The following is a 72,089-nucleotide window of genomic DNA, read 5'->3' as shown; positions in this document are numbered from 1 at the left end:
CTTTGACAGAGTTGTAGGTACAATTAATCTGTCATGCAAGCAGAAAGAGAGAGAAAGAGAGTGAGGCATCAAACACTGAGGAACCGGGGCCTATAGCCAATACCCTTACATATCATTCATTATTTTATTCTCTCTCTCTCTCTCTCTCTCTCTCTCTCTCTCTCTCTCTCTCTCTCTCTCTTATTTTCTTTCTTTCACCTATGTAAGTATGTAACTGCAGGTTAGAACTTTGCATCAGCCGAAAGCATCCCCAGTTGCCTTAATAAAACATTGCTTGCTTCCATACAATTGCAATCTTTGCTTTCACCTTTCTCTAATGGGAACAAAGCAAAATTTTCTTGCACTATATGTACAATTTGATTTAATGATGTGATTTATTATATAAATCGATGATAGACTAAATTTTTGAGTTGAATAAAATTGTATTGTATAGTGATTAATTAAATTTTTCTCAACTCCACAACTTGGATTGAAGTATTGTTTATCATACTTTTATATAAATCAATGGAGTGCAGATTGACTTGTCAAAAAGGGCGCTACCTCAGATGTCTCTTTCTGGATATTTGCCATAGTCGTAGTAAAAAAGAGCGCTCACAAGCCTAATTTGTTTTTTAAATGCTTTGAAGTCAATAAACTAAAAATTCAAAATCAAAGACAAATTATTAAGCTGAAAGAAATACCAACATCTGATTATCATTTTTATTATTTGTTGACCACAAATTGATAAGTAAACAAAAGAATACTCTGCTCTCATGTTAAAACTACTTAAAGCATATATATGAAAACAAATGTTGTTTTTCTTTGAATTTAGAATTATATTTTATTGTCCCGTAAATACAACTTATGTGGTAAAATGCACCAATGACAATTGATATGTTGAGGCCGTTTAAAGCCACAACATTCCACTTATCCACATTTAGTGTATGAATATGAACGACACATCATGTATGGTCATTAAAAACACATGATGTGTCACATTCATTAAATGACGTGGCAACGCGTCATTGGATGTATGTGTAAAAATAATTTACACCGACGGTGCACAACAATTAAACTCTATGAATATTGCCGTTAAACTCTTTGATATACACAAAAATTACATTATTTTGTTTACAATAACTATAACATAGTCCTGGAGTACTTGTATATATAGTACAATACAAAAATTAACATTCCATGTATAATAATTTAAATACGGAGAGGAAGAAGAGAAAAACGGATCTAAATCCTCAGCAGCTCATTATCTCCTGCTGTCTGTGTTGTCATCATCTTAGCCGTTCATTCATGATTTTTCTTTCTCTAAAACTGTTTGGTTTAATAAATTTATTTATCGATCCAAGGATCGAGAAGAGAAATGATAGCTGAATAAAAAGGGCAAAAGAGGGTCCAAATTTTAGATATGCCTCATACAAGAAAATCATAGAAATGATATGAGAAGAAACACAAGAAAGAAAGAAAGAGGTGTTAGTATGTTAGGGGATGGTGGTCCCATTGAGAAAAGGAAAAGGCTGAAGGGCATAATGTCCTTTAGTAAGCTTTAGAGCTGCTTTGACCGTATAACATATTCCCTCAAAACCAATTGAAAATAGAGAGAGAGAGAGAGAGAACAAAGTGGTCCAATTCCTTTTTGCATATGAGATTCCCCAGCCTGCCTGCCTGTGGTCATAGCATGAGATGATCATTCATCATAATCCTCCTCTCTTCTCTTCTCTGCTACTGCACCTACAAATTATAATCATGCTTTTGCTTTTCCCATGATCTTTTTTTATATTTCTTCAATTCAAAACCCTGAGCCTTTCACAGACATGCGTGTGTGTGTGTGTGATATCACAGACACATAGCACTCCCTAAAATAGTGTTTTGAGTGACTTTCAAGATTACTAGTACTACTCCTACCTTCATAATCACTTTTGCTTCAAGTAACACAATTACTATATTTTCATTTCCATAATTAATACTACTAGTTAGTACTACTAGTTGTGCAACTAGTAGGACATAGTAAAAATATCACATATGGTAAAAATAGCTTGCACATCTTCACAAAAAAAATTTACAACATACTTTGCTTAATTATAATTTTTTTTTTTTTACAAAATACATTTTGAACTAGTATGGGAGTAGTATTTTCACATTTTCCATCAAAGAGGATGGGCTTTTTTCATCAAATCAAGAAAATATGGGCTTACTATTTGAGAGGAGGGGTTAAAGAACTAAGAAAATAATGTTAATTCAAAACAATAATGTTGATTAATAGTAGTATTTTCGTACTTAAGTATAAGGCATTCTTTATATTTGCTATTTGTTTTTTTCCATGATTAATTAATACATACATTATCAATAAAGAAATAGAGAACGCAACGTTGATAGTAAAAATAACTACTAATAATCAATCGTTAGTTAGTCTAGTAGTAATTGACGCTGAATTTGGTATGAAGGATCACAGTTTGATTCCCTGCAACTGCGATTATGAGGAGACCGAAACAATTGATGTCAGAACTGACCCATAAACCAGACCAAATTAAACAGTTCAATAAGCCAGATACTAATGATAAAAAAAACTAGTAATTTATTAATGCAATAACTAATTCCATATCCTATTTTATATTTCTATTTCATTTTAGCCGAATGTTAGATGTTTTTTTGACACATAACCGAATGTTAGTTATACGTCTTAAATTGTGAATAGAAACTACTACTAAAAAATTATTCCTTCCACGGTACAATGGTCAAATTAAATTGTTAGTATCATATCATGGATTATTAAATAATTGATCATATCATATCATAGTATATAAGGAAATGTCATGAGAATAACCCCTAAATCAAGAAGCATTTATAAGCAATAAATAAATTCCAAATCAACGTGTAATAAATATAAATTAGATGAAAATCAACAAATAGTAAAGTATCATAAATACTGTAAGTAACTGTAGAGAGTAGTAGTATATTGGTTCTTTTTAGGGTATTGTTGACATTGATTGATATAGTCATATGAAATGTCCATGAGATAGATGCAGACTGAGACCATGGTGTGTGTGAAGAAGCATGTAGTAATAAATAATTTTTCATAACTTTCATGTTATTTTACCGATTGATTTTGACTGTCACCAACAGTTATTTTTTTTACCGTATCTTTCCTCTCTTCCGCTTTTCTCGTGCGTGCCCTCCTTTCAACTCTCTAATCAAATCATTACAGTGTACTACCATCTTTTTTTTTTTGTTCATAAAAAATCAAATCATTATATTAGTAGGCCCCAAACATAAATCAAATCAAAACCAAAACTATACATTTTTTTGTTATATTTTTTTTTTACCAATCTTAAAAAAAAAAATAACAATTGCTAGTACAATATCATGTGAAAAAAGGAATATGTTCCATCCCCAGATTAATGATCTGCAAATCGAATATCATGCTTCACAATAAACCAAAGAATCTATGAAATAAAAAATCTTCATTGTAAGTTTTTTGGCAATGATGAAAAAAGGAAGAAAAAAATTGTACCTTTGTTCAGTGGTGAGGAAGCACAAACCCTGTAACTTTGAAAATGACAATGCCATGATTTCCTTCTTTGTTCAATAATTATTAACATATATACATAATACTGTATATGTATATGTCCTCCCTACTACAAACAAACAATATTGATCATAATTTCTAGAACAATTTAAAGAGAATAATAATAATAATAAATAAAAAAATCAAAAATTGATGTATGTTATTGATGATGATGATTTGCTCCATGTATGGACATGTTCATATGCTTGGCTCCTCATACGCCATCCACAAAGGTCATTGATTTTTCGATGAGCTTCGTATATGGCATACAGGGAGCCAGGCACATACTCATATATGTATGCATGAACATGATGATGATAATGATGATGATGGTGCCACCTTAATATCAACAAATTAACTAAATAAAACACTACAAGATTGTGTTTTTCTTCATTAATCCTAATTAGACTCAACAAATCTCTATTCAATTTCACCCTAAGGTGATAGAATTTGTGTGTGTGTATGTGTCTAAATCAAAAGATCTCTTTTTTTTTTTTTACAAATCAAACAAAGATAGCTAAACATATGAATATGACTAATACTGTGTTTTTTTTTTGTTGAGTTGTGATGATTGAGATATGAAGAAGATGGTGGAATTGGTGGAGAGGATAGGGAGAAATAAAGGGACAAAAAGAGTGGTAGCTAGCTATAGAGAAGAATGAATTATAAGGTGAGAAATGTATAGTAGTAGTGGTACTAGTACACTAGTTATTTTAGAGAGTAAGAGTGAATGAGAGATATGGAGAGAAGAGAATGAGGTATATATTGTGGTTGAGAGAGAGAGAGAGAGAGAGAGATCTATAGAGATACATGGAGGGAGGAATGGAAATAGCTAGGTCATAATCAAATGGGGGTTTTGAAAGCCCCACAAAAAAAACCCTACTGAATTGGCATAAAACTAGTGTAGAAAAGATTAAGGTGTGGCTAATAATAGTTACAAGAGGAAAAGAAGGAAGAATATTGTGGGGTTGAGGTTGCACCCTGAACCCAATTTCAAGCACTAAATATAGACACAACACAAACATAATAATAACATTGTACCAAAAATTTTTTTAAAAAAAAATATAGACACCAACTAAGGTTGGGTTAGTAACCACGCAATTTCCTAAGCTAGCCTTATAGTTGTGTTTTGAAATCTCCTTTTCTGGGTCGTAAAGCAAACACTGCTTTTCTATTCTCTTTCTCTCTCAACCTTATTTTTTGTCTCAAGTGTTTGGACGACATGGATTCCTCATCACTTAAAACACTTTCTTTATATCAAAATAAAGCTAACACACCCTAAAAGGAACCCCAACTATAACTATTACCATAAACAATATGTGCCTTCTTTTTTTCTTTTTCTTCCATCACCCTCTCTACTTTTATATTATTGGTCAAAATATGTTTTTTTTTTTAAATTTCTTTTCCCTAATTTGCTTTTTATGAAAAATAAATCATCCACTTTTTTTAGTGCAAAGAAGTGGAGAATTGCAAATTTGAACATGCATAAAAAATGTTGTTACTTCTTGTTTTGGATTGGGTCTAAGGTCCAATCACTGTGGAGATCTTTCTACTGGATTGTCGAGCAGTGTCCAATAGAACAACCTACGAAGACTTGAGTCAAGTCAACGGACAATCTACCATGCGCAATCGTAACATCCGACATCGAAATGATGGGTATTTAATGTTCATCATGGCTCTCCAGCCATTTTTCGACAACCATTGATGACATTAAACATGTCAATTAACGGTTTTGGTCTAGCGCCGACGCCTATATATACTCCTCTCATGCAGAGGAGTCAGATACATTATTCTACACTCTGAAAACCTCTGTTTCACACTCTTACCGACTTGAGCGTCAGAGCAACTACACAACACTCATCCCATCCACCAGAATGGGAGAGGAGCACCACGAGATCATCTCTGATCCAGGTACGATCACTTCTTTTGAAAAAATTAATGAGTATTCTCGGATATTCTTTAAGGATTTCATATATAGCAAATTTTTATAAAAACATATAGAATCGATATTTAACTTTTTAAATAAATTATTTCTTTAAATAAAATCAATATTAGAGCGTCCTGATACGCTCCTTAACAAAATCTATATTGATATTATTAGTACTTCCATCCTGGGACAGCTTAGCACTAACCCTTTTTGTGTTTATATTTTAGAATTTTAGATTAGATTAATCGCCTCCCAACCTTTCACACCTAATTCACCACTTTTGTTTCTGTCCACTCAGATAGCAACTCATAATCATATTAGCGCCTTTAATTGTGTTTTTCTTTTTCCTTTTTTGCTCTAATAACATGCTACATTTGTTTCCAAAAAAAAAATTGCTACATTTGTATATACATCTATTTTAGGGGAGTTGTTGAGTACATAAGGTATGCCCCTTGGAAAACTTCAAATGTTAGTAACTTTTTTTCCCTTCTTTTCCTTGTTTAAATATGTTGATATGCACTTAGGTAATAAAATAATGAGTCATGCTAAATAGTGTCTCGGATACTTGTTAAGCATACTAAAAATAAATATAGAATTAATGTTGGAAAAATAATTTTTTTACACTTTTAAGATGTTTAATGCTCTAGTTTTTCAAGACAAAATTTTCTTATTAATAAGCTTAACTAATGCTCCAAACATTGTTAAGCATGCCAAAAAAAAAGGATAAAATTAATGTTTGTAATTTTTTTTACACTTATCAGATATTGAATGCACAAGTTTCAAGACAAAATTTTCTTATTAATAAGTTTGTCTAATGCCCCGAGAATATTGTTAACATTTTCCTAAAATAATATAGCTGCTTAAAACTTAAGCTTAGGATGTTAAAAAAAATGTAATTAAGAGGAAAATGTGTCACAGATAACATTAGAGAGAAAAAACGATTAACGAAATAAGATTCAAAGAGATTTAAATAATTTATGTTATTTTTATCAAATATTATTTTAAAATAGGTTGCACCCTCCACTCATAGAAGGAGCGTAGAGATCTAGGATTTTTAGCCAAAAATTACTTTTAAGATGAAAGTTTCACCTTATCAACCAAAGTGTTGCGAGATAAACAATTCCTCTCGCAAAGATTAAATTATTTCGGGAATTTCAGATACACAATCACCATAACTTAATTACTCTTCCTAATTAACCAATCCTAGACCTAAAATAGCATGGAAATTATCAACCGACTCCACTACCTCTCCACATAACACACATAAAGTATATATCATCATGATCCCTAATTACCCAAAGACAAATGGTTTTGCTTTGTTGGCACCCTATCCGAAATAAGTTGCCAAGAGAAGACAATAACTTTTTAGAAGACGCCCAAGATTCCCACAGCCTAGCCAAAGAGGATTTGTCTCAATCACAACGCCACTACTCGTGAGAATCAAATAAGTGGACTTGACTGAATAGCTTCCACTAGTCTCAAGTTTACAAGACCCAACATCTGCAACCCCTAAAGAAATGAGCTCCAACCATCGCCTCTCGTACCTCCTCCAACAATTGAAGATCAACTGAAGATAACTCTGATGCCTATCTGAAGTCCCAAACCCAAACTTTAACCACCTAGTTACCCCATCTCCCCTACCATATGCGACATATATTATCATATTTTTTAACAATTTACACCACATTTTTATTTTATTATTTTTATAATTAATTGTATTTTTGGATTATTCTAAAACTATTTTTTTGTTTAACATATTATTATTTTTATAAATAAATTGTATTGTGGATTATTTTAAAACTTTTTTTTGTTTGAAATAAAATACTGGTTTTTATTATAATTTTTTAGGAAAAAAATAAAAAGATAAATTATTTAAATAAGTATTTTCTTATTAAAATCAGATAATAGTTTAAATATATCATATTATATTTATTATTAAATTAAAATGGGGGTGGCTTCTTCACCCAAAAAAAATATGGGGGTGGCTTTAGGTAGGGCGGTCGGCCTACTACGAGCACCTATAGGAATTAGTGTGTGAGATCGCAATCAACAAACTTATACATAAGACTCACCTTTTACTTGGGAATAAAGAGGGGAAGGATAATGGGGTGGCAGTCAACCATCCACTCTCGAGATTCATATTGATCAATCGGTCTTTATGTTCTGTCAGTTTGCTAAGAGTGAAATCGAGAGTTAAAAAGGACGAGAGAAGCAGTAACAATGACAAATTGAGTGCTAAAGCTTCTATCCCGTAACGGTTGATCCGATTTTTGCCTTGTTGTCGGAGTTCACCATGGTTACATGGTCTGGCATTGACCAGGCCGTTGACCAGCCACCACTATAACCAATTTTTGTTATTTATTAAATTACTTTAAAAAAATTATTTATCAAACATTCTAGTAAAAAAAAAGTTATTTATGAAACAATGGATATGGATCTGTGTTTGAGAAGAAGTGGAATGAAAAGCTAAGATATGAGCTGGGAGAAGGAAGAAAACGGTCCACCCGAAGGACTTTATGATGTGAATAAGAAATTGAATTTTACAATATCTTTACAAATAAAAGATGTGTGTATGCAGAAAACGTTGATGGACACGTTCTACATTTTTTGACAAATAATCACTTTGACTAACTTTTGTTACGGAAAAGTAAAACATTCAACGCATGAGTGCAATCATATCACTCCCTGGCCAGTGGACTCCCTTCATAGAATATATATGACGAATTTTGTGTTAAAAAAAAGTAATAAAAGGAAATTTATTTTTACATATTAAAATGAGGCTTAAAATGATACTCATCTTAATTATAAATTATAAATAAAAGTTACTTAACTTAAGCCACTAAGTTTGATCCAATAATAAATGATACTATGATAGTATGTTATAAATCCTGAGTTCGATCTCCAGTTTATTATAAATAAATAAAAAAATTATTTTTCAACTCTATTAGACTCTACTAACATGAGTTATATCTAGCTTGACTTTGCACAGTTGCTAACAACTAAAATTACGGTAAAAAGCAATCAGGATAAAGTGTTATGAGCCCTTTTTTTTTTTTTGAGTATTCATAGTTCTCAAATATATTTTTGCAATATAGGAGTAGTAGTTTCTCAAAGGTTATAACTTATAAACAATAAACAATAATTAAGTAAATATTTAGTTGGGCATAACTATTTGATCATTTTATTTTTAACACATTCACACATTTAGAAAAGAAGAAAAAAGAAAGAAACTAAATAATACTATTTTCGTTTCAAATTACTTGACGTTTTAGAAAAATTATTTTTTCAAATTACTTGTCGTTTTGATAATTTAAGGTTATATTTTATCTATTATACTCTCCTTCTTATTTTAAATCTTTTTATTGTATCTTCTTTTTTACTAAACTTTTTCGTATAAAAGTTTGTTTTTTTTTTAAAAAAATTTGGTTTAAATTTATTTGAAAGAGAAAGTGTGTGAAAAAAATATTGGTGAATTAAAATAAGAGTATAATAAGAAAATAAGGTGCAAAAATACACTTTATTAATTTCTTGTTTTTTTTTTCTTCTAAAATGTTAAGTAATTTGAAACGGAGGGAGTATATATTTTTAATATAATTAATTAATATGTATTTTTATTATGTGCACCCAAATAACGAATTCAAATATTTATGATGATGTTTTTGTCAAAAAAATAATAATTTGTGATCATGCTTCCTCCTATGATTAACCGTTACTATAGTGTATAGACTATAGTTACTGTTTGCGACTCTGCAAAATGTGTGTAAGAAAAAAAAGATTACATTTTAAATTATTAAAAGTAATATTAATATTTTCTTTATTGACCGATATATTTTTCATTTTTCAGTTAGTAACTATAAACATTTTTAGTATATATAAATTACCATTGATATTCAATGTACATAATAAGCAGTGTTTGCAAAAAAAAAAAAAAAACAAAAAGGGAAGTTGCAGAAATCAAACAATCTCCGATCAAATAGAGAACAATCATTTGTTAGGACAACATATGGAGTATCTTCAATATATCATCATCATCATCATCATCTACCGAGTCTTCCAAATGCTTAGATAAAATTTTCAAATCTTATGTTATAAGAGTTTATGGAATAAAGTTGGATTCTCAACATGATTTTTAGAAAATTTGTCTACACTCCTTTGGATTCTCAATCCGCCACGAAAGTTAATAGGAATATATTACCAATCATGATTTTGTTTATTTTGTTTTACTACTTCCTCCGTCCCAAAATTTTAATCATTTTAGAATTTTACAAGGAGATTAAAAAATGATAAAGATTAATAAGTTAAGTCATTTTTATCCTTACTTTATTAAAAAAAATAAAATATATTTAATTAATGTTTTAGCTTTAGTAGGGTATAAATGGTAAATAATCACTGATTGTGCATTAGTTTCTTAAAAAGACTAAAAATTTGGGACAAAACTAAAAAGATAAAAGGACCAAATATTTGAGAAGAAGAGAATATTATTGTCTCACATCCCTTCCATTAGTTACCTAGTTGAGCATGTTGTCTTACACAAACTTAAATTGGAAAACCTTCTCTCTAATATATATCTAGAAAAAAAAATCATAAAGCATTTTTGTGAGGCCAACATCAACTAAAATTCTTGCAAAGTGACAAAATAACATATTTGTTGTTGGAACATCTAATATAAAATAGGAGTGCTAATTACATAACAAACCTTAATAGAAAATTATAAATCTCCATTGTACCAAAATAAATGTATTCTAAGTCTTCAAAATGAGGTGGCCATGGAGGTTATTACGAGTGAAGTTTTAACTAAAATCGAAGTCTCTTTTTTATACGCAGGGTTGCGGCAATCAAGAAAGAAGAACTTCAAAAATTTGTTGCTGTTGAAAAGCTTATACGAAAGATTTTTGCGGAGGTGGTTTTGATGGAAATAAATACATGTATTTATTTTTTTATAATAACAACAAATATTGATGATGTTCCTTCAAAAAAAAATATTAAATAAATAAATATTGATATTTTAATTTTAGTTGAAAAAATTAATACATAAACAATCAAAATATTTTTTTGCCTATCATATGAAAATGAAAAACAAAATTAAAGCAGAAGATGTTTCAACAGTCTGAATTATTCCATACAAATTCTACAGATATGATAAGATTTATGTCTAGTGCATGTACTCTATGAGTTACAATGTTACATCATCTTTTTTTTGTTAAAATGTTTCATCATCTTACTATTATACCTTAAAAATGTACTCCTTCAGTCTTATAAAAAAAATTAACCCACTTTGGGCTGATCGTGGTGTTGGCTTAGGTCCTTGGAGTATGATTCTCTCAAGGTTTCAGGTTCGATTTCCTGGTGCCAATTTCAGTAGGCTAAGTCCATACAAAGCAAAAAACTCTGGCTTTAAATGGGGCTCACGCAAGTGGATTAGTTGGTCCTAAACCCGGATACCAAGTTTTTTTTTTTTTTTTTTATAAAAAAGGATATTCATTTTTTTTAGATTAATTGAATAATTAATTTATGTGGTTCATAATGTGAATTAGACACATTAATTATTTAATGAATCTAATTTTTTTTTTTTTTTGCTTATATATATGAGATCAGGAAGTATTAATTTTTATTATTATGATATCACAAAATTTATATACCTAGTAAAATCTAATTATACCATATACTCCAAGGTGTTAATTTTTTTTTAATCACATCTCCGAGGTGTTTCTGTTGGGTCGATCACTTTTGATTCGAGATCGGAAGTTAGAGTCTAGAGGCTTCTTTTCGTGTCGGGTTGATGTCTTCATCGGTGGTTTGGACGCTGAGGAGTCTTCTTCTAAGAATGGGATTAGAAGTAGGGTTCTATTAGGTGGTGTCTGTTTTGGTTTTCTTCATTTGTGTTTCGCTTATATACGGCGCCTTTATTTTGTAGTTCCGTTTTTCCCAGTGTTTGTTTGTGCAGAGACCGGTTATTTATAATAATATATTTGCTGTTAAAAAAAAACATCTCTAAGGTGTTAATTAAGTGGTAAGAATATGACTTTATAACCTCAACGAACGATGTTTAAATCTTTTTCTTTTTGATGAAACAAAGTTTAAATCTCAACTCACACAATTATAAAATGATCATTTATGTCATTGTTATTAACAATAATATTTTCTTAATTTTTTTTTCACATATAACAAAAACTGAATAGATGACATGGGAATAAATTTGACAAACTTATGAGGTAAAAGGGAAAATTTAGTAACACTGAATTGATTCAAGTGATAAAGGTTGGATTCATTAAACAGATGACCGGACCAAATAGTCGATCTTTGGTTCTTACATATAGGAAAATTCGTTTAGAATGAGAGAATTCCTATTATGCGCCTCATAAGTTTTTTTACTGAGAGATTAGTCAATGTTAAACAAAAACTTCGTACCTATAACAATGATTCCTTTTTTTTTCTTTCACTATTAGTTTAATCTGATTCGGGGTCAGTTCTGGCATGACATGGTTTCAGCCTCCTCGATCGCAGTTGCGGGGATCGAATCGTGATTCTCCCTACCAAGTTCAACGTTAATCACCAATGAACCAACTAATGATTGTTACCTATGAATATTATTTCAGTCAATGGGCCATCAACGATATTATTTTCCTACTCCACATCAGATCATGGGCCATAAATTTTCTCCTTTTATTTCCATCAAATTGTCTCTGCACATGTACACTGCACCTATGGTTTGAAATGTGGGTTCAAATGTCTTCTTTGAGTAATTGGAAATTCTTAGCTTGCAAGCATTAATCTAATTATGATCTATTTGTTATAAGTTTCTAATAGCACCTTTTATATGAAAATAAAATACAATATCTAATCTAATTTAATAATAAAAGTAAAGATCCAATAGTCCATGAGAAATTTACAAGCATATTTTCATTTTGGTATTGATCTTTCTTTTCATAGATTAAGTCTATCTTTAATATTACGGTGGATATATCTGAACCACTATGATTCACCGCGATTTTACATAAGCTACAAAGTATAGATTTTAAAAAATTACTGTGGATCATCGTAATTCTGACGTATCCACCCTAATACCAAATATACACACTAAAATGGTTGATAATACTAATAATACAGTAATTGATGCACAATAGTGGTGGTTTTGTGGACAAAATTACCATGTGTGATTGATCAACGAATGGTCGACATCTTAAGAGAATCTTTGCCTGTCAAAATATGGCCACCAATAGAATGTTTTGGTTGACAATGAAAACAATAGGTGTCAGGTTCATCTTCCATTTTTAACCTTTTTTGTATAATAATTTCTCAAACATTACACAACTTAGAATTAATTAGCATAGTTTAGGTGTACATATAAATTACTAGAATAATTCATAGCAAATCTTGAATTTTGTTTCTACTTAAGATTTACTAGATTTGAATTTAGTGTCCAAACAATTAAGGAACGAATATTAGGATGTGACATTATGACATTAGATATTGTGAATCCCAAACTAGTTAAATTTCCTTTCCTTTTCTTCCCTATCTGTCTTTGTATACATTTGTTGTCTTCAAATGCCAAAGCTTTTCACTAAGACATGAAATCGCTTTCAATTTCAAAGGTAGCAAGCATGCATGCATACCTTTCAAAACGGGTACAAGGGGTTTTAACAATATGCAAAATTGTAAATTATGAAGAATACAAACAAATGTGATGTGATTTTTCTTGGTGATGGGGTAGGGAGAATATAGTACAAAACATTTTGTTTATTAGTTATGACATATAATTTTTAGAGAAATAATATTTTGAAAGATACATTCGAATTTTGACGCTAATTTAGATGGTTAGCACAATTTAGAATTAATTGTATTTCGTGGATGATTAATAAATATAACAAAATATCACAACTAATAAATTCACTTATCAATTAAATATAAGTAACGATAATTTTGAATTTTTTTCCGCAATATATATTAGAACACAACTAAGGGTTAATAAATATCATGTATTTTTTAACACAATTTGGATGATGTCGGGTGATTAGGGAGCCCGTGGGTTGGTGACTGAGTCGGTGGATCACCTTTTCACTATTTGTAGCAGTGTTCTTCTTATTTGGTATATTATTTCTAGTTGGTTGGAATTTGATTTGGTGCGTCCTCAGAGGATTTTAGGTCTCTTTGAGAGCTTTATTGAGGTGGGAGTGAGTAGGAGAGATAGGTTAGGGTTGTTGTTAGTTTGACATGATGTTGTGTGTCTATTTGAAACTCCCGTAATAAGATAATCTTTGCAAAGCGAATCTTATATGTGAGTCTTGATTGGGTGAAATTTTTCTTTTGGAAGTAGTATTTGGGTAAAAATCATGGTCTCCCTGCTCGCTCTATGAGTGAGAGAAGCAATCTCTTTTGTGTTTGAACCGATAACATTTTTTTGGATTAAATACCTGGGTCTCTGAGAGTTTGGTTGGCTAGTGACTTGAAGTAGCTTCTTTTTCTTTCTTTGTATGTGATCTTTTCTCCTCTTGCTTTATGTTAATCATGACTAATTGAAGTGAATAATTAATACTAAAGTGTAACATTTTGTTATATTAATTAACCATATGTTTCAACTGTGTTAATTATCTAAATTGTCAAATTTTCATGTCAAATATGCATGTGTATCAAAATAACAATACTCTATTTTTAAGATAAAGAATAATTTATTGTAAAAAAAAAGATAAAGAATAATTTACTAATGTTATAGTATTTATTCACAAAAAAAAATTGACTTTATTGCCTTTCTTTTAAGTTAGTAGTCTAGTGATAAAACTCACACATTAATAAATATAAAGAAGTGGTAAATCCAGAATTTGAACTCAAACTCCACCATATATTCTTTCACATAGTATTTTTTCCTTTCTATAAACTCCCTATGTCGTCTTTTTCACCTTTTTCTCATTTGATTTTCTTTGATACATCTTATAGTATCTAAGTTTGTTGTAGAAAAGCCAATAATATGTATGTAAAGGTGGTTCAGCTGACTTAAAAATTGTAAAAGAAAATATTTGAAGGATAAAAAATTTGCTGAAATTTTTTATATGAACTTAAAAAAATTGAAAATATTTATAGAAACCAAAAACTTATTTATCATTATTTTATAAATTCAATTTCCTTGTGAAAAATGTAATATAAATTACTATAAATATAAAAGATTAATTAAATATAAATACTTAAGTGACATATTCAAAAAATTCATATAGAATTCATCTCTCATGCATTTAAAAAATAAGTTCACCTCTTGATAAAAAAAAAATTGTAAGAAATATTTTTATAATGTCTTAAACATAACTGTAAAAATCATTCAAAAGTTAAAAAAAATACACGAGTTAATTTAAAAATAGAGTTAAAAATGTTGATCAGAAACACCGAAAACACCAAATCATCTAAATTTTCTATCATATATAAAAAGTATATAAAAAAAATCATATATAAAAAGTAAATAAAAATAAAAGTTAAAAAAGTGGTGATGTTTGACCGGCTCCAATGAATGCAAAAACAATACTATCGACCAATGGGCGAGTGAAATGTAATATTGATGCCTCGTTTTCATCGCATAATAATAGAGTTGGGATAGGTGTTTGTATTCGAGATGAGAAAGGCGCTTATGTGTTAGCGAAGCTTGATCAATTCTCACCAATTTGTGATGTTCGTGTCGGCGAAGCTCTTGGCTTCTTGTCAGCGCTATCTTGGGTTCATGAATTAAATTTAGGACCGGTGGATTTTGAACTTGACTCGAAGTTGGTGATAGATGGCTTCCATTCAAATAATCATGATGTTACCGAGTTTGGAGAAATCATCTCACATTGTAGAAGACTTTTCAACGTTTTTTATGTTAACTCTAGTGTTGAGTTTATTAGGAGGTAAGCAAATGAGGTTGCTCATAGTTTAGCTAAAGCGGTCACATGTGTAGCTAGTCCCCAAATATTGGTTGACAAACCAAATTGTATTGAACACTTATTGATTAATGAAATGCTATGAACTTGTTGTCTTAAAAAAAAAATACTATCGACCAATAATAGGTTAAAGATTAGTTGTCGGTCAAAAGTCATCAACACAAAGCCAAAAACAGTTTTTAGAAGCCATCACTTGCAAATTTTGAAAGTAAAATCCTTTTCTTTTTAGGATGTGAAATAAAGTGTATGTATCATGACATGCACTCGATAATTATTGATTACTTTGATTAAATTAATTTTATAAAATAAAATAAATATTTCACTGCTTCTTGACTCTTGAGTGTAAGATATACTCCTATCTCTCACAATGTCACTTCAGCTAGCACAATGATAAAAGAACTCAAAGAAGGGCAATGACATTGTTCACTTTCATCGTTTTTCTTCTTTTATGGGACATAGCAATTTAGTGCTGATTCAGTTTTTTGTCCTCATCATGTTGGACTACAATATTATACGAGTACCACATAAATAATCTTTTACTACTATGAAACCCTAATTAGAGGTTTCATTGGATTTCATGTGTATGTGCTCATTTTTTGGCATTTAATTTCAATTTTAATAAAAGTCACACCAATAAATGATATATGCCAACTTATCCTAAATTTTAGAGGAAATTAAAAGGGTAATACAAAATAACAAAGGAGAAAAACATAAGAGGTAAAACCATCACTAAAAAACGTGATTAAAATCGAACGATCGCAATAGTTGAAAGATGAAAAGTACAATTATAACAAAATATAATAATGTTGAGTAACGGAACTTCCACCGTGTATATGTAGGTGTTACATCGTACATTTTCAAACTAACGGAGGTTTAATTAATAATTAATCAAAAATAAAGTAATCTATATACTAATATATTGAAAAAGATTTAAGCATGTTCGAAGAATGTTATATGTGCATGCTAGTAGTATATTTTTATAATGACGAGTAACAAATCTGACTTAAAAAGTGCTAGCTAGCTAGCTAGCATGTTGAGTCTTGCATATTATTGGGTGAAGATTGTGCTTTGAATTAAATAATTGCAACATGGGGTGAAATGTGCTGGTAAAAGGAGATGGAAAGCACATAAAACCAAAACCGATTACAAAGAGTCAAAGACCAGTCATGGCATTATTTAACCCTAGAAAACACTGAATGAGGCCAGGACAGACAAACAAAGGGTGGCTTTCAACTAAGGACACTTAATTAGTCTAGACAAATATAATATTCTACTTATAGAAAGAATAATGCATAATCCATGTCTTAGTTCAATTGACATGCAATTGCTAAAATTGTTAGGTTAGATGTCTACAGTGTCCTGAGTTTAAATTCAACATTTTTTTATTACGAAAATTTAGGGTGATGGGATCATGCCCCGGTTTAAGGCAGAAAAAACTTTAGGGTTGAAAGAGCGCCTATAAAACATCTATCTCCCTCCAAAGACACTAGTAGGCAGGACCGGCCGTGTGGGTGTGCAAGGTGAGGTGAGCCACCGCGCGGGGCCTCAAACATTTAAGGATCTCTAATTGTTTATATCAGTCTATTAAAAAATTTATATACGTAAAAAAAATTAATGACTTTGTTATTACTAAAAATATTTTATTACTCAAAAAATAGAAAATTTAATAGACAAACTCTTAATTTTATAAGTAACTTTGCGGTTGATTTTTAAAAAAAGCAACATTACAAGAAATATTATTTTTTTTCGAAGAAAATGTAAAGTTGATAATAATATTAGATTGAAGATGTATTATAATGTTATTGATTAAAATATGTCGCTTTTAGATATTATTTACTATGATGACTATTTTTGATGTTATTTACAATTTAAATAGATAATGATTTTTTAAAAAAATTGTAATTTTATTAAAAATCCATTTTTAATTTTCAAACAGGGCCTCCAAATATTCGGGACCGGCCCTGCTAGTAGGGTTCAAACCCAAAACCTCTTGGATTCAAGACCTATATTTTTACCACTAGATCAAACTTTTTGAGTTCAAAATCTCTTATTTATGTGTGTGAATTTTATGTGGTATTTATTTTTTCATCTATATATAGAAGAAAAGCAATAAAAATAAATGATAGTATTACATTTACTAATGATAATTTCTCATTTTGATTTTATTTTTTTTATAAATAAATGATATATACTACTATTTCTATAATTTCTATAATATAATAACGGGATAGCTAGAAAGAAAAAAAAATTGTATTTTTACACAATTCTTGAACACGTAACACCATCAGAAAAGTTAAATTCCAGATAGACAGTAGTATATTATTTTGTTGCAGAGGGGAACATGGTACTGGAGACAATAGGGAGGAGAAGGAATAAGACAACTTTTTTTTTTTGAATGGAGGAATAAGACAACTTAGATTTATAAAAGTCATATACATACATATATAATATTAAATCACCACTAATAATGAGTAATGTGCATGTATTTTAGTGAAAATTAAGGGTACAAATATTAAATTTTTAAGGTAATTTGGTTTGGTTTTAAAAAAACAATAAAATTTTGTGTAATTTTTTATTTTTTTAATCAATTAATTATTTTAAATTTAAATGATTTTGGATATGTGAGCACAAGCATTCCGCTCTATAGTTATCTTGAATATTTTCACCTATCGGCTTGTGACTCTCCTCTCGTATATTATGAATAAGAAATAGAGCTCAATCTCATCTTCTAAGTCGAGTGACTCCGCTCCGTTCCAGTGATGTTTAGCCACGAGTGATGTTTAGCCGTGATAGATCCCTTCCTTCAACTTACCTATGGAACCCGGACTCCTAACTAAACCCTCTTCCGATTGATTATCTCGATTTCTCTGCCTTGGTTGGCGATCATGCCTACTTCTCTCCAATGCCTCCTTATCTCCCTACTCCTGTTCTGGTTATGCCATTTCCAATCGCGGGTAACCCTGGGCGGCCTCCAATAGAAATAACTAAGTCTTAGATAGACTCTTAGTGTATGGTTGATTGTATTTTTAGAGAATAGGAATTTAGAGATGTTTTTTTATGTATTGTTAACTTTTTTTTACTCCAATATGAATTTTTTTTTATGATTTTGGTCAATTTTTTGTATGTATTATTGTTAACTCTTTTTACCAATTAAATAAAAAATTATGCTAACTTATAAGGTAAAAAGAGATAAATTTTTTGTTTACCAATTAAATAAAAAATTGATGCTAATTTATCTCTTTTTACCTTTTGATGCATAGCAATGGCATTTATCTTTAAACAAAGAATAGTTTATGCATTTGGTGGGAAGAAATATGAGAGTCAAAAAAAGGAAGAGTAGAGTAGTAGAGTTAAGAGTGGTTATAGAAAAGGGTGCAGAATTATATTGTTGGATGAATGTGGTTGGGTGAGAGTCGAAATTGGTAAGGATTAAGAAGATAAAGAGAAAAACAGGTGATTAAAAATGGTAAGAGAATAAGCTTTATCGTTTAGAGTGTTTGGAAGGAACAAGTGTGGGAATCATGTTGTCAGATTATTCATTTTAATTGGTTTTCTTTCTGCACTCTCCCTGTCTGTCCTGCAGTCTTTATAATTTCTTCCTTTCTTTGTGTTTTTTTCTAACTAAACTCTCTCTCTCGGTAAGATTCTACTCCAATATTACTGATCATCACATCACTCATCACTTCTCTAAATTTTGTGCAACTCTCCTTTTTACTAGTAGTATCATACTATTGTTCAATAGTAGGCCTCAAAAGTATCGGATATTTCATCACGGATTTGAATTGCATACAGTCATTCAGTTAAGAAAGATTTAGCTGTCGGATTAAAATTAGATGGTCCAGATATATAGCTGTCATACAGTTTATATTTTGTGCAATAGTAAGTTACTAGTATCATATGTTACTCCTCTTTTTTTTTTCTTTTTTTTTTTTTTAAAAAAAAAAGTAGGCCTCAATAGTATCATTTGTTTCATCACGGATTTGAATTGCATATAGTCATTCGGATAAAAAAGATTTAGCTGTCGGAGATGATCAAAATATATAGTTGTCACACTGTTTGATTTAATTTTCTTTATATTTGTACCGTCCGATCTTGGCCAAATCTTTTCCGACTACATAACTCAATTCAAATCTGTTTGATCACATATATATACTCCTTAATTCAACATAAGTTTTTAAAAGCTCGAACACACATGTGCCAACATTTAATTAATGTTATTCATGTCATTAAAAAAATAAATTAACAAGAATTTCTTTTTTTTTTACACTTGAGGTACTAAGTACTAACTCAATAGTAAGAGCTTAGCCTTATAATGTAACCATGTTTTATTATAAGTGAAAACAAATTATATTTTAAATCTATTAAATAATTACTAATATAGAGGGAGTAAGTTAGTACTAGTGTGATAGGAGTAGCAAATGTATTTTCGTTAAAGATTGATTTGTGTAAGCTACTATTAGCAAATTAAATCCTCGAATAGAACGCAAATTATCTCAAACACACACAACTATTGGTTTTGGGTATGTGGATGGTGAGGGTGGTGCAGACATGCATGTGCTATGTTCTTCTCCATCACTCTCTTTCACTCTCAATATCTCACATTACTAGAGAGAGATCATGTTGTTGGTTAATATCAATAACTCATGTAGTATATTATACATCAAATAAATTAGATATTTTTTACCCGTGAGTTTAACTCAGTTGGTAGGAACATTGTACTATATGTGTAGGAGTCTGAGTTCGAACCCGAGACACTCCACTCATTCATCTTTAAGGTGAATTTTTTAGCCACTAGACTACTTGGCAAAAAAAAAAAAATTTTAATAAATCTTGCAAAACATAATTCGACCTAATTTATACTTTTTTTTTTAATGAAAATAAGCTTATAAATTTATAATATTTCATTCATGATAATATTTTGGATACATGTAAGAATATCAGTGGAAACTAGGTAAGGATACGGTCATATTTGCAAGAACATGAACGACCTCATTTGTTTATCTTTTAATAAACTCAACATGAGAATTTGTAAAATATCGACCTAATTTATATTTTACTCTCAATTCGATTCTCATTTATATTAAAAATATGAATTTAATTTATATGGACCGTCGGTGTAAAGTTATTTTGCACATGCGTCCAATAATATACTGACACATCATGTATGGTAATTAAAAACACATGATGTGTCACATTCATTAAATGATGTGGCAACGCGTCATTGGATGTATGTGTAAAAAAATTTACACCGACGGTGCACAACAATTAAACTCTAAAAATATATTAGATCAGCAACGACTACACACTATAATAATGTTTAATAGTAAATGATTCAAAATTTTGGTAAACATTAATTTAGTGGTAAAAATTTGAATAATATGCGAAATGTTCTATATTCGATTCTCATCGACTCCATCGTAAAAAAATTGATAGAAGTTACATCTAAAATATTTTTTTTTAATAAATGTTAACATGTGCCTACTAAAATACTCCCTCCGTCCCAAATTATAAGGGAAAAAAGCCCATTTTTTTGTCCCAAATTATAAGAGAAAAATCATTTTCAAGAATGTTTTTTTTCCTTATTTTCATAAAATTAAATGCAAATTGCATTTAATTTCTTCTCTCTCTCATTTTCTCAATAAACAACAACCAATAAAAATTGTTTTTACATCTTCTTATGCAACTTATTCAAAGAAAAACCCACAAAAACATACTTCAAATTCTCATGTTTTACTTTTTCTTAATAAGTGTGATTTTTTTATTTTCCCTTATAATTTGAGACGGAGGGAGTACATATTAAAGCAGTAAACCAAAAAAAAAAACATATTAAAGCACCAAATATAAAAATTATTATTTTCGAATAAAACTTCTACTTTTTATTCTCTAACATATGTCACTAGCTCGTCTTGGAAGGAGGTAAATATTTGGCAAAGTTTAGAGCACCAGTTCCATCAAAGTGGTAGTTTTTTTTTTTCTATTATCTTCTCCACTATTTCAAGTATGGAAGAAACTAAACAATCTCTCTTTGCTGCCGTACTTAAGAGTATTTGGCGTGCACGTAATGAATGCATTTGGAAGAAACAAGCGAACCCAGTGGCCTCTTATAGGCTTTCTTCCAACCCGATCCGGGACTTTAATTGGTGCCGCAATATGCTTAATACGGATCCTACACCTACTCATGTGCTTACTTGGAAGAAACCTTCTACAAATTGGTTGAAGTGTAATGTTGATGGAGCTATTGTCATGATAGAAGGGAAATTTAGTATCGGTATTTAGTGATAGTTTGGGTTCCTTTGTTCAAGCACATACTATGATTTTTCCCTTTGTAGTTATTGCCACTGAAGGTGAAGCTACCGCAATGAAGCATGCTCTCGCTTTGTCTAATGGCTTTGAGAGAGTTATTATCGAAAGTGACTGTCAACAGGTTGTAAATGCTTTGTGTAATGACTATTTGTATGCGAATGAGCTTGACACTTTGCTCTCAACTTGTAGTTCACTTCGCAATTCTAATGTTAATTACAATATAACTTATGTTAGGAGGCAAGCCAATAGAGTTGCTCACAATCTTGCTAGAGCGTCTTTATTTTAGTCTAACTCTAGTGTTCATCATTACTATCCACTCAGTTGTATCTCTTCTATTACATTGAATGAAATGCAATGAGTTTATTTTGTTTAAAAAAAACATATCTAACTAACATATATATTTACAAGACACATTAAAAAAATAAAGTCAAACAACAATAAAGAAATATTGTGCTTGTGCATGTGGTGATCAGACCCAACCACAGGAAAAAAGAAAGATCATACTAATAAAGATTCAAAAATAATTTTGGACTTTATTTTTGACATAACATAAAGCAGTACTCCTATAGTTTGTTTGATCAATGTGACACTTTATCATTATTTATGAATGCATGAAGCTGTTGGGTAAATATCATTTCTTAAATTTTGAAGGACGTGCCTTTTATATACAGTTTAGTCTAGTCAATTATAGTGTACACTGTAGAAACATAACATATATGAATTTTGTTCCTTTTGATCTTGATATGGCCAAAAAATAAGTGGAGGGGCATAGTATATAGTTTGAATTAATCCAAATTAATCCATCAAGACCAAAAAAAGTACCATATGCATATGCTATTCTGTCCAAGCTTACATGTTGGAGGGGCCAATTCTTGGAATATAGCTTTATTTGCCAATTGCAAGTCACATTCACATTTCATATATGTTTTCAATTCTTGGATACTGGTCAAGTCTTACATTAGTTAATAATTTAGGCTTAAATGCTAAATATCACTTGTTGTTATCATTGTGTTTTTTCCATACATTCTTTTTATGAGCAAAAAGAATGAATATGTGTGCATGTGTGTCACACTTTGCTCATAATTAAGGTAATTGCTAAGGTGGAGAAGTGTCTTATGTAATCTATGAGACTATGACTATGGTATCGATGCTTGAAAATCATATTTAGCGTTTTTATGATGGTTGATATTGTTATTTTTAAGTAGAATTTTAATGTCTTTAGTGTCTTTACAATTGAGAAAGTGATTATATAAGTTTTGATTTGACAAAAAACAACCGGAGGGAACAAACAGGGACGACCTTAAAACAAAGTTTTAAGTCTCAAAAAATGAATAAAAAAAAATTTAATCGCTTAAAAGTTTTAGGTCTCAAAAAATGAATAAAAAACATTAATAAGCAAAAAAATCCCTTATAAGTTATAAGTTTATTAGTTTATATGTTTCTGAAAAAACAAAAATTATAAAAGTGGGACAGTAATTTTGAAATTCTTAAAAAATTCATGATTGTCCGACCTTAAAAAAATATATAAAAGGAGTTTCAAACATTAATTAATTAGTAATGATTTAACAGAAAATCAGAAATTGTTTCCATGACAAAGTAAATGGGGCCTAATGTTTTTTGAAAATAGTTTCTTCTTATTAATATTTTATTATAAAAAATTGATGTACTTACATATTAAACCAAGTAGATCTTCACATTGCAAAATTAAATAAGTTTGAATCTATAACCTCTTCAAATATAGATTAAATTAGAGAAGTGTTATCAACACTCTCTAACACGCAATTTTCAACACATTCTCCTTTATTAATTAGAATTCACAAGAATCCTACCAAATTACTAATTATATGGGTTTTATATAAATTTGATTTGATTTGATGGAACTTGTAATTTTAAACCAATACAAACGAGTGTAGTAAAAATGTGTGTTAAAAACTATGATAAAATAAGGGCCCAATAAAAAGAATAGTTAATTAAATAAGTATCAACTGGATTAATACTCGTGAACTCCTATTTTTATTTTTTATTTTTGACTAAATTCGTGAACCTGTTCCCCTCATTTGTTGCTTAAGATTTTTATAAAATATTTCCATTTTTTTGTGGGTGGGGATGGGGGGGGGGGGGGGGGATGAGAAGCCATCTAACTTAGTTCTGAATTCTAATCCATTATTGGGCTTTTGGGCTTGTAATCCGTACCACAAGCCCGGACTAACTTTATCAAATAAAACTTACAGGCCCATAAAGAAAAGAACTATTTCGTTTTCCACCCCACCATCCCTGCCTTAGGATTAGAAAAATTCAAAAATACCCTTTTTTTAAAGCATTCAGATTTTAAGATTGTGGTAATTTTTACTAATTTATTTTCTTTTTAAATGATTGGTTTCTCATGATAACCATCCGGACTCGATAATTCGAAAAGAAAACGTGTTTGAAATTTAAATTATAAAGGAATATTTAGGTTCGTGCAAAATATGGGTGGGTGGGTGGAAAAAGAAACATTTACATTACGTTTGGTTCTATGAAAATAAAGTGCATGAGACCAATCAATACACAAGCGTCCGCCTCTTACAAGGGAAGCGGAGGAGAGCAGGCGACAAAGCCCATCCCAGTTTGCCAAGGAATATTTTGTTTAAATTTTCTAAAATGTCAATTTAAAGTTATATAAAAAATTACTTTTACATATTAATGTTTAAAATTCTTTTCATTTAAGTTTAAGATTCTTTTATAAAAGGAAAATGCTTAATGGTACGAAGGTACCTTTTAACGAAACACGCGAATAGCCTTGGCAAAGCGGAAAACAAACTATTCAGACCCTTTTTCTCTTTGGTTTTTTCTTTTTTCTTACTTTATTTATCAATTGCAAATAAATACAGATACACATACACGGTGCATTTAAACTGTTCATGGCCTTCATCTTTGATGCTGCATTCAGCCAACTGCTTTTGCTGGAGGTAGCAAAACTTGTCACAATGTAATTAGAAACCATATACATATTCATAAATCTTGATGGTGAAAACAAAAGATGAAGCCATGCTTGAAGGTTAAAATGGTAGCAGCAAACAAATTTTTTAGTTGGATTAAAAAACTTGTTGATAGTGATAATAATAATATCAAAAAAGTAGGATGAGAGGTGGTTATGTTGACATATGCTATTTTGAGAGATACATTATGCTGACAAGTGGTATGTTTCTATCTTGAAAGGAGGTTCAACACTATGTTAAAAATAAAAAATAGTATTTACAAACATGTGAGCAGTATAAGCGTGTTCGTTGTTTTCGTTTATCATAGGTTCGTACCATATAGCATTGCTCGTTTCTTTAATTGTGGGGTGCGATTTCAAGGTTAGTCACGGGGAAAATCTTTAATTGTGGGGAAATTATTTTATTTATGTTATTGTTCTGGACTGGGCCAAGAGCTGGCCCAATCGCTTCTGCCCGACATTTGGGGCACAGCCCAATAAGGGGACACTTCCCCGACACGTTAGCCAATGACGTGTCTTGCTCGACTTAACGGATAAGCAGCACGTTAAACACGTGCTCATCTATCCTCGCATGCTGATCCATTCCACCATAGCTTAACAGCTAAGCAGCACGTTTAGCACGTGCTCATTCGTTCAGCCACATCTGTCACGGAGCTTATCCTTTACCCGCGAATAGCGGAACGGCTCCAACCAAGATAGAGACAAATAACGGCCTCCCCTACGATAGAGGGACTATCTTGGTAGTTGAGTCTATTGGGCCGGTTATCCCGGCCCAATAGACCAACCTTTGGCCGGCCCGAGTAAGCTTCGGATTACATCGAATGGGGCTAAAAAGCCCGGATGGGAAATGGGCTGGAAAAAGTATGGCCCGACCCTATACGGGCTTCAGGCTGACTCATATTTTTTTTTTAGTTTTTCCAAAAAAAAAAATTTAAAATAGGAAAAAATTATTATTTTTTGTCAAGTAACCTAGTGGCTAGAAATTCCACCTTAAGATGATAAGTGGAATGATCGGAGTTCGAACCCAGATCCCCTGCATATATAATGCAATATCTGTCAACTGAGCTAAGCTCACGGGATATTACATTACATTATAGGACATTACATTATATATGTGGGGGGCCGGGGGTTCGAACTCCGGTCATCCCACTTACCCACCTATAAGAGTGAAATTTCTAGCCAGTAGACTACGAAAAAATAAATAAATAGAGGGTTTTTTTTTTAATTTAATTTATATGCACCGTCGGTGTAAAGTTATTTTGCACATGCGTCCAATAATATACCGACACATCATGTATGGTAATTAAAAACACATGATGTGTCACATTCATTAAATGATGTGGCAACGCGTCATTGGATGTATGTGTAAAAAAAAATTACACCGACGGTGCACAACAATTAAACTCTTTTTTTTTTTAAGAAATTAAAATAGAGGGTTACATAATGCGTATCGAGTGTGTAAAATAGCAAAAAGAAAGAAAAAACAGTTCGCTACTTAAGTAGCGAACCTTATAAAAAAAAATTGTTTTGTACCCCTCACCTCCAATGAATGTTTATGAATAAAACACTGTTTGCAAGTTAAGGTGCCATTAAAAAATGGAAAAAAGTTTCAATTTATAGAATTTTACGGTGTGTGCGTGCATGTGTGGAATCCATTTTAGTCTTTTTTTTGTCTTTATTGAAAATCCGCGAACTAAGTTCGCAACTTAAGTAACGAGCGAGGTATTTTGATAATTTAGAAGGACACGCAAGAAACTATAGGAGACACGAAGAAATATTTTAGATATATACCTCCCAAAAATCTCATTTTGCCTCTTGCGATTTGAAAAAATTTGGCCAACTTATTTTGGTTTCTATGAACCGAAATTTTTTAACATGGAAAAAAAATTCGGTTTATATAAACCGAAATAACATAAATGTTAAGAAAAGAAGAAAGATTAATGTAAAAATTGATGTAGAGATACCTGTGGTAATTTTAGCATATCTCTCTGAATATAAGTCGTATACTAATGATTTTTAATCTAGTGTAAAGAAGACAAAATTTACTACAAGATTGACACCGGAATTGTTAAATTTCATTAATTATAGTATGAGAAAATCTACCTACAAGTTTGAGAAAAGTTTCTGCTCTGTTTCTGTACCAGTACCCATTATTTGGACAAACTGAACCAATTGGGTAGTTAACCCGCAAAACAAAAATTATATTTGTATTCTTGACAGCCTAAGCTTTCCAACGAGTGGTCTTTTACTCAAATCGGACATCGTTTAGTATTTCAAATAAATTGTGGAAGTTGAGGGTCTCATGCAGAATTTATGCAGGAAATCTGAAAAAAAATTGGAACACAATATTTCGGTTTATATTAACCTAAATTTTTTAGCATGCAAAAAAATTTGGTTCGTACAAACCGATGTACGCCAAAGGCAAAACCGAAAATTTAGGGAGTTGAAAATAAAGACGGGGGTCGTTAGAGAAAACATCTAATTTGACTTTAAGAAGGGTGGAGGGCTTTTAATTACCTATGGCTCCCGTTTGTTTAGTTCATTAAGTTTCAAATATTTCATAGAGAGATGATAAATTGAATAAAGAAAGCATAATTCTCATTGATGAACTTAGCTTAATTACTAAATCACTAGTACTTACTTTCACACTATGCTGCAACTAACTGAAATGGGAAAAATCAACACAGAAAATTAACAAACTCAAGATAATAAATTCTAACTTAGAAATTCAATCTTATCTGACAAATGCTGTAGTTACATGACATTTTATATTTAGATATGATGAGGTCAACATCTTGGAGTTTAAGTCTAATAATTAATAAAATGCAGTAAACGTGTTTCCTCAATAAAAAAAGTAAAAGTGCAGAAGCATGGCATTATTATAAAATTTAAGACAGGATATGACATGCTATAAGCAAGAATTGAATTGGAAGGAACATGACTGCATGCAATATGGAATTCAAAAAAATGGTGTTAGACTATTTTATTATATTCTAATATTATTATGTGGATATGTATTTTTATTTAAATATATTATCTATTTATTAATAATTTTTATTTAAAATGTGAAAGTATACAAGAGTTTGATTAAAACTAGGGAGCAAAAGTTGTGATAGAATAATTTTCAGGGACCAAAAAGTGCGAAACAAAATTTTGGGACTAAAAAGAAAATTATAAAAAACTATAGGGACCATTTGCTTATTTAATCTTAAGTAATTAATAAGACTAATTAAATTTTAATTGGGTAATTATATATATAATAATGATCTGTTTCGGATGATAATCTTCTAATTGGTCATCATTCGCCTTCTAGTATCGTGTAGAAGATACTATTTTAGTATCGGACACACATCGATATCGGGACGTAATTATATTGAATTGTCATTTTCATAAATTATTATCAGTATCAACGTGTCAATGTTTGTGTTTAGAGTACTTAGCTCCTTCTTCCTTTCTTGTCTCTAAGGCCATAACTTGTATATAACCAAAAATCTTCATTTCATTCACCACCCCATTTCATAGAATAACACAAGTTCTGAAACTTGTTAATCAATTCTCATTCAACAATTCAAGTACAATATGTCGTTTTTCTTCCCATTCCATTTTCTTGCACACAAAGCAACTATTTTTCTTACTTTTTTCATCAATGTGAAACCAGTTTTCTTGCATGGCTTATCTGGTTTCCTCAATCTACTTCTGTTAGTGGCCTTATTAGTGTCATGGTTGTGGAAGAAACTTGCTGCTATAGAATCCAGAAAGAGAATACAAAAGACCCTTTTCACAAGGACTATTTTTTGTTCATTTTCTGCTTTCAGTCTTCTGCTTTGTTTCTTTGATTACTTCAGTTGGTATAGAAATGGTTTTTCTAAAGAAAAACTTGTGACCCTTTTAGATTTGGCTCTCAAAACCATTGCTTGGGGTGGTTTTTGTGTTTGTCTTGAAAGGACACTCATCTGTTCATTGTTCTTCAGAACTTGGTGTCTTTTTGACCTCTTTGTTTCATGTTATTGCTTTACATTGGACATTGTTCTTCATGAAAAAGCAAGCTCTTTTGCCAATTCCATACTTGGTTTCTGATGGTTTTTCTGTTTGTGTGGGGTTACTTATCTGTTGCTTATGTTTTCTTGTGAAAAATGAGGGTGGAATAAAAGATAGAACTCTTCAAGAACCTCTTTTGAATGGCGATACAAAAGAAGCCAAAGGGTTTGACACTGTTACTCCATACTCAAATGCTGGTTTTTTCAGTATTCTGACATTCTCTTGGATTTTTCCACTGATTGTTGTAGGAAAGAACAAAACTTTAGACCTTGAAGATGTTCCTCAACTTGACAGAAGAGATAACTTATTTGGCGCTTTTCAGAATTTCAAGAATAAGCTTGAAGCATATTGTAGTGGTAATACTAATGACATCAACAAAGTGACCACATTTAAGCTAGTAAAGTCATTAGCATTCACATCTTGGAAAGAGATTCTTTTGACAGCTATTTTTGCATTTGTAAACACATTGGCTTCTTATGTAGGTCCTTATCTTATAAATGATTTTGTTCAATATCTTAATGGACAAAGAAAATTTGAAAATGAAGGACTTGTTTTGGTGTCTGCATTTTTTGTAGCAAAGCTTCTTGAGTGTATAACAAAGAGACAATGGTTTTTCAGGTTGCAGCAAGTTGGAATTAGAATCCAAGCACTTCTGGTAACAATCATCTATAATAAAACTTTTACACTTTCATCTCAATCAAAGCAAGGCCACACTAGCGGCGAAATAATCAATTTCATGACTGTTGATGCAGAAAGAGTTGGCGACTTCAGTTACCATTTGCATGATCTTTGGTTGGTAGTTCTACAAATTTTAGTAGCTTTGTTTGTTGTGTATAAAAATCTCGGACTCGCATCGATTTCCGGGTTTGTTGCAACTATCATTGTAATGTTGGTAAATGTTCCTTTAGGATCAATCCAAGAGAAGTTTCAAGACAAGTTGATGGTGTCAAGAGACAAAAGAATGAAGGCCACATCAGAGATTTTAAGGAACATGAGGATTCTTAAACTACAAGGATGGGAAATGAAGTTTCTGTCTAAGATAACTGAGCTCAGAAAGAATGAAGAATTCTGGTTAAAGAAACTTTTATACACTTTATCTGTGATCATATTTGTATTTTGGAGTGCACCGGCATTTGTGTCTGTGGTTACTTTTGGTACTTGTTTGCTTATAGGGGTACCACTTGAATCAGGAAAGATCTTATCTTCACTTGCAACATTTCAGATTCTACAAGAACCAATTTATAATCTTCCCGAAACGATTTCAATGATGGCACAGGCTAAGGTTTCTCTCGACAGGATTGCATCTTTTCTTTGTCAAGATGACATGAAGTCTGATATTGTTGAGAAGCTTCCAAAGGGTAGTACTAGTAATAGTTCTGATATAGCAATTGAAGTAGTTGATGGAAATTTCTCTTGGGATTTACCTTTTTCAAATTTAGTATTGAAAAACATAAATCTTAAGATTTTTCACCGGACGAAAGTTGCTATTTGTGGTACTGTTGGATCAGGTAAATCTACTTTACTTTCATGTATATTAGGAGAAGTACCAAAAATATCAGGGGTAGTAAAGGTTTGTGGAATAAAGGCCTATGTAGCTCAGTCACCATGGATACAAAGTAGCAAGATAGAGGATAATATATTGTTTGGGAAGGATATGGAAAGGGAAAGATATGAGAAGGTTCTTGAAGCATGCTCACTAAAGAAGGATCTTGAGATTTTGTCATTTGGAGATCAAACAATGATAGGGGAGAGGGGAATAAATTTGAGCGGTGGACAGAAACAACGGATACAGATTGCCCGTGCTTTGTATCAAGACGCTGATATATATCTATTCGATGATCCGTTTAGTGCTTTGGATGCTCATACCGGAACTCATCTATTTAAGGTAACTCATTTTATTTTTTTATTGTTTTCAGCATATACTTTAGGCATTACATTTCTTTACAAACATGACAATGACACCGACATGAAGTTATTGAATGTAACCACATTTATCAGTGTCCTTGTCAAACATTGACACCATTCGAAATTTGTACCCGTCTTCAATATGAAATGTTGGTTCTGAAATGTGGCTCTTCTTATAGCACGTCCCGTGTGTTATTATTTTGGTAAATGATCATTTTCTTTTGATCATATGGTAGGAATGCTTGTTGGGATTTTTAAGTTCAAAGACTGTGATTTATGTCACGCATCAAGTCGAGTTCTTACCTGCTGCTGACCTTATCTTGGTAAGAAATTCTTATATCGTTTAAGTCAAAAGATTTTGATTATTTTATTTCTTACTTATCAAATTATGCATTGTTTGTAAGGTTATGAAAGATGGAGAAATAACTCAATGTGGAAAGTATAATGAGCTACTCAACTCAGGCACTGATTTTATGAAACTAGTTGGTGCTCATAGAGAAGCTTTGTCTGCACTTGATTCATCAAATGGAGATACAACAATATCTGATAAAATAAGTACATAACAAGAGTCTCTAGGTATCGCTCTTTCACACGAAGTCGACAAAATAGTACAGAATGCTGAAATAGATGACAAGTTTGAGGCAAAAGGCCAGATTGTTCAAGAAGAAGAAAGAGAGAAAGGTAAAGTTGGGTTTTCAGTGTATTGGAAATATATCACAATAGCATATGGAGGAGCTCTTATACCATTCATATTGATAGCTGAAATCATGTTTCAACTTCTTCAAATTGGAAGCAACTATTGGATGGCTTCATCAACTCCTATTTCAAAAGATGTGAAGCCAACTGTTGGAGGAAGTAAACTCCTAGTTGTCTATGCAGCTTTGTCCATAGGAAGTTCTTTATGTGTCCTAGCTAGAGCAATACTTGTTGTCACATCTGGTTATAAGACTGCTACTCTACTCTTCACTAAAATGCATCTTTGCATTTTCCATGCTCCAATGTCATTTTTTGATGCCACTCCAAGTGGAAGAATCCTTAATAGGGTATGTGATACTGTGGATTTTACATTCTCTATATATTTTTTAGATTGAATATGTAACTAGATTATAAGCATTGATCAAAATAGTCACATTCATCTTGTTAGTTGTTTCATTGTATATATGTTAAGTAATTGTTTTGACAAATTTCATTTTCTTGTTCTTTTGAAGGCTTCTACTGACCAAAGTGCAGTGGATATAAACATTCCTTTTCAAACTGCATTAGTTGCTTGTTCTCTGATCCATCTTCTTGGAATTATAGCGGTGATGTGTCAAGTTGCATGGCAAGTTATCATTGTCTTTGTTCCTATGACAGCAATCTGCATATGGTATCAGGTATTTCATATGCAGCACACATTGTACTTGCGATACTTTTTTTTTACCGCAATTGTACTTGCGATACTTATTCACAATGTTATGTGTTAAAAGATGACATCTTACAAACTTATAATTGTGCAGAAATATTATATACCATCAGGCCGCGAACTATCTCGTTTAGTCGGAGTATGCAAAGCTCCTGTCATCCAACACTTTGCTGAAACAATTTCAGGTACATCAACTATCAGAAGCTTTGATCAGGTATCAAGATTTGAAGAAACAAATATGAAATTAACAGATGGATATTCACGCCCCAAATTCAATATTGCTGGTGCTATGGAATGGTTGTGTTTTCGATTAGACATGGTGTCATCTATCACATTTGCCTTTTGCTTGGTAGTCTTGATAGCGGTTCCACAAGGAGTCATAAATTCAGGTAAGAAACTAAATTCTGATATATTTTCCTGTCATAAGTACTATATGTTTGTTTATGTATAACATAATAACCGCTACCCCTATTTGTTGTTTTCGAAGATGTTGCTGGTTTAGCCGTGACATATGGCCTTAATCTGAACATTATACAAGCATGGATGATATGGGAACTTAGCAACTTAGAGACCAAAATTATATCAGTAGAAAGAATACTTCAATATACTTCTATTCCTAGTGAGCCTCCTCTTGTTGTCGAGGAAAACCGGCCACAAGCTTCTTGGCCATTATATGGCACAATTGATATTCACAACTTGCAGGTAGTGCGAGTTATTACTTTTTTATCTTTTGTTCCGTTGTTGATTTCCAAAATCTGTACTAAGGTGTTTGTGTTACATAGATGATGGTTTTCAAAACATGAAAATCTATACTAAAGTTATTTTACACATGCATCCAATAATGTGAGTTTAATTAATTATTTTACACCGTCGGTGTAAAGTTATTTTACACATGCATCATCCAATAATGTGAGTTTAATTAATTATTTTACACCGTCGGTGTAAAGTTATTTTACACATGCATTAATTATTTTACACCGTCGGTGTAAAGTTATTTTACACATGCATTATTTTACACCGTCGGTGTAAAGTTATTTTACACATGCGTTAATTATTTTACACCGTCGGTGTAAAGTTATTTTACACATGCATTTTACACCGTCGGTGTAAAGTTATTTTACACATGCATTAATTATTTTACACCGTCGGTGTAAAGTTATTTTACACATGCATTTTACACCGTCGGTGTAAAGTTATTTTACACATGCATTAATTATTTTACACCGTCGGTGTAAAGTTATTTTACACATGCATTAATTATTTTACACCGTCGGTGTAAAGTTATTTTACACATGCATTTTACACCGTCGGTGTAAAGTTATTTTACACATGCATTAATTATTTTACACCGTCGGTGTAGAGTTATTTTACACATGCAATAATGTGAGTTTGTGCACCATCGATGTAAAGTTATTTTACACATGCATCCAATAATGTGAGTTTAATTAATTATTTTACACCGTCGGTGTAAAGTTATTTTACACATGCATCCAATAATTTAATTAATTATTTTACACCATCGGTATAAATTTATTTTACACATCCATCACCTAATGAGTAACAAAAATGATTTGTAGTATTTAGGGATGAACTGTTCATACAAACTTCAGAATGCTTAATGGTACGAAGGTACGTTTTAACGAAACACGCGAATAGCCTTGGCAAAGCGGAAAACAAACTATTCAGACCCTTTTTCTCTTTGGTTTTTTCTTTTTTCTTACTTTATTTATCAATTGCAAATAAATACAGATACACATACACGTACGGTGCATTTAACTGTTCATGGCCTTCATCTTTGATGCTGCATTCAGCCAACTGCTTTTGCTGGAGGTAGCAAAACTTGTCACAATGTAATTAGAAACCATATACATATTCATAATAAATCTTGATGGTGAAAACAAAAGATGAAGCCATGCTTGAAGGTTAAAATGGTAGCAGCAAACAAATTTTTTAGTTGGATTAAAAAACTTGTTGATAGTGATAATAATAATATCAAAAAAGTAGGATGAGAGGTGGTTATCTTGACATATGTTATTTTGAGAGATACATTATGCTGACAAGTGGTATGTTTCTATCTTGAAAGGAGGTTCAGCACTATGTTAAAAATAAAAAATAGTATTTACAAACATGTGAGCAGTATAAGCGTGTTCGTTGTTTTCGTTTATCATAGGTTCGTACCATATAGCATTGCTCAGGTGTAAGAAGAATTATAATCAAAGAGAAATGATATTTGTACAATAATTTTTGAACAATTTTTGACAACTTTCTCTCTCATACTTACATTACATTCTTATTTTCTCTCTTTCTTTTTCTCTCTCTATTGTTGTTGTCCAATAAGAATAACTAAAAAGAAAGTTGTCCCAAAAATTATTCTAAAATGATTGTTCAAATAACGCACCTCTAACCAAAATACATGTTTTAAAAAAAACTGTGAGAAGAGAATAGTAATAATATAAATTAGAAGAGTACAACATAACAACAAAAGATATATGCAAACTCATCATTATTTTGATGAAGAATAACTAAAGTTCTCAAATCGATTAAATTTAATCGCTTAATGAGTTTTATTAAAAGATAAATCGTTCAAAAGAATTTAAGTTAAATTTTCGAATAAAACAACTATTGTCTTAGGTTAGCACAACATAGTAACAAAGTACCAACATTGAATTTTGAACATAGTTTAACTCTTTGTGAGCTACTCACCTAAAGTTTTTGTTTAAAAGAAAACAATTTTAACAGTAAAAATAACATTTTTATATTTACTTATATATTGAAATTAAGTGCATAATCTATCATCAAAAAATTAAGTGCATAATCTTGATCACTTATTTATGCAAAGATAAAAAGAGATTAAAAATTGAGTTTTGACTTAGTATATGTTTGGTTAGGCGTTGGAAAATTGTAAACGCGCTTTTAACAGTCCAAACGTGAGTTTTTTCTTTTTCAATGGTGTTTGGGTGATTGGTGTAAAATCAATTCCAAGGACCCAAACGCAATTCAAAGTGAAGCTAATATTCCTAGCTTATGCGTTATGGTAAATCAATTCTGGTTGGTGTGTCATTAAATACATACAAATATTCCTTTATTGCCCTTCTTCTTCCTGCTTCATTGTTCTTCTTGTAGCAGTTTTTTCTCTTTTTCCATTTCTTTCTCCTACGTTTTTTCCTGCAATACAACTACAAAAACTTTTTTTTTTGCAAGCAAACTACAGTAACCATTCTGTTGCGGCTGGTAGGTTGAAGAAGAAGAGGAAGAAAATAATTGGACTCTCTTACTTTGACCCGGCCCATTTAAATTATTTGTGTGTTTTTTATTTGGTCTTTTTTGTTGGGTAATGACCATTTAAATTACTCTGACGGTTTGACCCAATTGCTACTTTTATTTTATTTAATTTTTTTATAATTACTTTTATTTTATTTTTAAAAACTAGAAACATGTTTACCTTGAATTACAGCATCTTTGAATTAAGATTTTTGTTTAAAATTAAAAATTAATATCCATTTTGGTAATTAAACATTCAAAAGCAATTTTAGTTCAAATTATCCAAACAACATCAAATGTTAAGAATCACGTTTACGTTAACGTATCCAAACACAAATCAATTCTGCTCAACTCACTTTTAACCAAAATCAATTCTTTCAAACTCAATTATACCAAAATCAATTATTTCTACCTCATAACCAAACACACACTTAATGAGTGTGGTAAATGCATTCAACAGTTAAGTTGATGACATTGTGAACGACAATCAACATCGTCATCATCAATCATCATCGTATCTTAACTTTACCACACAACCACACATCAAGACACAATCTCTTATTTTCACAATCACCAATTTCACATGCAACAACAACAACAACAGTCAACAACAATTGATGCATATTTTACAATTCGCTTATTGAGTCTCCGAATTTCTTCTCTCTCCGCCCATGGCGACTGTGACAGCACCTCCGTCGTCACTCCCTTTCGTAAGGGCAGCAACGACGTCGTCGAGCAAGAAGAAGAAGAAGAATCATCAGAAGCAACGAGCACTGGGAAATTTCGGTCATTTTGGTCAAGTGGTTCGTAAAGACATGGATTTTCTCAAGAGAGGATTTAACAATGGTGTTGCTTGGGCTAACGACGCTTTCCGCATTCCTCAAATTGCTAAAAAAATTGATGATTTTGTTTGGCTTCGCAATCTCGAAGACCCTGTTGGTAATTCGTTTTCTACCCCTACATGGCCGGAGCCTTGGTACCCAGGTAAAATAGGAACAAAAAAATTGGTTTTTTGTTTATGGGGTGTGGTTATATTTGCTTAATTTGTTGTGAAATTGGGTTTGGTGAAATGGGTATTGAGGATATTTTTGTGGGTGATGCTAATGGGTAATGTGTAATTGGGTTGAAATGATTGAGGGTCTGTTCTGTTTTTGAACTGGCCTAATCCTGCGTGTGTGTGTGTGTGTGTGTGTGTGGTGGGGGCTCTGTGAGTTGGGTATTGGATATTGCTATATTTGGTGTATGGCTTCAAACTTGAGTGTTATTGAGTCTGTTTGGTTGTTTGATGATAACAAGAGTAATGGTGTTAATTGAAATTCTGGACTAATAAGGTGCAGTGTATTTGTACTAATTACATGGCTATAAAGTGAGAAATGTTTTTCCAGTTGATAGGGGGTAGAATTTTGTATGGTGTTTCTTTACTTGCTATTTTGTATTCACGGCCTCTTTGGATTAGCTTATTTGAGTTTATCTATCAGCAATAGCATAAGCACTTGGGAGACTTTTTGGGAGATCATATGGAAACAACTAATGACATGTCCATAGGTTGTTTCCGGTTTATTTCTATAATCTTTCAAGGATATGTTATGAAAACAGCTTATATATAATAAACAGTTTGAGCTTATCTACTAGCATAAGCATTTGTGAGACTATGTGGGATATCTTATGGAAACAACTTATGACATGTCTATAATAACAGCTTACAACTTGTATGTAAACAGTTTAACTTTGTTTTAACTTTTATTATAGAAATAGTTTATACATAAGCACTTATATGATATAAGCGCTTAATCAAACAACTTATCCAAATAGGGCCTTATGCATATTGTAGGTTACTTGGTGGAGATGATGATGATGATTCCTGTAAGAATGTGATGCTATTGTGTGAATTGATCTGATTTTTTTTCTTTTGTAACCTACAATATGGGTGTTGCTTTATCATATTTTGCTGTCAATTGATTAGAAGATCACATAATTTCTTTTGAACATTTGGAAAATGAACTTGGATTTGGAAGGGAAGAGCCAAGTCTTAATGATTTGGTCAACCTAAATAGAATTACATTTGTAGATGTCTATTGCACTCTGGTAGATTAAGATAATACAAATATCATGCATTGGACTGCATCATAGCATCATAATCAGAGATATGGTTTACTTATTCGTTCCTTGTCTTCTAGGACTGTCTGGAGTGGATTTGCTTATGTATGATCTCAAGGCCTTGGAAGCATATGCTAGTTACTTCTATAATTTGTCTAAGATTTGGTCAAAGCCACTGCCTGAAACTTATGATCCACAGGATGTTGCTCACTATTTCAGTGCCAGGCCCCATGTTGTGGCCCTTCGTATGCTTGAGGTAGTTGGATTGACAATTTGAACAAAAACATGCTACATTTCCATGTATGAATCTGTCCTCTTCCGTCATAAATAATTAGGTTAAGTTGTGAAAATGACCCTTTAGTTTTAATAGCTCAAAATATTCCTTTTGTCGACCTTTCCTTTTAGCTTCAGTCACAAAACTTCTATTCTATGTAACCCACTTAGCTTGAGTCACAACATCACTTATTTATTTGAATGTGTGACTCATATAGAGTTATTGTTTAAAAAATTCTAAATAAGTGATGTGTACCTGCATTATCCACTTAGGCACCCAAAAGGGAAAGCTTTATTGTGGATGCTCTAGGATATGCTCGATTGAAGTTGGAATGTTTTCTGATTTATTGAATTCAAGTGCATCTATGTATTATATATATGGTCTTCTAACATGTGCTTCATCTATATGACTTCTATCTAATTGGAATACATGTAACATTTAATACTTTTATAAGAATTCCATGTAGGATAGAAAAATAGATACAAAATTGAGCCTATATTAGATTTCTGATAGATGCATTTGAAACTAGTGATAGGATGCTTTCTTGACTCTTCCGTGAAATATATCCTTACCGAGTAATTTTTTCATTTTGGAAGGTATTTTCTTCCTTTGCCTCTGCCACAGTCAGTATTCGGACTGCAGGGTTAAGAAAGTTTCTACCGATAAATGCAGAAGGGGATGTGGACGATAAAACATCTGAATATAATTTTGGGTTGGTGTTAAAGGAAACAATGCTTAATCTTGGCCCCACATTTATAAAAGGTAAGAAGTCTGATCTATTTGACATATTAGTATAAATGTTAAGTTAATTTATTATCATCATTTTACTATCATTCTTTATTTTTCTTTTCTTTTTGTTGTAATGCCTATCTTCTGCAGTAACAAGATTTCCAATATCCTTTTTACATTCATTTGATTGACGATGCAGTTGGTCAGTCGCTTTCCACAAGGCCAGATATCATTGGTGTTGAGATGTCCAAGGTTAGATTAGAAACAGTATCTTAATTGCCAATTCTGTAGTGCTGAACATTTCTTTCTTGCAATGAACTTGGAAAGTTATCGACTGTTATCTTTCATGGGCAGTGATGATGTCTTGTTAGATGATGATAATATGTGGCCATATATCAATTTATTGGTAACTGCACTTCAAATATGTTCTTTAGCTGTAATACTGATTTGCATGGAAAGAAATTGTGTTCCTTTCATATGGCTTCTATCTTTGTCTTTCAAATGAAACTTTCGGTGTCCCGAATGTACGTTGATTGTAATTGTAATGCTGCTAATTTTGAATAACTGGGTGTCTATATATGTTTTCTTGTAGGCATTATCAGAATTGCATGATCAAATCCCTCCTTTTCCCAGGAATGTTGCTATGAAAATTCTTGAGGAAGAATTAGGATCTCCTCTGGAATCATTTTTCAGTTACATTTCTGAGGAACCTATAGCCGCCGCATCATTTGGTCAGGTAATTTTTTGTGATGATAATACAATTAAGTGTTATTGGATGCATGTGGCTACATTTATCTGTAAGTGTTGGTATGTTGGTTTATGTCTTGCTCACTTATTTGATTACATTTTCTAGGTTTACTTTGCCCGTACTATTGATGGTGTTAACGTTGCTGTTAAAGTTCAGCGTCCTAATTTACGGCACGTAGTGGTGCGGGATATCTACATTCTTCGCCTCGGGGTTTGTATTGTCAATTGATCTCTATTGGATTTTTGGTTGCATTATTCTATCCTACATGGAATCCTTAAATGAGTGTATATTAACCATCTCAGTTAGGGCTGCTGCAAAAGATTGCCAAGAGAAAGAGTGACCCTCGCCTTTATGCTGATGAGCTTGGGAAAGGTTTTGTTGGTGAATTGGACTACACATTAGAGGCTGCAAATGCATTGAAGTTTCGGGTAATTGCTGACATCTCAGTTGGAGCATAATTACATTTACATTTGATGGGTTCTAGAAATTGGAAAATTTGGTGCATTAATGAATTTTTGTATTAGTGTTTAAACTTATATTGTAAACCTTGGTTGAATTGGTGCTTGACAATAGTGATTAATAATGTTTTGTTCTTTCAATGGACTTGTTATTGCTGCATGCAGGAAGTTCACTCGTCATTTCCTTTCATGCGTGTGCCAAAAATATTTTTACATTTAAGTCGAAAGAGGGTTCTGACCATGGAGTGGATGGTTGGTGAAAGTCCAACCGATTTGCTCTCTGTATCTACCGGAAACTCTACTGGGGAGGTTTCTGAATATTCAGATAGGAAAAATGTAGATGCAAAGAGGCGTCTTCTTGATCTGGTACGTAAACAGATATGCATTTAACCGTTTTTGTCTTCACGTTGTGCAAAAGTTTTGAATATCTTGGATTATTGAAGATAATTGTTATTTTTCCAATATTACAAGTATGAGTAAAAAGTAGTACTACACTTTTGACTTTCTGATACTGAAGAGTTTCTATCTTCACCAATCTTCCATTACCTTATTTAACCCTTATTTGTTATTATTCAACTGAAAGTTGTTCAATCAAGAGTTACCAATTCTACTAAAACCTCACTCCATTTAGTCAAATAGTGTATGATAATCTGAGTGCTTCAATATGATGAAAGCATCATTTTTGACGAATGTTTACTTCTATTACACATTGGTTAATTCAGGTCAGTAAAGGTGTTGAATCAACATTGGTGCAACTTCTTGAAACGGGTTTATTACATGCAGATCCACATCCTGGTAACTTGCGTTACACTTCATCAGGAGAAATAGGGTTTGTCTCTTTCCTTTTCCGATCTGAATAAATTGCAGCTTTCCTTTGTTAACAAAATATAAAGGATTTTTTAAAACTTTTTTGTGTGATAGGTTTCTGGATTTTGGTTTGCTCTGTCAAATGGAAAAAAGGCATCAGTTTGCTATGCTGGCTTCAATAGTTCATATAGTAAACGGCGACTGGGCATCCCTTGTCAACGCTCTTATTGATATGGATGTTGTGAGACCAGGGACAAATATTCGGCTTGTTACCCTGGTATAATACTCTTATCTCAGGATTTTGGTTTTCATACAATGAATAATTGAATCAAATAATAACATTCTTAAATTTTTTTGTTGTATGGATTGTGTCCTTCTGAAACTTATGTTCATACAACATTCTAAATCTTCAATCTCTATTTTATTTTCAGGAACTGGAACAGGCTTTGGGGGAAGTAGAATTTAAGAATGGAATTCCTGATGTGAAGTTCAGCAGGGTGAGAGTCATCTTTAACAAAATGGATAATGGATAGTAATTGAATTATAAATTAGATGAAAGTGCAAACCACTGTCTGTGAGTGTGAAGAGGTGGATGAATAGGACTCTTTAACTGATTTTGAACTAACCTTGACTGAAATAGAATGCATTATCCACTACCTGAAACTAACCATAATTAAAAAATTAAATATTCATATTAGGTTTTTATATTGTACTTAACTCAACCCTTATAAAACCAGCTTATAAAGTGAGGGATGTCTTCTACTTATAAACACGTTTCAGGCTCCATCTCATCCAAAGTGAGCCTCTAAACACACTCTCACGCCCAAGACTGGATATATGAAGCATGACCCAAGTGACCTGATAGCGAGTAGCTCAGTGGATCTCGAACCAAACTCTGATACCATATTAGATTTTTATATCGGGCCTAATTCAACCCTTGCAAAGCAAGCTTGTAAGTTGAGGGATATTTGACACTTATAAACACTTTTTAGACCCTCTCTCATCCAATGTGAGAGACTCAGAAATTTCTAAACTGCAACCACCATAACCTATGTCTGAAGAATGTGAAATATATGAATCCAATCTGATAGGATATGTCTATGGATACATTGAGTAATTGGGTGTGAATATCCATAAATTTTTCATTTTTGCTCATGGATAATAAGAATTAGATAGATGATTGTCTTATTCTTCTCTTCAGTTGCTGAATTTTTCTACAAATTTTCCTCAAGGTTCTGGGAAAGATTTGGTCAGTAGCATTCAAGTATCATTTCCGTATGCCAGCATATTATACACTTGTTTTACGATCCCTAGCCTCCTTCGAAGGTAAACTGTCAATACAACATCTGAATTATTTCTTGGATGCTCATATCTATTTTCTTATACCTTAAATTCATTATGTATGTTCAACATGCAGTAATTTGAATTATTTATATCAAATTGCTATGTTCCTTTTCATTGTTTTCCACTCATAGTTTTCTTTGGAACAATTGCAGGTTTGGCTATAGCTGCAGATAGAAACTTCAAAACTTTTGAAGCTGCCTACCCTTACGTTGTTCGGAAACTTCTAACAGAAAACTCAGCCGCAACAAGGAAAATATTGCATTCGGTATTGTATATCACCCATAACAGTGTGCTTTATGATAATAGTCCACAGAACTGTAACATGTTGTAATCTATTTGCAGTTGCTTGTTGGCGATAAAACACCGGGAATAGATTCTGAGTCTTTTTCCACACAAAAATGAGAAGAAAAACTATAACATGTTTTTTTTATAAAACAAATTAAATAATATGTTTGTATACAAAACTCCTTAGTCACTGTAGTTTAGTATATTTATCAATATCTTAAACTATCAAGATTCAATATTCATCCGTAAACATGTACTGCTAGCTGAAGTGTCATACATTTTTCACTTTTTTTTAACTTTGTCTTCTCCTCTTCAGGTGCTTCTAAATCGAAAGAAGGAGTTCCAATGGCAAAGGCTTTCCATGTTCTTGAGGGTAGGGGCAACTAGGTATGTCAAAATTGCATGTCAAGGAGTGTGCTCTCCAGGAAATAGTTATTTTTCTTTCGTATCATTGTTGATATTACTACTCATCTCAATAGCTTCTACTTAACTCTCACAATTATGTGGAACTCAATTCACAAGCATGCCAAAAATTCAAATTTCTATTGCACCAAAATACACCGAAACATTTTGGGGGCCATTTTAATAAAATTTATGCTATTTTATCATGAAAGTTCTCTAACCATCATTAAGTAATGCAGTTTCTACAAACATTGAACCTCTTGGCAGAATTTGCTTTTACCTTGGCCTTCCTTTCCTCATCTGTCATTTGTGCATTAGGCTGGCCTCTTTTAGTTACTTGATGAATTGTTTTTTCTTTTATTTTGTAAATACAGCATCTCATACTTCTGATACCTTGTGTCAGGAAAGCCTTGCAACTAGTAGCTTCAAATAGCGAGGCTTCCGCGGATCATTCACCAAAGAAGGCTGCTGGTACATTTGATATTGCATACTTGATCTTGAGGGTTTTACCATCCAAAGACGGTGCCTCTTTAAGAAGGCTTCTCATGACTGCTGTGAGTTCCTACAAGCTCTATATCTTGCTTCTTTTTATGTTCTTCAAGATTTAATCTCCATCCCTCTTGGTTGTCTATTTATTTTGTGGAAAATGCTAGCATGTGCACTTAAGGAGCCAAATATAGGCATATTCCTTTGGAACTTGTGTAATCAACTTGTGCCCTTACTCCTTAGGGCATATGTTAGCATGACCCTTATTTTTTTACGTTCTGCTTTTTCAAAACTAGTGATAGATACACACATGGTTTGTTTATTTGTTGTATGTGCTTGTACTGTATTTGATAACTTTGATAACTTCCTGACTTGGAGAGTATGATGTTTCCAAACTCTTGTATCCTGTTCACCAAACAAAAAAATCCCTCGTGTTCTTGCTTTGCTTTTTTAAAGGTACTACCTTTGCCACTTTTAATAAAAAGCTCCATTTGCAATTTTCACATATATTAAGATTAAGAAAAGTAGGTAGTATATTTTTTTTGACAATAGTAGGTAGTATATTTAATGTGTTCGGGTGTGTTCAATTTTGACTTTTCATCTTTCTAGACACGTAGGAGTATTTAGGAGTATACTTTAAAAGAATAACAAATGTATCTAGTAATTTGAAATAGGGAGGACACTTCTTTGAAAAAGAGTTTATATTTAGGGCCAAAAGCAGTAGTTCTCTATTACTTTATTTGTTATACTTGGTCTTGCATTATCAGTAAGACAACTTCTTGAAATCTTGGAGATTTTCTATACTTAGCTGAAATATTTATCTTATGCAAGAAGCTTAATTTGTATGGAATGAACAGAATGGAGCTTCGCTAATCAGAGCAATGGTCTCGAAGGAGGGAAAGGTCATCCGCCAACAACTTTGCAAGGTCATAGCTGATGCACTGTGCCAATGGATGATTAAATTATTTGGACAAGGAACTACAGATACTCAGTATCCAAGGGTGATGTTGGCCGATGGACCTAGCAACAAAGAATCTGGTCGATCATCCTCAGCTGCATATGATTATAATTCCATCTTTAGAGATCGGCGACTTCGGGTGATATTTTCTAAGGTTGTGAAATCTGCAAGCAGTGATAAAGTACTGATGATGCGGTTCTGTTGGTCTTCCCTTGTTATAATGATTACAGCTTCAGCTTTGGCTTGCCACCGCGTTGTTCTGTCTCTATCTGAGGCTTACTTGGGCCCGATATTCGATGCACCAAAGCGCACGAGATATGCAGTCAGTGCTTGATATATTCTTAGAACATTGAATTTTCCCTTTGTAAAAGAGAACATTATTATCAGACAATTTTCAAAGAAAAGATAAATGTTTTAGCTTTGGAGGCAACTTAGTGTGACGAAGGTGAAATATGGTTATAGGATAACAATGTTTTTGTTACAATTACATTATATATATGGGGGGGTACTCTATTCTGTAGGATGATATTGTTGCAGTCCAGATTCGGGTACAACCCTACTAGTCTGTACAGTTTCATGTAAAGTGCTACATATTTTTTATATCTATTTTTTTTAGAATAAAGATAGATGTATTTTGTTATTAAGGTCCTCCGTAGATTGATATTGATGTATTTAATATAATTTTCCCTGTATTTAGTATTACCCCATCCCCATCAACGTAGCATCAACTTTGTTGCAATGTGATACGATTCTCCAAATATTTGAGCAATCCCTTTTGTACATCTTAAACATTTTTAATTCTCTAGTTTCAACTTGCTTAGAAATAAATTATTCTAAGACCACGTATCATCGACCACTGTGTTTATCGAATTGTTTGTTTGCGCAATTCAAAACCATAATCAAATGCCATTTGAATTTCTTTATGGGTGAATTTCTTTATCATCGACCACTGTGTTCATAATAGAATATTCCTCTGGTGCATCTGATGATTAGCCTATAGTGCTACTATAGCCGCTGCTATTTGACAACATTTTATATCAAATATCGTATCGCAGAACAATATCAGTTTTTCATTTGTATTGACTAGTTTGTAGTAAAAAACCTCTCATTCTTACTTAAGGTGCAAAATTTTACTTTTGATGCAATGTAGATGTTGCTCAAACTAACTTGCATGTATGACAGAAGTACTGTTTTCATCTTTTTCCTCCATGTTTTTGCATCATGGTTTTCCTTCTTATCTTCTCATCATGGTTTGCACTTTGCATCATGGTTTACATTTTCATGCTATTTTGGGCCTTACACAAATTATTCTTCAAATCTTCCAACACGGCATCCCTTTCCATTATAAGCCGATTGGTTTTCTGCTGTGGTTTCCTTCTGGTACTTCACAACAGTAGGAGGAGCCGAGGAGGGTCTTTATAAAAGGTATAACACAAACAAACAGGCGGTTCGATGTTAACAGAAATGATTAAAATTGCATAAGTTCTTGTGTTATGTTTATTTTGCAACATGTCATTAGTTTGAACTGTCATTGGTACTTCACAACAGTAGGAGGAGGGTCTTATTTAAGTATCTGTCACATTGTGAGGGAAAATCTTCATGCTGGCATGATGAAACTCTTGCATGTCTCCTCCAAAGATCAAATTGCATATTTTTTTCACAAAATCACATCTCCCTCAACCATTTGGGATTCTATTATCCAAGTTGGGCATGGTTGACATCTATCATCCTCCAACCTGTGAGGGATATTGCACCATGAACGCAGAGACAAAGAAGATGGCAAATAAGTAAGTCTTAAAGCAGTAAGTCTTACCAGATTCTATAATGGACAGAATTTGAGCTTTACCCCCTCCGTTGAGTGAGAATGTTAATGATAGTCTAGCTTGGAAAGAAACTAGTGATGGCCATTACACAAATAAGTCTGCTTACTACAGAATTATGCAGCTGCATTCGGTTCACAATGCTCATGTTTTTTTGAGACTGCAATATTGTCAAGCAGATTTGGATTGAGCTGGAAGGGCAGTAACTTCACTATTTTTTTTTATCTTAGTTGGCAAGCTTGGATTCATGATAACTTGAAGGTAGGAAGCAACGTGGATGTTGATTGGAGTTTAACATTTGCCGTTGTTTTGGATTGTATTTGAAGAAAAAGAAATGATGTGGTTTTTAATCAAACAAACATTTGTGTGGCTGATGTTGTGAGGTATATCCGATTCCAAATTGTGAATATCAACCAACCTAATTTTCTGCTAAATTACTTTGGTGCTAACAGTAATGATAGTAAAGATATGATGATAGCTTGGTGTTCCCCAAATGATAATTGGATCAAATTAAATTGTGATGGAGCTGTGACAGACCATGGCCTCAAAGCTTCTTGTGGAGGAGTTTTAAGAAACTCTGACGGCAAGTTTATTGTGGGATTCTCCCGTAATTTAGGAACCTGTTCGATTACCACTTACCAAGGTGAGGTGGCTATTGGTAGAGGTTTCCAAAAGATTTTGATTGAATCTGATTCCCTAGCAGCGATAAATATAATTGCAGGAGGTTGTTCGATATCTCATCCTTGCTTTGGGTTGGTTAACGACATTAAGAACAAGGCAACACAGGTTACAGAGGTCAGATTTATGCACATGTTTCGTGAAGCAAATCAAGTGGCAGATGCTCTCGCGAAGTTTGGTTTATCACAACTAGGTTTATTGAGGATCTATGATGTTCCTCCTGATTTTATTTCTTTTCCATTATTAGCCGATAGAATTGGTACTCTTTTTCCGAGAGGTTTTTAGTTGTTTGTCGTTTTTTGTTTGGGGGATGTAGTCCCTTTATTCACCAAATAAAAGCAGTAACTTGCTACACAAGTTACATGCTTATGTGGTCACCCAAGACCAACTTATTTGGATGTCAAGTCAGGCTAATACACCGGCAACAGTTGACCTTCGATAAATGATGACTCACTTTATGTGACATTTTTAGGCTTTTGATACTGAAATTATTCCTTTGTCAAAATGGTGATCTTCATTATTATCGAGTCATTTTAATTAGATTTTTAGTATTTTGATTTTTGAGTCAAGCACACTAAATGATAAGTTTTATGTGTAGAATTTAACTTGACGATATTTGGTGTCATCACATGTCTGTAAAGCCAAATGCAGACCTAGCCCGTGCTAAGCTCAGACTATATAAAGAAGACTAAAACCTAATGCAAAGATACGAATCAGGTATCTAACACGTATCAATGTCAAATGCGTATCTAACGAGATTCTTCGACAATTTTTTCATAATAGAATCACGTCACTTATTATGATGAGAATTTCAAAATGCACATATCCGTGGGTAAATACAAGTATACATACAAAGTGCTTGTGTTGATCATCTATTAATGTGTTGCTTGCTAGACCCCTAGAAGTTTTTTTCGACCAAGGCGTCACGAAAATAATGACATATACAAGATTCTACTTTTTTTTCTTCTTCTACAAGTACTTTTTAAACACACTGATTTGGAATTATTATTATTTCCGGGTTTGCTTCCAGCAATGGAAAATACATTTTTCCCTTATACAAAGGGAGTGTCGTATATACGGTACAGCTAGCAGCTACAACATATACACTATTACGTAGGGCTTAGATTTGCAGTTGAGACTTGAGATTTCACACTTTTTTTCATATATAAAATAGGATATTTGTTCCAAAAAAAAAATGATATAGATTACATCAGTATCATGAGCACGTGTTTGAATCCTCTCCGGTTACTGAATTGTAATATTTGATCTATTTAGTAAAATTAAGTTATAAGTTAGTTGATTGTCGAAAAACTAGCTTATAAAGCTGATATATGATAATTAGTAGTTTATAATCAAAAGTGAAAAGCTGGTAGAATAAATTAAAATGTTTGACAAATTTATTTGTTATAAATACAAAATGAAATAAAAGTACATGGTTATGAGTAGTTATTATATTTAAAAAAATAAAAATAATAAGCGTAAAAATGAGACAAAATAAAAAGTTATAAGCTATAAACTATAAGCTCAAACAATATTTGAAATATCATCTAAAAAATGCTAGTATTATATAAGCTAATTAGATAAACTTGTTATCAAACACATCTCATTTTTATCAAACAAGCTTATAAGTCAGTCCAATAAACTAGTATAAGCTAAACACCGAATATTATCGGTCAACACTATAGTAATATAATTAATGGACAGATATGCCAAGCAGAAGATAAAACTGGAGAAGAAGGAGGGGGCCGCATGCAATTTTGTATTCTCTGTCTCACAATAGGTGTCTCATTTAAATTTTTTCTCAAATTATTTGTTTCTTAAAAATATAAAAACAACATTTATTATTTTTCTCCGATAAACTTTGGGTTCAAATTCGAATAGAAAGAAAGTCATCGACCTCTCATTTCAGCTATTCAACCTCTTCTTCAAAAATATTATAAATATCACACCCTAACCGATAAGAGAACTAGTCTGTTATGATAGCTTTCCCTCAGTTCACTTCTTTCTGAACTCAAACAAGATTTCACTCGAGTTCAAGCTTTCGTCACTTAGTCAGAATGGATCACCTCAACATCCTTATTACATTTCAATTCACTAAATTACTCTTGTTAACTACTATTAATAAAATCATTTTGATATTCACGTGAACATAATAACTATGGTAGGATATCATATTATGTAGGAATATGAGTTCGAACTCAAAATCTTCAACTTATTCACCATTGGCTACTTGCAAAATAATTTTTTTTAGTAAACAAACTTTTATTTTTTGTCAAGTAGTTTAGTGGCTAGAAAATCTAGCTTAAAGGTGAATAAATGGAGTGTCCCGGGTTCGAACCCGTGGTCCTACACATATATTAACAGTGAAATATCCCTATCAACTGAGCTAAGCTTACGGGACACTTATTTTATTATTATCCACCCCAAATACTAATTAAAAAAAAAAGTGAAAAATGTAAAACTAACACCTTGTGAGACGAACTAATTTACGTATTCTCCCACAAGCTATTGTAGTCTTTGTGTTGTACATCGAAGTTAGTAACTAACTAAGAGCGTAGCGTATGTGTGGATTCAGATCTTGGTGAACTCGACTCAACTGATCCGATTCAGATTTGAGATCGATCGCAACACCGACGCATTGTCGATCTAGATTCGATGAGCTCGCCTCTTCCTCCTCCTCCTCCTCTTCCTCTTTCACAGTCACAGGTATGTATGTATCCAAATCTCAATCAATCAATCAATGTCATCATCATCACAATTCATTCATAATTGGAATTGCAGGGCACAAGAACGTTATCGTCTGTGTCGGTGTCTGGATTCACTCGTCTCTGCAAAGGTCTCTCCCTCATCCTCGTTGCTGCTCATCTTCTCCTTAACTTCTTCCCTCCCGCTATCAACTACCTCGCCCTTATTCCCGCCAGGTAGTTACCTACTTTCTCACCTTCTAATTTCAATTCAAATGTCTAATCAATTTAATTTCCTTTATTTGTTAGAGAGAGGATAACTGAAAAGGGTAACGGTGCAACAAGTTTAAATGACTTATTTGTTAACTAAAAAACTCAAAAGAGCTGACCGTTACAAACGTAAAACTTAAACGACCTTTGAATGCATTTGACGCCCTATTTAATATCAATGTTTTTAAACCGAACTGGATAGTGCAACCGGTTGAACCATGGGCCGTGATATCTATTGTTCGCTTGTTTGAGCAGTTCCACTGCAATTTTATTTCGGTTTGAGTGGGTTAAAACAGTTGAATCGTGACTCTGAAGTCCTCACCAGTTTGAGTTCCGGTTTAGTTTTAAAGCATTGCTTAATACAGTTTGTTTTGATACAAAAAAAAAAAAAAACAATATGGGTTCATTTGTCTTCATAACATTATTTTTTTCCAATGTATGGTGCTTTCATTGCTTAAAAATACATTCCTGCCAGGTACAAGTTCGGTTGTTTTGGAAGTTATTTTCATGTTGGTTTCATTTTGCAGGACTATACCATTTGCATGGAACCTCATTACTGCTGGTTATGTTGAACAAACTGTACATGGGGTATGTATGACTGACTGACTCTTCTATTGAACTATGTTACAATGTTTCATTCATTGCATTTCCTGAAATGTATGTGTTGCTTCGAGGAAAACTTCTCAATTAACAGTAATATGTTTTTATAGGTAGTTATCAGCATAGTTTGTCTTCTGTTCATTGGCAAGCTACTTGAACCAGTATGGGGTCCCAGGGAATTTCTAAAGTTCATCTTTATAGTTAACACCTTAACTTCTGCGTGCATTTTCATCACTGCCATTTCTTTATACTATGTTACAAGGCAGGAGATTTATCTGTAAGTGTTGGAAATCCATTACCTTAAGAAATTTTCTTTTTGTTGCTTGTGTTGTTGTCTATCGTATCTTCTTCCGTCATTTATTAGATTACCCTTTTCCTCAACCTTGCACTGCACTTTGAAACACTATTTTTCTCTTAGAAGCTTAATGGAGGCCTGTCGGAAGATTGATTACTTGGTTTCTTTTTACTTCAACACTAGAAAACATTGTTGGTCCAATATTTATGAAACTAAATTTAAATATTGAAAATTTTAAATAGGTGTTGAAGATAGTTTTATTGTATTATATCTTTTAAAATCATATTAGATTCTATGTGTGCAATTTGCACATTAGTCCAACTACTCATTATCTTTATACTTTTACAATGTTCTAGCTATACTCCACTTTCTGGATTTCATGGAGTTATATCAGGCTTCTTGGTTAGCATCAAGCAAATTATACCAGATCAAGAGATTCCTTTCCTCAAGATAAAATTGAAGGTTTGATGTTCTCTCCTTGTTCCTTAACTTGTAATTGCTCAATTTACTAGCCAGCAACAATCCATGTACGAGGAGGCCCTAAAAGTTGTGCCACTTTTATTTTCTTTTCAGTGGCTACCATCTATCGCTTTATTGTGTTGTATTGCCATGAGTTTCTGGATAATAGAGGCAACAACATATCTCCCAACTGTAATATTTGGTACATATATGAGCTGGATTTACCTGAGATACTGGCAGAGGAAGCCAGAAACAAAGCATAAAGGTGACCCAAGTGAGGATTTTGCATTCTCTACCTTTTTCCCAGAGGTTTTAAGGTAAGTTACTATTTTGGTTTGCTTGTCATACATTATGACTAGAAATTCCTTTTAGTCTTTCTGACAACTTCTACTTTCTTATATGTGCTGCCTTGTAGACCGGTAATAGATCCTATTGCATCAATATTTCATCGAATGCTCTGTGGAAGATCTGGTGCTTCTAATGATGCTGAAGATTACAATCTTGGAAGTGAACCTTTGCCAGGTTCTGACCCCATTGAGGCATCTAGGAGACGGTAATTTCCCTTTTCTGTGCTTTTAATTCACCCAGTTGAGTATATAGTAAATTAGAAATTACTACCATGTGGCAATTCATAAGGAGAGACAATTAGATAGATAAACAATAGAAGCTACAAGTCTGAAATTTTTTCCCATCATGATGGTAAATGGTTTCAGCTAAAGAAAGCAGAAAAAGTTGTTGACAAATGTTACAAGTTTTTGCCTTATTTTCTTATTTAATTGAGCTTTATTCCATAAACTGAAAAAACAACACCTTTTATAGCATTGTAATAAGTATAATGCATAAAACAACTCACTACTGTGACTGCTTTTCTCTTGTAGTGAAAGAGGTGCCCGAGCACTGGAGGAAAGACTGGCTAATGAGAGGTTGGCTACTTCACGGAGTGCAGGGGAGTTGCAAACAAATGCTCCAGGAATTGTATAATGCCCTAGATTTTGTAAATTCAGATAAGTTCAGCCAAAATGAAACTATCATGAGTGACATTATCACAGTTGGTAAAGAAATGAGAAATTTTTTTGTTTGTCTAAAGAAAGATTTTAAATTGCATTTGTCTTTGGACTGTGATCTTCATGAAAATGAAGTTTCTCTTCCTTGTTTCAGATAATTGAGCTGTCTTGTGTACTTATCAAATATATTGATTATACAACTGCATGGAAGGTTTATAACATGTTATAAGTCATCCCTTGTTGGCATCTACAAATATAAACAGGATTATTTTTTTTAGTGGTTACTCGAAAGAAAATTTATAGACCCTAAAGATATTTTGCAGGATTGCCTGTACCAAGTCGTCTTATGTTTTTGCATGTCGTTTACTCGTTTCGGTCAACGAACTCTTTGGCTAATTAACGAGAGAAGGGGATGGGGAATGAGAAGGGAAGTGACTCAATTGGGACAATTAAAAATCATCTTTTGTGGAAGCATTCCAAAGATTTGGCCTTCAACATGCTAAATCAGAATCATTAAAACCAAATAACAATAAAAAAGAGGCATTTTTAGGTGTAATTCAATCAAACTTTAGTCGAGATATCAAACTATTGTGGGCAGGGAAAGATTACATCTATAGTTAGTTGATTGATTGGTACCTCGACTAAAGTTGGATTGAATTACACCTACTAAGATAGATAGCTAACCTTTCAAACCCAGAAACCCAATCACTCCAATGTAGTTCCAAAACAACTCGTCCTAGGTTGAGCCTAGAGGCTCTACGAAGCATTCTCCTCTCTTTGCTAGCGGTTAGCAGCAGCGAAAATTGGAGGTGAGCAACACAAGTGAGACAATTCAAAGTAATTCCAAGCAAGTTTGTTCTGAGGACAAGTAATGCACCGAGATATTGCTTGGGTGTGGTCTTGCCCTTATAATTTGTTACGATGTAATTTAAATTAAAGAAAGTAAATTAAATTTTTCACTTTTCTTGACGCGAAACTATTAAATATTTAAAAACAAAAGAAACTATTGAAGGTAATATTCATATTTTATATTAAATTTTATTTTTAAAGTGATATTCAGATGGAGACTAATTATTGTCATTCTTTAATTTAAAAATATAAATTGCTGTTTCACCAGTTTTCTGATGAATGTATGAATAAATAGGATAATAAAGAGATTAAAAACATCTTGGGGATGTAGCTCAGATGGTAGAGCGCTCGCTTAGCATGCGAGAGGTACGGGGATCGATACCCCGCATCTCCATTTTCTTTTTCTCTGGCTTCTTCTTCTTAATTAAACAGGCAGAACACACGTTTGCATTGCAAGTTTTCAAACCTACGTTCAAAAAAAAAGTTTTCAAACCTGCTTTTCAATTCTAGTCTATTATGATGATTGTTTTTTTGGTACATATGATGATAATGATAATTTTTCTAATCGATATGTTTTGTTATATGAACAAAAATTCATCAAGAAAAATGATATTAATATAGACACAGTTTGATGAATAGACTTCAATTAAATGATCATGAGAGTAAAATTAAAGAGAGATGTAGAGAAATTGGAAGGAGAGGATCCAATTTGATAATCGTCACCCATGTATGCACATGAAATCCGCGCATCAGGTTTCAAAACATGAGGTATAATGTAGTAATTGTATTATGTAAAATGAATATATTGATGTAAGCCACATAATCATGGCTATCGAGTCATTCTGCACCTTTGCAACGGATTTTTTTACAACTATTATACACAAAGTCATCAGAAGACTTTCATAAGATTTATGTAGTTTCATATTACAATACCAAAGCATCATACAAAAAAAAAATGGGCAAACTAATAGCTACAGAAATTTTCTTTTGACAAACGTCGCATTGGATTGTATCAATCAACTTTCAGGTTTATCAATCAACTTTCAGGTTCTTTTCCAGCTAAATACTGTTTGTGGACCATTTTCTTGAAATCTGCATGATTATTCCATTAGTTATGACTAGCATTGATTAAACAATATTTAAAACTTACTGTACAATCTACTAGAGCACTAGATATGTTAAATAAGGAAGCAGATAAGGTAATACAGGTTCTAGGATCCTCCAGAAACAGAGTAATCGAAATAGAGATGAAATGAAGTAAACATCGGAGCAACTAAGCGATAATAACAACAAATAGTTGGAAGTTTAGATAATTGAATCAGAAAACAAATGTGTTGTACAGTGGAAAAATATTTCTTACCTTCCTTATCAGTCCAAAGCTCTGCAGCATAGCTGTTTAGAGGACTCTCCAAATTAGGCTCTGTCGTTAGAAAATAATTGATCAGACAAACACACAAAGGTGACTGTGGAAGTCATAAAATAAATGAAGAACAGACCTTCCAATAGACTTTGAATAGATAGAAGAATAGTTCTGCAGTCATATGCTGAAGACCACTTGTCCTACAAAAACACAGTACGAAAGAAATGAATATTTCATCTACATGTACTAATACTAGGCAATAGGCATCCATAGTACAAAAATGGTAGATGGTAGATCCAAAGCGGTGGATACACAGGTAATGAAAAAAATTGGATACACTAGTATATGCTCGTTTGTTCATGAATACCTGAAAGATGTCGAGACATATGTTGCCAAACTGGTCAACATTTGGATGAAAGCACGTTGTCTCAAACTTCACTTGGGGTGGTTTAAAAGGATAGTCCGTGGGAAAACGTAAGGAGAGTTTATAAGATAAACCCTCATACAGAGTTCCTTTACCACCTTCAATTGTGCCAACCCAGGTAAAAATATTCTCACCAACAGGAAAAGCAGATACTCCAAGATCTCCCCCACTCATCTGCAGAAAAAGTAAATATCAACATTTAGAATTTAGAATGAGTGGTCATCTCTGTGAGAACAAGATAACAAATTATAATGTGAATATAAAGAAAGCAACTATAACCTTAGTTTCTTTTATAAGGATACCCAACAAAACATATTTCACATGATTTCCCAACCCAATATAGAAGCTGATTTAAAAAAGTACATGAGAGGTGGGTTCACAAAATTCAAGGATGTTTGCCCTAATTTGATATATAAGGGTGAGTTGTCTAATACAGCCATTTCCATTTATACTGTAATGAGCATAACTTTCAACAAAGCAGTAATAAATTCAATTAGTCCTGATAATACTATTACTAACACATTTTATTACAATCAAACTAACTATTATTCATTATTGTAAAGCTTCACGAGTACAAACAACTGCAGTCACAACCTAATGTTTTACAAAACAGACGCAACATCATAAATTTGACGATAAATTCAATGTTCTACTGGGAAAACTTGTAAGTGCTAAAGTATATAGCCAATAGGGTGCCATTAAACATAGTATTCCATGGGTTTAGCATGCATCAACCACAATGAAGTAATAGAAAGCTATCTATACTAGTCCTAATTCTCAAATCTTTAATTTCTGCGAAGGTGTTACGCTTAAAAGCATAAAATTTGGCATCCAAATAAAAGAAATTTATACAAACATCACAAGTTCTCATAATAGGTAATAAGGTTGCCAATGCAATTGCACTTATGAAACTTTTTTCAAATATGATACCACCATCCACTCTTCAGAATTTTACAAAAAATGAAAATGATCATAATTTTCGAGTTGCTCATTAATAATACTAAATGAAGTTTAATTTTGAATTTTGATACACTATTGCTGTAAAAAGTTTTACACTATCAACAATTCACAACAAATTATGTGTGTAACTTTAAAAGTAACTATGATTAAAATCAAACATTTTTAGTGTCTGACGGTTATTATATGATTGATTGACAGTGTAAAACATCTCTACACCGACAGTGTATATGAATTAAATACCGACGATGAACCTTAAAGCAAAGAGATACATACCATGAGAGCCATTAATTCCTTCTGCAATCTGCAATTGCATAAAAAAATAAATGAATATAAAACCATCAAAAGCTGTACATGTGAAAAAGCTCAATATATAAACTTAAAATTCAACCATATCAAAAACTTAAAACAAAAAAGAGTGAAAATAAACACATGTGAATCAAATTTCATACATGGATCAGAAAAATTCTAATCAGAATCCGTAAATTAAAGTCAAATAAAATTTTGTTAAATATAGAAATATTTGAGGGAATAAGTTAACCTCTGAGTAACGGATGTTGTGTCAACAGGAAGAGGAGAAGCGAGAGGTTTCTTGGATGAGGCGGGAGATGATCGACGGTGGCGACTGGCCGGAGATTGGTCGGAGGAATTTTCAGCGGTGGGGTTTGATCGGACCTCCATGATAGCGATCAAAGATCAAAACGGAGGTAAAAAGATCAACGGCTCAGATTTTAATAATCAACGGTAAACGAAGAGAGAGAGAGAGATGAAATTTATTTTTTCTGTTTTAGAATTTTCCAGAAAAATGATTATTATGAAACGAAAAATAAATAAATGAGAATTGAGTTTCCAGATTTTGTTTTGTTTTGCAGTGGCCTCTGTCTGTATGTGCGTTATGTAACTTCACTATGTTTCACGACAAAAGTTTCACAAAAAACCATTTTATAAATGCTCTTATTTTTCAGCAAATTCATAATTAATGTTAGTGAACATTTTTTTTTTGTTTTATAAATATTGTAAACGAGGGTCGAACCAAAGACCTCATATATGTTATTTCTCAACACTAGACCAAATCTAAACTTTGGCGTAACAACTCAAATTAATTTTTAATATTTTTATATTATGAATAAATTTGTCTTTTTAACTAAAATATGAGACTCAAGTAGTTAATGAGCTCCTCTAAAATGAATTATTCAAAAAGAACAAGAACTCAAGTTCAATTTCTAGTAAAAATAATTTTTTGTCGGACTTTACTTCCATCTCAATCAAAGTCTAGATTAATGCCCCTTTGCCGAAAACCAAAAATAAAATAATAGTTTATTTTTGTCCTGAATTATTCTATTTTTTTTTTACACAACCTGAATTATTCTATTAGAAATTCATGAAGGATGAAAATAAAATTTCACTCTTAATGTACATAACGTCTAGATTTATGTCATCAGGCTAATTGATTTTTCCATTTTAAAGTTATACCAAAAACATAAATTTTAAAGTTAACCAGAAATGAATACACATTTCTAAAAATTCTATGAGAGTGTGAAGAACAACCTTTTCAACATACATTATCGGTGTTAGAGGGTCCACGAGCGGCCAACACCAATGTTTATTTGTGGTGGTGAAAGTGATTAGATGACTAAGCATTGAGGTATGCAGATTATCTTAAAATCAACATAATAATGGATTATATACTGACTTTATAATTTGTGGCGTGTTTATCTTAGCTGCGAAGAAATTGGCACTTTCTCATTAGTTTACACCAAAAAAATTTAGGGTCTTGTTAACATGTGCTCTCAAGGCACATGTTAAGATATCCCGATATAGAAACTCAACATTTAATGATATAAAAAATTAAATGCTTCAAAAGTTAAAATGCACAAATTAGCATTTAATAATTTCTATTTTTGCTTTCTTAACATGTGCCTTAAGGGCACAAGTTAACATTCCCCAAAAATTTAAATATACAAGTCATTATGGATCTGGATTTGATGCAATAAATACGCCATGCGGATACAGGTTACAGTTATTAACGTCAGATCTAAAATTGATAATTAAGATTGATTATAGTTAATTTGGTAAATTTTAATTTGGATCGTCCAATCTCTAATCAATAGTTGTGATTTGAAACTACGTGAAACTGCATGGTGTGATTACATCAAGCAATTCTAGCCAATATATCATATACACTCATTAATCTCTGACTGATGGTGATTTTTTATCCACCATTAGTATCCGGCCCACCGGACTTTAAATCTGGTTCAGACGGGACACAAAGTGGTTTCAATCCATTCCCGATCACAGTTGCAGGGGTAAGGGGCATGAAGAGGTCAATTTTTTTGGGTTTTTATCACTAGTATTCGATCCACTTGACCGCCTAATCTAGTTCGGGGGCAGTTCTGGCATTAAATGATTTCAGCCTCCTTCCGATCGTAGTTGGGGGGATCGAATTGTGGTCCTCCCTACCAAGTATAGCGTCAATCACCACTGAATCAACTAATGATCGGTAATCATACATTATCTTAGCTGCAAAGAACTATAGAATCGTGAAGTAAACCACTTGTGAAGGGGTTCCACGTATCAAATTATACATAGTTCAAATTATATATTTATTTATCTTTCCAACTCAATTTTCACTTGAAATTGGTCGTGAATTGTTTTTTTTTCTACTGTAATTCTTAAGTAATTATTCGGTTATCGTGGTGAGTATTCTATTCTTTCCAGTTCAATCTACCAACTTTATGTATTTAAATTAACTAAATTGGAAAACTAGAAAAACATCCACAAATGAGAAAAGGCAAAATAAAGCAATTGTTGATATGATATTTGAGATAAAGTAAAATTAAGTTTTGTACAAAAAAGAAGCCAACTAGGAAGTTGTTACTAGAAAGTAGAAACAATGGCCTTAAGACCCTCCTATGTCCAATACCATACACTGTGAAATTAGTGAATTGTCACAATCCATGGAGCAGCCACCAACACAAGCATGAATGGTAGAGAGCTTATGAGCTAATAAAGTTGTTCTTTTCTGTCATGCAACCATCTCCACCTATGGTAGTAAAAAGCAAATAACAGTCATTTAATGGTTAAAATTTCGCTCTTAAGATGAGTAAAATATGAAGTGTTTGAAATTCGAATCTCGGATCCTAGATATGGCAAAGTCTCCCTACCAACTTATACTCACATAAACAACTATATTTATCTAATTTTAAGATATGATATGTACTATTTAAAAATTCAAAAACCGGATCATATAAATTTACTTTAAAGATCGAATCAAACATTTTTTTTATATTGGACTTACCAATGGTAATCCCATCTGGGTCGAACTTTGGTCATCCGGTTTTCACCATATGGATAATCAGTTTCAGCTCTTCTTGCATTTCTAAAAGCACAACACCCAATTGAATAAATTCCTATAAGAAGAACAAGCATGCAAACAATGAGAACTGATAGCTTATGCCAATTTCTCCTTATGTCTTCAAGTACACCAGCTTTGCATGAATCACACTCATAACATAGCAATGTTGGTGCATTGTTCCATTTGTAACAATCTGAATCTTGTGTTAGCATCACTGAATCCATGTTGTAATTGCAAGCAGTTGGTGGCTTACAACATCCTGACTACATTAATCCAACACAACTATGACTTAGCATTAATCAATTTCACATAAAAAAAACAACTTATCACATTATAAAACAACTTATTTTTGTTATTTTGTTGCACCTAGCTAGGCTTTTAAAAATTAGAGTAACTGTAAAGTTGGAAACCTTAGTCATCGATCGTAACATTTTTTTCGAAGAGTTAGTCGTAGTAACATATTTCTAGAAAATTACTACGTGGAAAATTTCTCATTAATTACTCTGTCTGTCTCTAATCTTTGGTTCTTTTAAATTTAGAATTAGTAGCTAGTAAAAATAATAATATAAAATCTAAAATTTATATCACCTAAAGCTACGTTGCACAGTAGTAAGAACAATTAGATCTAAAGAACGTACTATTGCACCATACAATAGTCGTAAAAGATTTAGATTCGAAAACTTTCATCGTAAATCTAAACATTTTTTTTTTAATTTACCTTTGTAATTCATTAACACAAACTTTCTTTGAGAATTTTATTTGTCATACATATATACACACATGTCAAAAACAATTAGAACAAAATAAAATAGGAGATTAACACAAAAAATAAGCAAGAGATTAAGCTAGTTGTTTACTTAAATTAATTGTAATTAATTAATTTATACCTGTATTGGAGACATATCATTCTGCATATAATCCAAAGGTGTCCAAGATGCAAGTTTGTCACAAGTTTTAGACCCCAAAATGCAATTCTTTAAAGTATTCCAATACTTAGGATTTTCTATTCTTTTCTTCAACCAAGGTGAATAATTCATAAGATGATATTCACTATAAGATCTACCAGGCACTTCTACACCCCCACCTTTACTAGTCACACCAAAACCAAATATAGTCAAACCAAATAGTGCTATTATTATGATCAACATAATCACCAAGTATAACCATAGTGCACATGCCACATGAAAACAAGCACCAATGAAACCAGCTAATGATATCACAAGTACAATAAAACCTATTACAAGAAGTGGTGTTTGAAGAAAATTTGCACAAGTTGTGCTACTTCTTGCCATCCATAATCCTGCTCCAATTATTGGTATGGATGCTAATAGTGTTAACAAGTTTAAGAACCCTATCACTGTGTTGCTGAACCTATACATGTCTCACACTCTTAATTTCTCTCTATAGGTTTTCTCTTCTTTTTTTTTCATCTATTGGTGTCTTCTTTATGTCTATTTAAAAGGGAGTGTATTCAGAAACTTTAGTTGAAGTATGTGTAAATCAGTGAATGATCATGACATTGTACTTCTTAGTTGTTAAGGAAGTGTTTGTTTCTTTCATAATGACCATTTTGCCCTTCTTGCTTAGCTATTTTTTTAGAATTTTATTTTGGTCAAAATTTTAGAAGGTACTGACTCTGGTACCATCTTCAAATTTAGATTAAGTCTAAAAATTGGCTTGTATTGTGACGAAATATATGTTTAGATCGTATCTCATTTAATGTGCGACTCTTAATCGATTTTCAGTGTTCTTTTTTTCAAGTTACTAAGTAAATGTTTTGATTGACATATTATTTATCCATATATATCTTGAGTTATAGAACAATTTGCAAAGGCATAAATTCCATATGCATTTAGACAAGGCAAGCAAAGAATTAAGAACCATTGATGGTCATTTTGGTAACTACTACAAATGATGCTATTGGTTTTTGGATTATATATGGACCCCATTTGGACTTCTTTGTGAAGCAAGATCATGAATCTGATATTATTGGTTATTATAGAATAAGTATATATAGTATATGGAATAATATGGATGTTCTTTCTTTCTTTCTTTCTTATCCTGTCTCATCTAATCTTAATGTTATATTATGTGTGATGTGTATTCTAGGCTCCATAAGGTACCCTAATTCTTTTTCTTTTTGTTTCTTAAAAAGAAGTTCCACTACAACTTTAATTCGTCAATGACAAATATACATTAGAAAGCACCTTCTTCTACCGTTTGGAATTTAAAATTCAAAAACAAAAAAGCTATTTTGTAAAAGCAGTCCACCAACCCTTTTTCCCCACACATATTACTCAATTTTGAGAGTGAAATATATGTAAAAAATACATGGTACTGCACATAGACACTCATGTGCATAATATTGAATTAGAGAGCAAGATAAAGTGATTAATGAAGTAAAATAAATTCTGATTTTTGTTTCTTTGATGAAGTGACAGTCACCGGTTTAATAATATCTTACGAACGATTTGTGATATTTTAAAGTAGTCAGTTGTCTTAGAGTGAAATGTACTTGCTAATGTTAAAACCGAATTTATTCGAAGTTGACTTGAGTCAAAAGGAATAGATTCGTGTTAGGTCGAATGAAATAATTCAGGAAAAAATAATAATTAACAAACTCACATTTATAACATGGAAAAAATCCATACAAATTATCTTGCATTGTGAAAACTATATAAAGAAGAGCTACTAATTTATCAAATACTAATTTAATTTGCATGCAGAGAGGTAAGATGGAACTCATGAGGAATGCATTCCTTATTCTGTCTCAATCTGTTCCATGTATATGAATATTTAAGTTATTCTTCTTAGGAATGTGAGGTACTTTTATTGTTCTTCTAACTTGATGATGGCATATACTTGTTCTCCAAGAATGATCTAAAAAGAACAAATGCCTCACGAGGCTTATGAAGAGGAACCTCATGTCCAGCATCTCTTACTGTCACCAATATTAACCCTTTATAAACTTGACTCCATCCACAAACCTGAACAAAAGACCAAATTATCATATATAATCAGATTATTATGTTTTTATATTGGTTCTAATCTAACTAATCTTTACAAAATCTGCATTTGAGGTGAAATCTGTCACTCTTGATAAAAACAATTCAGACCTTATTTCATTTTGTGCGTAGATAATTTGGTCGATGGTTCGAATGGGATAAGTTCTGGTACAATATAAGATTTTTATATTCGTGTACCTCATTCTTACAAAATTTATAGAAGTTAGCACCAACCTTGCCATTATCATACCAAGGGTACCAATTGATTATGGTCGGTAGCTTCAACGCACCAATAGAATATCGAGTTGCAGTCAGTGGAATTACAGCATCAGTGTCTCCGCTACAACCAAAATATCAAAGTCAAAAAGAGTTCCTATATTCTAGATTACAGAATATGAAATGGATGAGATTGTTCAATTGAAAACATGATAAGTGACACTCCGGTCTTAAATATATACATAAAGGTACATGTATTTGGTCTAAATTTAGATCAAATACGTGTACCTTTTTATTGATATTTAAATGTCAAATGTTAAAGTTGGTACCTGAATACCCATATCCGTAGACCAGCATTAATAAGTTCTTGATATATAGGAAGCATAGACAATGGGGAATCAGTCCAATAATTCCAAACAATACCACTGTCAACAAGAAGAAAGTGTTAGAACAGATGAACTCAAGCACTATCTTCGCTCAAGATAGGCTGACAACGCGCGCAGCAGAGATGCTCAGAAAATGAGCGTGATAGGTACAACACAGGCTCTTGACATGGTAGGCTCGATAGGCGCAACCTGAGCTTATCACACACAAAAGTTTTGTATTGAATGAAAAAGAGTAAGGAAGAAGGAATTGTATTGATCATTGGGCACTAATGGCACATTACATCACTATTTATATGGTGTTACTTGTGGTGTAAGCTACCAACAAACTTGTAACAACCTCTATCTACTTTCACTACACATAGTAACTAACTCAATAGAATTTTTAAATTTTCTAACTAAAACAATTCCTTCACATACAAGTAACTAAACTTAGCTAATTATGAATTAATCACAACAGAAAAAACCTTTCAATTCAAAATTACGATACAATTATATAGACATCAATAGAACATGTTAAATATTAATTTATTAAAGTAAAATAATCTACCTGCATGCCTTCCAGTCATATGGAATCCCAGTTACATTTGCATGAAGTGCCTTCTGAACTTCTGGACGATTGAAATACACATCAGAATACCTTTCAGTACATGGATCATATGCTCTATACATCCATGGCTGAAGGATGGGAAAAGAAAACAAGAAAAACTAGTCATCAAACAACTACTGATCGATATATATGGTTTTTGTAAGCAAGGTGAATGAGTTGAAAGCATATAGGCTTACATAACGACGATTCAAGCCATTTCTGAGCGATGCAGTATCGTTACAAAGAGGTGTATTAATGCTGTATTCATCAATGTCTCCTTGCTCAGTATCTGCAACTTTAAGAGCCTGCCAACATTGTACTGATGGATGCTGAATGGACGTAAAATCACAGTCGGTGTTTAGCATTCTATATGTCGAATCTGAAATCAAACCATGTGTCCACCAGTACTCAAATGTCCCAACATAATCATGATAATCATCGGTAACACCATTTCCAACCTGCGCCACCAATCACAGAATATATATGAATATGATTATCGGGTAGTTGTGTTGTGAGATAAACATAGACACTTTTTATTCGGATAAGTTCGGTTCACTTCAGTATTCTTCCTGAACCGAATCATGAACGATCCTAGTTTTGTCTATCTCTTAACATAAAAAATTAAGGCATGAACCAAACAATCTTACCATAAATCCCTTAAAATTGATAACTGGATTATTCATTCCTTTATTTCTCCGGTAAACAAGTTGAGCTAACTGAGGAACATAATGACCTGAAGAAAACCAGTTAATTTTTAAGAAATTGAATGATTCTTGTATAAACCACTCCATTGATAAGTGAAAAACTGATATATCAATTATCAAATATAGATTCACCTGCATAACTTTCCCCGGCAATGTAGAATTCTCTATTCTTATACTGAGGAAATCTTTCAAACCAATTAACTAGAAAAATATATGCATCCTCAGCTGCAAAGTCCAAAAAATTCGAGGCCCCGGATACATATTAAAATGTCAAATATCATTGCTATAAAACTATTTAGCATAAATTGCGACACATATGGTTATATTCAATTATTACAAGTGTAGGTGTGTCACAGTCATATCGAGTGTTTGTGCTTCATAGTCAAAAATTACATTACCTGTTTTCTGGTCACCAAATTTGTGCATATCTGCTGATTTATTACAATAAGAAAAACCAACACCAACAGGAGAATCAAGGAATAGTAAGTTTGCCACTGTGACATCCAAAATAACGAAACGTTAAAAACATTATTTTCAATTCAGACGAATCGAAGTAACAAGGACCAGACTAATTCTCACTAGATAAAAATTTGACTTACAATTGTTCCAAGCATAAGGATTCAAGTAAAGTGACTTGCCATGAGGCCTAATACGAAAAGGGCCAATTTCTTCGGAAGCGCCATAAGCAATAGAAGAACAACCAGGACCGCCATTAAGCCATAAAACCAGTGGCCTTGAATCGGGTTCACGACTCAGTGGTGCTTCAATCAACCAATAAAACAATGCTCTTCCTCTCTTCTCATTCACAGTCACATAACCTGAATACTGTTCAAACCCAACATTCTTTGGTTGTCCTGGTAACCAACCAATCTTGTCTCTTTTTTGATCTTCTATGTTAGAAGCCAATGAAATTTCCACACAGAAAATGGACAAAAACAAAACAACATAGAATATGGAAATGGAATAACTCATATCAACCAATAGTTTTGCAAAAACCAAAACAAAGTAAAAATTGTAAAATATAATTATTGGTTTCCTACCCTTTTTAGTTGAAAAACATTTTAGAGGGAAAATGAATGAGTGAGGAAGTGAGGTACTTAAGACTGTGGTATTTATAATCAACAAAGTACAAACATTTGTTGAATTTTTCTCTTTGCACCCAGTGTTTCTTCCGGCCCTTGCAATTCCAATTTTATCCTAGTTTTTGGAAACTGTTTTCCAAAACTTATATTTTTTTTGGAATCTATTTTTCGAAATAGACTTAAATGTAATTTTTAGATCTATTTTTTTCATTCACATTACAGTATTTCGGATACTATCTTCCAAAAAGTTAACTATTTCGGAAAATGTTTTCTGAAAATTCAAATATTTTGGAATGCGCAATCTGAAATTGCTTTGAAAAACATTTTCCAAAGTGATTTTGGAAAATGTTTTCCGAAATCTGTATCGGTGATCAAAACCGCAAATTTATTGGTCTAACTTGATTTTTCATCACTCTCAATCATTTTTTATCCTGTTTTTAACACTAATCAATCTCCAAAATATAATCGTGTTGATGGATATATGTAATCGGTTATATACACTTGCAAATAAACATCATGTTATACACCTTTTATTGTATGCTACTTTTTATGTATTTCAACCTTTTTAATTTTTTTTATTATTGAGTACATTTGATTTGCTAAAAAAATGATTGAGACGGATGAAAAATCATGTTAGAACAGCTAATTTGCGGTTCTGATCACAGATAACAGGATTTCGAAAAACGTTTTCCAAAATCACTTTGAAAAATGTTTTCCAAAGGAAATTTGAATTCTGCGTTCCGAAATAATCGAATTTTTGGAAAATAGAATCTAAAACAGTGGAATGTGAATGAAAAAAGATAGATCTGAAAACTACATTTTAGTCTTTTTTTTTTTTTTTGCTAAAGACATTTTAGTCTATTTTGAAAAATTGATTCTGAAAAAATATGAATTTTGAAAAACGTTTTCCAAAAAATATGAGGGCAAAATGGGAATTTCAAGGGGGCCGGAAGAAACTTGGAGTTTAAAGAGAAAAATTAATGGTGCACATGGGAATGGGTTTTCTTTTCTCAAAGTTTCCATCTTTGAGGCAAAGTCGCAAAGATAGATTTTTTTTTTACTTTTTGGAGTATAATATTAATATCATGCTCAATATATGCCACTTTATGTAATTGATAGTTTCAATTTCATTTCGCCTAACAACATGAATATATTAACTTGACTCAAATCAACTTTGGAAAATTTTGGTTAACTTGACTCAAGTCAACTTTGGAAAAATTTGGTTTCAAAATCATCGCAAACAAATAGTAGTCATTACCAACCTACTTAAAATAACAATCACTTTGGCACTCTAATTTAATAAGGTTGTATTATTTCAACATCAAAATATAAATATTTATCTGATATCTTTGGCTTTTTATTTTGTTTGATTTACGCATATTTTAAAAATACACAAAAAATCAAAAGACTGTGTATTCAATATCAAAATTTTCAATGATAAACGGTCATTTCCCGGTTCAATATCATGCACATGCATGTGTTTGTTTTCTTTTTGTGACTAGAATATGCTCATATTGTTGAATCAAAAATCGATATACAAGATGATACATTATCAAAAATATGGGGACTAGACAGAGATGTAGCCACTCTTGCTATGGAATGAACAACTACGCTTGTCTCAGAAGCTTCCAACAGTGTGAGTGTCTCACATTCCCTGAAGCTCAATCTGAACTCTAGCTCTACTAGTTATGCTCGCTGAATCTTCATGGACAGCATTCCACCCTTTTTGGTTTCTACTAATCCAAATGCTCCACCAAGTCATGGTTAATTTAACTACCATATGAGACAGCCAGTTTGCTGCGGCGCAGGAAAAAAATATCGCGAATATGTATTGCACTACTCAGAGTTTGCTGCAACAGATTCCCAAGGTTCTCATTCTGCAGACACAACCTACTCCATTGACAGAAAACCGGTGCGTGCTAGTTTCTTTCATCATGAATTCTACATATAGCACAGGTTCGATCACACTGAGCATCTTTCTCCTTTAATCTAATACAAGTTGGGAGACAATTTTGACATAATCTCCATAAAATGTTCCTAACTTTTGGTGGCTCCTGCAGCTTCCAAATGCTGCACCAGTTCTCATTTGGTGAATCGCAACCCGAAGCTAATTCAAAGTTTGAACTTTCATTTATGAGAACAAATTTTTACACAAGACATCACATTAATCTTGCATAGGGAACATTATATACTAAAGAATAGCACTTTTCATAAAAAGAATCACATTTTCAATAACAAATAAAAATAGAAGAGCTACAACTGCTATTGGTACATTTATCGAATTAAATTTCCAGGTAGAGAGGCAAGATGGAACTCATGAGGAATGCATTCCTTATTCTGTCTCAATCTGTTCCATGTATATGAATATTTAAGTTATTCTTCTTAAGAATGTGAGGTACTTTCATTGTTCTTCTAACTTGATGATGGCATATACTTGTTCTCCAAGAATGATCTAAAAAGAATAAATGCCTCACGAGGCTTATGAAGAGGAACCTCATGTCCAGCATCTCTTACTGTCACCAATGTTAACCCTTTATAAACTTGACTCCATCCACAAACCTGAACAAAAGACCAAATTATCATATAATGAGTCGAACTAATCCTTACAAAATCTGCATTTAAGGTGAAATGTGTCGCTCTTTATAAAAACAATTCAGGCCTTATTTCAATTTGTGCGTAGATAATTTGGTGAGTTGTTCGAATGGATAAGTTCTGATACAATATAAGATTTTTATATTCGCGTAACTCATTTTTACAAAAAATTTAGAAGTTAGCACCAACCTTACCATTATCATACCAAGGGTACCAATTGATTATGGTTGGTAGCTTCAAGGCACCAATAGAATATCTAGTTGCAGTCGGTGGAATTACAGCATCAGTGTCTCCACTACAGCCAAAATATCAAAGTTAAGAAGAGTTCCTATTCTAGATTACAGAATATGAAATGGATGAGATTGTTGAATTGAAAGTGACACTCCCTTCTTAAATATAAACAAAAAGGTACGATGTATTTGGTCTAAATTTAGATCAAATACGTGTACCTTTTTATTTATATTTAAAGGTGAAAGATTAAAGTTGGTACCTGTAGACCCATATCCGTAGATCGGCATTAATAAGTTCTTGATATATAGGAAGCATGGACAATGGGGAATCAGTCCAATAATTCCACACAACATCACTGTCAAGAAGAAGAAAAAAAACCTTTCAATTCAAAATTATGATAGAATCATAGAGACTTCAATAGAACATGTTAAATGTCAACTTATTAAATCAAAATCACATACCTGCATGCCTTCCATGCATATGGAATCCCAGTTACATTGGCATCAAGTGCCTTCTGAACTTCTGGACGATTGAAATACATATCAGAATACCTTGTAGCACAAGGATCATATGCTCTATACATCCATGGCTGAAGGGAGAGGAAAAGAAAATAAGAAAAAAATAATCATCAAACCACTTCTACTAATATATGTTACGGTTTTTGTAAGAAAGGTGAATGAGTTGAAAGCATATTAGGCTTACATAACGACGATTCAAGTCACTTTTGAGTGACGCAGTATCATTACAAAGCGGTGTATTAATGTCAAGAATTATTGGCTTGATGCCTTTCTCATTGCTATTTCTTGTATATATAGAGGTTACAAGGTTATACAGGTAATTATACTAAATAATTACATTTAATGAGAACAAATCAATATTTGATTTGTTTTTCTTATTCTAGAAACAAACTAATAATTATAATTAAGAGGACAAGTCAACTCCTTATTCACATCCCCCCTCAAATTGATGCGGCTGGTCAATGAGCATCAATTTGCTAACAAGAAACTGATGGCGTGGACGCGGAACAGCTTTGGTAAGAATATCTGCAACTTGGAACTGAGTACTGACATGAGGAAGTGCTATAAGTCGGTCATCATAGGCATCACGAATGGAATGACAATCAACTTCGATATGTTTTGTGCGTTCATGAAAGACAGTATTTGCAACAATCTGGATGGCACTTGTATTGTCGGCATAAAGTGATGTAGGCTCAGTTTGCGGAAATCCAAGTTCAGCCAAAAGACCACGTAACCAAATAATTTCCGAGCATGCAGCAGACATGGCGCGATACTCAGATTCAGTAGAGGATTTAGAAACTCTTGCTTGCTTCTTACTCTTCCATGAGATCAACGATGAACCGAGAAACATGCACCAACCAGTGACAGATCGACGAGTGTCAGGACACCCTGCCCAATCGGCATCGCTATAAGCACTCAATTTAGGAGTGATTCCGGTGGGAAAGAAGAGACCACGATGAGAGGTGCCTTTCAAATATCGAATGATACGACGAACCACTGCTAAATGAAGATGTCGAGGAGAATGCATGAACTGACTGACTTGCTGAACAGCAAAAGATATATCAGGACGAGTAATAGTCAAGTAATTAAGGCTACCCACAAGTTGTCGATACAATAAAGGATCAGGCAAGAGATCACCACCATCACGATGATATTTAACATTAATCTCAGAGGGGTATCCACCGGATTAGCTGATTCGAGACCAGCCATAGAAATCAAATCGGTGGCATACTTATGTTGATGGAGAAGAATTCCTTTAGATGTAGAATGAACTTCAAGACCAAGAAAATAATGTAGGGTACCAAGATCTTTCATGTGAAATGCGGACTGTAATTGTTGCTTAAGTCGCTGAATGGAAGCAAGATCAGAACCGATAATAACCATATCGTCAACATACAAAAGAAGAAGAACGATACCCGCAGATGTGCTATGAATAAATAAAGAGGAATCATATTGACTTTGAGTAAAGGAGAACCCAAGGAGAGTGGAGCGAAATTTCTCATACCATGCTCTAGGCGCCTGTTTCAAACTATATAAGGAACGTTTGAGCTTACAGACACCTTTAGATGAAGAGAATAGACCTTGTGGCGGAGTCATATAAATATCTTCTATTAAGTCACCATGTAGAAAAGCATTCTTCACATCCATTTGATGAAGAGACCATCCACTAGAAGCAGCTATAGAGATTACCGTGCGAACAGTTGTCATCTTGGCAACCGGTGCAAATGTCTCATCATAATCAATTCCATATTCCTGCTTGTTTCCTAAAGCAACCAAACGAGCCTTGTAACGGTTAAGGGAACCATCAGAATTCAATTTCACAGAATACACCCATTTGCAACCTATGGGTTTGACATCAGGAGGACAAGAGACAATATCCCATGTAAAATTCTCTTGAAGAGCTTGAAGCTCTTCATTCATTGCTTTTATCCAACGCACATCTTTAACAGCCTGTGAGTAACAAGTAGGAATAGATATACTAGACGATGAGGCAGTCAAAGAAGTATGTGAAGGGTTTCGATCCAATTTGTGAGTTTTTACGTTAATCTTGGCTTTATTCAGCGACACCCCACTGGTTCGCTCTTGAAATTGTTTCTGCCGTTTCGCTTTTTGTTGTCGCCTTTGCTCTCCACCGTCGTCGTAAAATCACATCCTGGTGTGATTCGTTTTGTTCACAATTTCTCGGCTTCGATTTGGGATTCTTTTTCGTGCACTCTAATCGCACACGTCTGTTTTGTTTGCTGCTACAGTGTCGCGATTGCTACAGTGTCGCGTTCGCTACAGTACCGCGATGCTACAGTGTCGTGTTGCTGCAGTACCGCATTGCTACAGTGTTCTGCTTGTGTTGTTTTCTCCTAAGCTCCTGCTTGTGATATTGTTGGAATTTTCAAGGTTCCCTTTTTACCTTCACTATTGTAGTATTGTTTTCATGGCTTCTATGAACGAAAAAAATAATTTTTGTGTCCGTTTTACCGGCAAAAATTATCCTGCTTGGGAATTTCAATTTAGAATGTATGTCAAAAGAGAGGGATTATGGAGTCACTTGGATGATGTCTCTATGGCACCATTAGAGACAACTGATTTAGATGAATGGGAAATCAAAGATGCAAAAATTATCACTTGGATTCTCAGTACTATTGATCCTCAGATGATTAATAATTTGCGAGCTTTTTCTACTGCTCAAGAGATGTGGAACTACTTGAAGCGTATCTATGACCAAAATAATGATGCCAAACGTTTTCAGTTGGAGCAAGAGATAGCCAATTACAAACAAGGTAATATGTCTGTTCAAGAGTATTATTCTGGGTTTCTGAATTTGTGGACAGAACACTCTGCAAATATACATGCTAAGGTCCCCAAGAGTTCTCTTGCGGTTGTCCAAGAGGTCTACAATACTAGTAGGCGCGATCAATTTCTCATGAAGCTCCGTCCAGAATTTGAGGTTGTTAGAGGTGCTTTGCTGAATAGGAACCCTCTTCCTTCTTTAGATACATGTGTTGGTGAACTTCTCCGAGAGGAACAACGTCTTGCTACTCAAGAAATAATGTCTCATGATTCTGTCATTTCCGAGCCCGTTACGGTTGCATATGCTGCTCAAAGTAGAGGTAACGGTCGTGATCTTTGACATATCCAATGTTTCTCTTGCAAACAATTTGGACATTTTGCTAGTGGTTGCAGTAAAAAGTTTTGTAATTATTGCAAGAAGCGGGACCATATTATCTTTGATTGCCCTATTCGTCCTCCACGACGAACACAACGTCCGGTGCAAGCTTTTCATGCCTCTACAAGCTCTGCAGTTGGTCCTTCCATCACCAGTACACCTACTGATGGTGCTTTACAGTCTGAAATAATCCAACAAACGGTACTTTCTGCTCTTTCAGCCTTGGGAATTCAGGGTAAGTCTTCTAATGTTTCTCGCCCATGGTTTCTTGATTCTGGTGCATCCAATCACATGACAGGATCTTCTGAATACTTGCACAATTTACATTCTTATCATGGTAATCAGAATATTCAAATTGCTGATGGCAATGCCCTGTCTATCACTAATGTTGGTGACCTTAACTCCGATTTTCGAGATGTGCTTGTATCGCCTGGACTTGCTTCCAATTTATTATCTGTTGGTCAATTGGTGGATAAAAATTGTAATGTTAATTTTTCTCGTGATGGTTGTCTTGTGCAGGAACAGGTGTCGGGGAAGGTGATCGCGAAGGGGCCTAAAGTGGGAAGACTGTTTCCACTCCAGTTTATTTCTAGTCATTTATCTTTTGCTTGTAATAATGTTTTGAATTCTTATGAGGATTGGCATAGGAAATTGGGTCATCCAAACTCTGTTGTTTTATCTCATTTATTTAAAAATCGTTTGTTGGGCAATAAAAATATTGTTTCTAATGCATCTCTTTCATGTTCTGTTTGCAAATTGGCTAAAAGTAAAACACTACCTTTTCCGTCTGGTGCTTATCGTGCTTCCACTTGTTTTCAGATGATTCATAGTGATGTATGGGGTATGTCTCCAGTAGTTTCTCATGCTCGCTATAAATATTTTGTCACATTTATTGATGATTATAGTCGGTTTACTTGGATATATTTTCTTCGCGCTAAATCTGAAGTGTTTTCTATGTTTAAGAAATTTCTGACATATGTTGAAACTCAATTTCATGA

The 72,089-nt window shown here is 32.7% G+C and overlaps 6 protein-coding genes, 1 non-coding gene and 1 pseudogene across 7 annotated transcripts; 5 read left to right on the top strand and 3 right to left on the bottom strand.

Moving 5' to 3' along the window:
- The first annotated feature begins 14,972 nt into the window (after positions 1 to 14,972).
- On the top strand, positions 14,973 to 15,353 carry LOC123887777. Its single transcript, XM_045936903.1, has one exon. It carries the CDS (start codon positions 14,973 to 14,975, stop codon positions 15,351 to 15,353), a length of 381 nt encoding a protein of 126 aa, XP_045792859.1.
- Positions 15,354 to 28,198: 12,845 nt separating this feature from the next.
- On the top strand, positions 28,199 to 32,793 carry LOC123887761 (annotated as a pseudogene).
- A 2,799-nt stretch (positions 32,794 to 35,592) lies between these two features.
- LOC123919337 (uncharacterized protein slr1919) lies at positions 35,593 to 44,478 on the top strand. The gene is made up of 16 exons (XM_045971338.1): positions 35,593 to 36,252; positions 37,446 to 37,621; positions 38,236 to 38,401; positions 38,568 to 38,620; positions 38,961 to 39,104; positions 39,222 to 39,326; positions 39,419 to 39,544; positions 39,740 to 39,940; positions 40,297 to 40,403; positions 40,496 to 40,658; positions 40,813 to 40,878; positions 41,614 to 41,707; positions 41,878 to 41,990; positions 42,327 to 42,397; positions 42,816 to 42,966; positions 43,756 to 44,478. Exons 1-16 carry the CDS (start codon positions 35,940 to 35,942, stop codon positions 44,188 to 44,190), a joined length of 2,484 nt encoding a protein of 827 aa, XP_045827294.1. The 5' UTR covers positions 35,593 to 35,939; the 3' UTR covers positions 44,191 to 44,478.
- Positions 44,479 to 48,797: 4,319 nt separating this feature from the next.
- Positions 48,798 to 51,920, top strand: LOC123919321 (rhomboid-like protein 19). The gene is made up of 8 exons (XM_045971337.1): positions 48,798 to 49,060; positions 49,136 to 49,275; positions 49,836 to 49,896; positions 50,019 to 50,185; positions 50,560 to 50,665; positions 50,777 to 50,979; positions 51,078 to 51,215; positions 51,541 to 51,920. Exons 1-8 carry the CDS (start codon positions 49,010 to 49,012, stop codon positions 51,641 to 51,643), a joined length of 969 nt encoding a protein of 322 aa, XP_045827293.1. The 5' UTR covers positions 48,798 to 49,009; the 3' UTR covers positions 51,644 to 51,920.
- Positions 51,921 to 52,836: 916 nt separating this feature from the next.
- TRNAA-AGC lies at positions 52,837 to 52,909 on the top strand. The gene has a single exon. It is a non-coding gene; the product is annotated as a tRNA-Ala (tRNA).
- A 393-nt stretch (positions 52,910 to 53,302) lies between these two features.
- LOC123919305 (probable ubiquitin-conjugating enzyme E2 C) lies at positions 53,303 to 56,234 on the bottom strand. Its single transcript, XM_045971336.1, has 6 exons — positions 55,798 to 56,234; positions 55,533 to 55,560; positions 54,243 to 54,473; positions 54,012 to 54,075; positions 53,876 to 53,935; positions 53,303 to 53,607 (listed from the first exon to the last, which is right to left on the bottom strand). Exons 1-6 carry the CDS (start codon positions 55,935 to 55,937, stop codon positions 53,552 to 53,554), a joined length of 579 nt encoding a protein of 192 aa, XP_045827292.1. The 5' UTR covers positions 55,938 to 56,234; the 3' UTR covers positions 53,303 to 53,551.
- Positions 56,235 to 58,038: 1,804 nt separating this feature from the next.
- Positions 58,039 to 60,123, bottom strand: LOC123919289 (tetraspanin-6-like). The gene is made up of 3 exons (XM_045971335.1): positions 59,499 to 60,123; positions 58,555 to 58,874; positions 58,039 to 58,299 (listed from the first exon to the last, which is right to left on the bottom strand). The coding sequence occupies exons 1-3, from the start codon at positions 59,988 to 59,990 to the stop codon at positions 58,260 to 58,262; spliced, it is 852 nt and encodes a 283-aa protein (XP_045827291.1). The 5' UTR covers positions 59,991 to 60,123; the 3' UTR covers positions 58,039 to 58,259.
- Positions 60,124 to 61,209: 1,086 nt separating this feature from the next.
- LOC123919273 (serine carboxypeptidase-like 27) lies at positions 61,210 to 64,592 on the bottom strand. The gene is made up of 9 exons (XM_045971333.1): positions 64,108 to 64,592; positions 63,907 to 64,002; positions 63,641 to 63,733; positions 63,452 to 63,537; positions 63,002 to 63,262; positions 62,766 to 62,893; positions 62,162 to 62,257; positions 61,851 to 61,956; positions 61,210 to 61,598 (listed from the first exon to the last, which is right to left on the bottom strand). Exons 1-9 carry the CDS (start codon positions 64,478 to 64,480, stop codon positions 61,452 to 61,454), a joined length of 1,386 nt encoding a protein of 461 aa, XP_045827289.1. The 5' UTR covers positions 64,481 to 64,592; the 3' UTR covers positions 61,210 to 61,451.
- Between the last annotated feature and the right edge of the window lie 7,497 nt (positions 64,593 to 72,089).

The sequence above is a fragment of the Trifolium pratense genome, linkage group LG1 (genome assembly GCF_020283565.1).
Source record: "Trifolium pratense cultivar HEN17-A07 linkage group LG1, ARS_RC_1.1, whole genome shotgun sequence".
NCBI lineage: Eukaryota > Viridiplantae > Streptophyta > Magnoliopsida > Fabales > Fabaceae > Trifolium > Trifolium pratense.
This window is presented reverse-complemented; position numbering and strand designations above follow the sequence as displayed.

Excerpts from the sequence above, each read along its gene's own strand:
- LOC123887777 (XM_045936903.1), top strand. The coding sequence starts at position 14,973 with ATGAATGCAAAAACAATACTATCGACCAATGGGCGAGTGAAATGTAAT.
- LOC123919337 (XM_045971338.1), top strand. The coding sequence starts at position 35,940 with ATGGCGACTGTGACAGCACCTCCGTCGTCACTCCCTTTCGTAAGGGCA. Across the intron at positions 39,941-40,296 it reads AGAGGCGTCTTCTTGATCTG|GTCAGTAAAGGTGTTGAATC; the intron begins GTACGTAAACAG and ends TGGTTAATTCAG. Across the intron at positions 40,404-40,495 it reads ACTTCATCAGGAGAAATAGG|GTTTCTGGATTTTGGTTTGC; the intron begins GTTTGTCTCTTT and ends TTTGTGTGATAG.
- LOC123919321 (XM_045971337.1), top strand. The coding sequence starts at position 49,010 with ATGAGCTCGCCTCTTCCTCCTCCTCCTCCTCTTCCTCTTTCACAGTCA. Across the intron at positions 49,061-49,135 it reads TTCCTCTTTCACAGTCACAG|GGCACAAGAACGTTATCGTC; the intron begins GTATGTATGTAT and ends TTGGAATTGCAG. Across the intron at positions 50,666-50,776 it reads TCCTCAAGATAAAATTGAAG|TGGCTACCATCTATCGCTTT; the intron begins GTTTGATGTTCT and ends TTTTCTTTTCAG.
- LOC123919305 (XM_045971336.1), bottom strand. The coding sequence starts at position 55,937 with ATGGAGGTCCGATCAAACCCCACCGCTGAAAATTCCTCCGACCAATCT. Across the intron at positions 55,561-55,797 it reads ACAACATCCGTTACTCAGAG|ATTGCAGAAGGAATTAATGG; the intron begins GTTAACTTATTC and ends ATGCAATTGCAG. Across the intron at positions 54,076-54,242 it reads TATGTCTCGACATCTTTCAG|GACAAGTGGTCTTCAGCATA; the intron begins GTATTCATGAAC and ends GTGTTTTTGTAG.
- LOC123919289 (XM_045971335.1), bottom strand. The coding sequence starts at position 59,990 with ATGTATAGGTTCAGCAACACAGTGATAGGGTTCTTAAACTTGTTAACA. Across the intron at positions 58,875-59,498 it reads ATGATATGTCTCCAATACAG|TCAGGATGTTGTAAGCCACC; the intron begins GTATAAATTAAT and ends GGATTAATGTAG. Across the intron at positions 58,300-58,554 it reads CCCAGATGGGATTACCATTG|GTGGAGATGGTTGCATGACA; the intron begins GTAAGTCCAATA and ends TTACTACCATAG.
- LOC123919273 (XM_045971333.1), bottom strand. The coding sequence starts at position 64,480 with ATGAGTTATTCCATTTCCATATTCTATGTTGTTTTGTTTTTGTCCATT. Across the intron at positions 63,734-63,906 it reads ATTTGGTGACCAGAAAACAG|CTGAGGATGCATATATTTTT; the intron begins GTAATGTAATTT and ends TGGACTTTGCAG. Across the intron at positions 61,599-61,850 it reads CTTGGTATGATAATGGCAAG|GTTTGTGGATGGAGTCAAGT; the intron begins GTTGGTGCTAAC and ends TCTTTTGTTCAG.